Genomic DNA, 72089 nt, shown 5'->3' on the forward strand with positions numbered 1-72089 from the left:
TTTAAATTTCTGCTTGCTATTTGATCACCTTTTGTTTCTCAAGTCATATTGGGACACACCTAGTTGCTCATGATCCTATGAATTTAAATAAAACGAGCACAAGCTCGGAAGGTAGTCATACCTCACAAAATATATGTATGCATGTTTAGGTAGTGAAAAATACCTTAGATATGCATGTATGTAATTTAGGTAGCAAACAACTACCTCACAAAATATATATGTATGTTTAGGTAGCAAGATACCTTAGATATGCATGTATGTAGCAAAAAGATACCTCACAAAATATATATATATGTATGTTTAGGTAGCAAGATACCTTGGATATGCATGTATATAGCAAAAATACCTCATAAAAATATACACATGTTTAGGTAGCAAGATACCTTGGATATGCATGTATATAGCAAAATACCTCATGAAAAAAAAGGGGGAAAAAAACAAAAACAAACGAGAAAAAGAAATGAACAAATGAAAAAAAAAACAAAAAAACGAGAAAAAAGAAAAATAAGTTGTCTAGCTGAAAAACCAACATGATTTTGAAAAGAGATGACTTCCAACTTTTCTTTGAAAAAATTCACTGATCATAACTAGTTTTTGAAAAATGCGTATACACCTGAAGGGTGAATGCTGTGAAAATTTTCCCGGACGCCCAAAATGGACTCGGATGAATGCACAAATTGATAAAAGAACATATTTTGGAAACATTGGGTTGATTTAAAATAGAGGAAATGAATCTTGAGCCCTAGCATCACATGACCATAAAAATTTGACACTTGAGTGTCCGCATAGGTGCATGCATGACCAGTTTTGCATAAAATTTCCAAATCATCATCTTTGCATTTGTGTCATGGAAATAATGTGGGGCATCCCTTTTATCCTTGAGCCAAACCAAACCCCGGCATGTATCATGTCTAGCCATTCTACAAACCTTGAGCCAAAATCCTGACTCACCATAAACCTTGACCCAGGGTGAGAATGTCAATCCTTACCCTCGGAAGCAAAAAAGAAGGAAAAGAAATTTCCAATCAAAGAAAGAAAAAAAAAAGGGGAAAGGAAATTTCCAATCAAAGAGAAAGAAAAGAAGAGGAAAGGAAATTCCCAATCAAAGAGTGGGAGAAAGAAAAAAGAAAAGAAAGAAAATTCCCAACTAAAGAATGGGAGAATGTAAAAAAGGAAGGAAAGAAAGTTCCTGATCAAAGAAACTAGAAGAAATGTGCAGAAAGGTCTTTTTGACCAGACAATATCTGAACAATACATAATTGTCACCAAATGAACAAGAGGAAGAAAAGGAAACCATGACCTAAAAGTGGTCGTCTCCCTTTGATTACCAACCAAAATCCTGTGCGTCGGTGACTTGCTCGCCCCGCGCAAAACAAAAACAGAAAAGGAAAAGGGCGAAAACACGCAAAAGCCGAAAAACCCACCAAAAGAACCCATTCCCAAGGGAAGCCCTATTGATCCATGATCACGCATGTAATTTTTGATTTGATAGGAAATAATTTGCAAAGTCAAGTCATGACATATCTATGGTTCGGAATTAGGTTAAAACACTTACCTGTGCAAGATTGATACACTTTGAGTGGATTTCTTCTATTTTTGTCGAACCCAGTGTTTCCTCTAAATGGTCATTTAGAAACGAAATGCTAACATCCAAAATCTCATTTATGGTTATGGGGGATTTCATCAGCAGACTCTCCTTCCCTGGTAGACACATTGTTTGTCACTCAAAAAAGCATATGCTGCTCTAATCGGTTGGAATATTTGTCTCTTTGCTAAAGCATGTTTGCATTTTAGTGGAGAAAACACCGAGACTTTTTCAAGTCTCACAAGTTATCCAGAACTACGTAGGTCTGAGTTCCTCATTGGAGGATACGTAGGAGCAAGAGCCTTGCTTTTGTCGGCCGCCCCACAAGATCTGTCATACTGACCCTGAGGTCACGTGACATGCGGAGACAAAATTTGGTCATTCCGCACCCCTTTGCCATTCAGACACAGTCATGCCCGATGACATGCAGAGACAAAATTTGGTCATTCTGCACCCTTTGTCATCCAGAGGCGGCGGGCCCGATGACATGCGGAGCCAAAATTTGGTAATTCCGCACCCCTTTGCCATTCAGACACAGTCGTGTCCGATGGCGCGCAAAGACAAAATTTGGTCATTCTGCACCCTTTTGTCATCCAGAGGCGGCGGGCCCGATGACACGCGGAGACAAAATTTGGTCATTCCGCACCCCTTTGCCATTCAAACACAGTCGTTTCCGATGGCGCGCAGAGACAAAATTTGGTCATTCAGCACCCTTTTGTCATCCAGAGCCGGCGGGCCCGATGACACGCGGAGATTTACATCATCTTCTGCACTCACAAGATCTGTCATACTGACTTTTGAGTCAGGCTGGCGGGCGGAAATACCCGAGTGGTTATCCGTATAAACATTCTTTTTCTATCTGTAAGACAGAACGCTTGATAGCATGCAGAGACTGACATCGTCTTCTGCACCTTTTGTTCCCCCGGGAACAACGAGTCATTTGCATGCGTAGATTTTATGGTCACCCGCGACTCTCGTCAATCGAGAGGAACGAAATTAGTGTCTTATCTTTACTTTCCTTTTATCTCCAATAAAAGACAAGTAAAGAGGGGCAATTGTCATACCCTAATTTCGTTCGGGGACCTTTGCTTGATGACATGCGACCTTTCTTTGGTCCTTGTGAGATGCTTGGCACCCATCATTAGGCGATTTGTGAAATTCCGAGACATGCCGAAAAACAAAAGAAAATATTGATGCACAATCCGTAAGGTTCCGTGACACACCGGAAATCAAATGGAAGCATCGTTGCATAATTAGTGAAGTTCCATAACATTCCGTAGGTCAAAAAGGGGATGATTATGTAATCCGCAAGGTTCCGTAACATTACGGAAAGAAAACAAGTATCGTTACGAAATTCGTAAGTTTCCGTAACTTTACGAAAAAAGAATCACCAAAAAAAAACAGAGGGGGGTGTACTTAGTAAAAATGGGGGTGCAAATAGCAACCAGGCCCACTTGGGCCCTCCAGAAGATTCCTCCAGAAGACTGTTGCTTCTGGAGGAAGCAACCTGGCTCGCCTGGGCGAGCTGGGCGGCAAGCATCTCCCCTATTTTGCTATAAATAGGGGAGGAAGTGAGAAGGAAAAGGGTTCAGCCCCTTAGGCACTTCTCTCTCTTTCGAATTTGCTTGGAAAAATTGTTTCCGTGAAGAAAATCTAAGCCCAAGCGCTTCCAAAACGTTTCCGTAACATTTTCCGTGAAGAATTTCGCAAAGGTTTCAACCGTTCTTCGACGTTCTTCATTCGTTCTTCATCGTTCTTCGATCTTCAACGGGTAAGTACCTTGAACCAAGCTTTTCGATTCATTCTATGTACCCGTGGTGGTCCACATTGTGTTTTGTGTATTTCTATTCTCGTTTCATTTACTTTTTATACCCCCTCTTGACGTGCTTAAGCCATTTTACTTAAGTCATTTCTCGCTTAACTTAAAAATAAAATAAATTTCCACCGAACGTTTGAATTGTATTATCCGTTAACTTTGGTTAAAATGAATTTCGACCGTTCGGTCGTGCCGTAACCACGTTGGAAATCAAAAAGAGATAAAATAATAATATAAATAACAAAAAATATATCTTTTAGTAAAATAAAGCGGAAAATCAATCGGACATTTTCTCTTTGGGATTTCTCATTCTTAATTGAATTGACTAATAACTAAGGTGAAACTAAAGCTAAAATCAACTCGCCTAGTCAAGCTCGTCCACAAAAATAGGTTTTTGAAGTTTGTCATTTCAATTTCTCACTAAGTAAAATGGATCATTTTCAAGGTCCAACGCCTTAAAATGATCATCTTTTAAGTAAAAAAGAACCACTTGATAAGAAAGAACTACATAGGTCCGATTTCCTCATCACAATTGAGGAATACGTAGGAGCAAAGGGAAACACCCTTGTCGACCACAAAAAGAGAAAAATATAAAAAGGGTATAAAGGATATAAAGACATAAAAAGGGAACATAAAAAAATCAAAGTCATGTTTGCACATTCGATTAAAGGCTGTCGTCCCTTGGGACGGACGTGTGGGGTGCTAATACCTTCCCCGTGCGTAAATACAACTCCCGAACCTTTCACTTAAAAGTTCGTAGATCGCATATTTTCCGGTTTTTCCGACATTTTCCTCAAATAAACGTTGGTGGCGACTCCGCGCGTATTCCTTTTGTGGAACACGCATCCCACGAGTCACGCTTCGCCCTCCCGCCGAAGGGTAGGTTGCGACATCCAACAAGTGGTATCAGAGCAGAATTCTTGTATAAAGTTTAAAAACTTCAAGAATAGATATTGTAACATCCCAATTTTTCGTAAATAAATTTAAAAAGCTTTTTAGTAATAAATAAATAAATAAATAAATATAGAGCAAATAATAGACTGAGTACCCTAGGTATAAATAGTTATGTTAAGTCAGCTGCCTCCTTTTTGGCCTCATTTTCGTTTTTCCCCTTCTCCTCTCAAAACCCTTTCTTTTTCCCGCAGCCCACCAAATCTGTCTCAGAAAAACAACGATCTCGAACCCGTTCACCGTTGGATCATCGTGAAATTTGATTATCATGTTAGAAACCCAATTCCAAACATTATCACCGTTGGGAATTTCAAAATAATATCTGATCTTAGAGGAAAACCCTTCGCATTGTAGCATTTTAATTTCTCGCAGAAACCCAAAACTGTCTCGGTAAAACTACGATCCCGGTTTCGTTAGCCGTTGGATTTTCATGCAATTTGGATATGTTGTTTGAAATTCAATTCCGCATGCTTCCACCGTTGGGATTTGCGAGATAATATTCGTGGAGGGAGAAAAAGGAATCTCATGAAGACAGTACAAGTGGAGGTTTCAATCTTTTCTCCGTCTCTCTGACATTTGGGAATTCTATCGGAGCAGTCGGATGAATAATTGAAAGAATTTCAGGGAACCGCTAGAGATGTTGTTATCGCTGGCTGAAGACACGTGAGTCCGCTCAAAGGTAAGGGATGAGTTATTCATAGTTGGGGATTAGTGAGAACATGTGTAGGGATCCTTAGAGGATTAAATTGGGGTTTTATTTTGAGATGTTTATTAAATTGCAATTTTTCCTTTATGATTATAAATAAAATATTGATGTCCTAATGAAAATTTCTTGATAAATTGTGCTGTTGATATTTGTATATTTCGACCTATGATTTTGATATAATTGTGTAATATTATTTAAGGGGTTTTAGTCCTAATGTTGTGATAGTCTTTTATATAAATTGTTATATTGAGGATATGAAATGATGATTCAAATTGTGAGTATGTGATGAATTGTAGAAGAACATGTTGCTGTGAGATTATAATATTGTTATTGAGATTGAGTATAAGTGTAAAGTTCAACATGTGTTAGTTTGTGAGATACGTGTAAACATGTGATGGTGAATTATGATACTATGAGATGTGAAATTGTGAATGAGTTCTAGTTGTGGATAAGTGTGTAGTTAACACTTGATGTGAAATTACTTGTGCTGTGAGCTATGAATTGTACAATAACCCGACCAGCGTTATCTTGAGAAAAGCGTTGATGCGCAGTGTTAAAGAGAAAATGTAGGTTTCCTATTTAGGAACCAGTGTTAAATCGTAGCGCAATTGTGTTGAACGTGTTTAAAACACGAGTGTAAGGTCGTGGGTATTGTATAATTCATGAGCAGTGTCTGCATGTAAAAAAAATTATTTTAGGGGTTGGACCTGAATCAGGAGGGAGAGGCCCTGACGTACTCTTCGGAGTGTAGGCCTTGGGGGTCACCGGGTTTGAGTGCTCCTTTAAGCCTATGTTGATCCCATAAGGTTGGAGCATTCTCACAAAACATCGTGACCCTGACTGGTCTCCCTATGATCTTACTTAGTGAGAGTGACCTGACAAACCCATTGTGTGGTGTGTCTTGTTATGTACTCCTAAGCGCCCCAGGGTGGTTTTTCACTGACATGATACCACATTGCATATAGGATTGAGTCTTAGCATAACTATTGCATATGCTTGCTAATTGATGTGTTATTATATCTTGATCGAAGTGTGGGATTCTTGTGTAATGTGATTGATAATTGAAAAGTGAATTTTGAATGATGAAGTGGTGAAGTTACGTGAGCTATGTTTAAGCAAGTGGTATCTCATTTATATAATATGTATATTTAATTGTCTTGTTTCTCTATTAGCTAGGAATGTGATAACTCACTCCCTGTGTGTTGTTGTGTTTGAATTCTGTGATGATCTTGAACTTGTGTTTGGGGGAGCAGATGAATAAGTGGATGACTATGAAGAACCTCATGCTAGAGGACACAGGAACACAACGCTCTGATAGGATGTGACATTAGGATATAGGTTCTATATTCATTGTATGAAGACCTTGTTGAGTCGAGAATACTTTATTATTTATTTGGACAAGTTTGAATATGATGTAGAAGAAAATGAATGTGAGCCTTTTTCCCCTTTGAAAGACTTGTTAAAAAAAATGTTTTAAAAATACTTTTAATTAATATTTGAATTTTTTTTATTCCTTATTAGTATATATGTGAGGGGTAGAGGGTGTCACATGGCCTCATCTAACTTTCTTTTTGCTAAGGGAAATTCTTTTAATAGGCCTCTTATGTTCAATGTTGAGGGTTATCATTATTGGAAAACCTGAATGCAAATCTTTATAGAAGCCATAGATTTAAAGGTATCGGAAGCCATTGAATTTGATTCCTTTATTTGATGCAATCATACCCTGCAAGGGCATTGGATAGAAGACTCCAAGAAGATTGGGACAGAGATGCAAGAGAAGGCCCTAGGGTTCTCATAAGTCTTAGGGTAGATTTCGAGCCCATGGGCTAAGTATGAGCCCGCTTATCTTTGTTCATATTAGATTAAGGTTTCATTATTTTTTGGTCTTGTATTTAGTGCTCCACAATATAGGTAAGGTACCCTAGAAATGTAGGATTTTTCAGCCCTTGTATTTTAGGGCACCTAGACTAGTTTTTGTATTAGGGGTAGTTTTGTAATTTCACATGCATTAAGTGAATATTTGATGTGTGTGGTTGGAAATAAATTTAATTGAATTGGGAGAAGCCCAATGCAATTAAATTTTAGAGGGAGAGGTGAGCATTTGCTTGCTACATCCCATTGCCACATCATATAGTCACACTTTGTGCATGTCCTTCATGCTTTACATGCCTCATGACACCTAACACACTTAGTGGAGAATCTTGGACTTGATCTTGGATTAGTGGGCTGAACCATAGCTAAAATTCAATAATAATCATAATTAGTGAAATTTTGGCTCCAAAATTTGGCTCCACAAGTTCAATTTCAACTTCAAGTGAAATTTGAATGGAAATTCAAATTTCCCTTCAATTTTGTGTGACACTTATGCTATAAATAGAGGTTATGTGTGTGCATTTTTTCAACTTTGATCATTTGAAAATTAAACTTCAGATTTCAGAGCTCTTTTAGAGCATAAACTTTCGTGCTCTTCTCTTCCTCTCCCTTCATTCATCTCCTTCTTCCTCCAAGCTCTTATCCATGGCCTCCTATGGTGGTGAGCTTTTTCTAGACTCATCTTCTCCTTGAAGTGGAGTCTCCTCTCTCTCTCTCTCTTCCTTCTCCATTCCGCTTCCATTCATCTTCCAAGAAGTAAAGGAATCCATTGATGAAGAAGATCCTAGACCTACAAGCTCCAATGGAGCTTACATCAATACATTAATAGCAATTTCTCCAAACACATGGCAGAAGATGCATCAGAGTTTATTCATATTTCTCCCCAAAATAGTGAATATGTGATTTATGAAAACAACAAAAAAAGGCCACATTTCTCCCCAAGAAAAGTGAATCCCAAGAAAAGTGAATATGTGATTTATGAAGACAACAAACAAAGGTCACTTGATCAACAAGTCCAAAAAGTGATATCAATTGATACCAACAAGTCACTTGCCTTTGATTGATTACTTTTTGATGATTTTTGTATATGATTGTTAACTTTTGATTGAGTTATGATGCTTGTTTTCTGCTTAAGTTTTTTATTTTCCTTGATGATTATGATTGATAGTTATGTTGATTGTCTTTGATATTTGTTTTTGATTGTGTTTTGATGACTGCTTTTGATTGTGTGTTTGATTGATTATGATGGATTGTATTTGATGATTGTCTTTGATGGTTGTTCATGGTTGAGTTTTTTATTGTCTTTAAAGAATCTATTAAACTTTTCAAATTAGTTTCATATTTTAAGAAAACTATTTCAAATTTAGAAAAGGAAATTTTGAAATTGAAATTAGAAATTTGAAATTTGAATTTGAAAATTGAAAAGTTAAATTTGAAATTTGAAATTTGAAATTAAAATTTGGAAGTTGGAAGTAGAAGTTATTGGAAGTTGAAAGTTGAAAATGGAAGTTGGAAGTGGAAGTTACTTGAAGTTGAAGTTGGAAGTGGAAGTTGGAAGTTGGAAGTTGGAAATAGAAGTTATTGGAAGTTGGAAATGGAATTTATTGGAAGTTGAAAGTTAAAAATGGAAGTTGGAAGTTGGAAGTTGGAAGGGGAAGTTAATGGAAGTTGAAGTTCGAAGTTGGAAGTTGGAATTTGAAAATATAAATTATTGTGCATAGTTAGTTAATTGTTAATTTAATTAATTTAATTTGAAATGTTTGATGATTGATTGTATTTGTTTGTGTTTGAAGGTTATGTTGATTACTTTTGATGATTTTTTATTATTATATATTTTGATTGTTTTATAGTAGATATGTATTTTGTGGGTGCAAAATAGTTTGTTTTAATGTCTTTTGGTATCACTTGATTTTTATTCATTGCAATAAGTGGTAACATTTTTCTTCTCTCTATTCATGATTTGTTTTTTATGTTGACAAAAGGGGAGAGAAAGATAAAAGATAAAATAGTAAGGAAAAATTATCTATTCTTTATGAGACAACTTTTTATATATGAAAAATATGAAATCTTCAATTGTCTCATATAAGCAATCATTGCAAAACCAAAGGGGAGTAAACTATATGCAAATAGATATTTTTTTGTTGTTGTTCCTCACCTACTGGTGGTTGTCATCATCAAAAAGGGGGAGAATGTAAATCATGCAGGTTTTGATGATGTCAAAAAGAATTTGCTTGACAAAGGGGGAAGTTTGAGAAATTGTTGTTGAAAAAGGTTTTGAATTTGAATTTTGAGCATGTAATCGATTACCATATGTTTGTAATCGACTACTAGCAACGGAACTCTGAAAATTCAAATTCAAAAATCATAGCCCTTCAAAATATAACTGTGCAGTCGATTACCAGAAACCTGTAATCGATTACCAGTGAGAAAACTTCGGAAAAGCTTTTTGAAAAGACAAATCTCTTCAAACCATTTTGAAAAGGCATGAAGGGCCTATGTGTCTAACTTCAAAAAGCAATGAGAGAGATTCCAAGAGAATTTCATTGCCAAATGCTCTCTCAAAAGAAACTCTTGGGCAAACACTTGCAAATCCATTAAGAGTTCATCCATGGGCTTCAATTGTAATATCCTTCTCTTCAAGAGAGAATTCCTCTTCTTTCTTCTTATACAAAGAGATTGATTAAAGAACTGAGGGTCTCTTAAGTTGTAAGGATTCCTGAACACAAGGGATTGGTTGTCCCTGTGTGGTTCAGACTTTGTAAACGGATTTTTACAAAGGGAGTGGAAAATGTCAAGTGGGTTACTTGAGTACTGGATGTAGGAACCAGTATAAAAACTGTGGTTGCATTTTATCTTCCCTTATCTCATTCATTTTATTGCAATCAATTTTGTCTTGCATGTTTAAAGAACATTATTAAATTGATTGCTGCTTCTTCTGCATTCTGAGCCTATCTCATCTTTTAGAAGGGGGTTAAAAGTTTGTTAGTGGGAAATTCATTCACCCCTTCTTAAGATTTCTGAGGCCACATGTCCAACATCGATACCTGGCTCATTTGCTGGGTTTTGACTACACAATACAATATCGCTCAGGCAGAACCAACGTGGTGGCGGATGCATTGTCTCGTGTCCAAGACAACCAAACTGCATCCCTATATCTTTTGTCAATGCCTCGGTTCATCTTTCTCGAAGACCTTCGTAAGGAATTTGCATCCTTACCGGCATTCATAGAGTTACGAAAGCAAATTCAAGCGAAGCTGCCCACAGCACAAGCGGCGCATATGGCTACCATCGAACTCTTCTTTCATCAAACTATTACTTCAAGAATTTCATCAATCACCTACCGGCGGGCATATGGGGTTGCAGAAAACCTTACAACATTTGCAAGAAAACTTCACATGGAGTTCGATAAGAGAATATGCACGTGCTTTCATCGCAAGTTGTTTAACTTGCCAACACAATAAATATGATAACCGGAGACCGGCAGGCTTACTTTGCCCTCTTCCAGTTCCAGCACAGCCGTGGGAGGACCTATCAATGGACTTCATCATGGGACTACCAGCTTATCGTGGAAATACTTGCATCTTCGTGGTCATTGATCGCTTTTCAAAGGGATTACACTTAGGCATGCTACCCACTCATCATACTGCTCACACGGTGGCTACTCTTTTCATGGAAATGGTGGGTCAACTCCATGGCATGCCTAGAAGTATTGTTTCAGATCGTGACCCTTTGTTCATTAGTAAGTTTTGGAGGGAACTTTTCTCCCTAAGTGGCACGAAACTCCGCCTGAGCGCGGCTTATCATCGAGCAATATTTGAGGGCCTTTGTTCACTAGAAACCCTCTGCTTGGGGCCGATACTTACTCTGGGCTGAGTGGTCATATAACACTTCATGCCATTCAGCGACCGGCTTGACCCCATTCGAAGTTACCTTTGGACGAAAGGCTCTTAATTTTCCTTAGTATATAACGGGTACGTCCAAGATTGATGTTGTGGACGATATCCTCAGTCAGAGGGAAGCGGTGTTCAAGTTGTTGCGCCAGAAACTACTTAAAGCTCAAGATTGAATGAAGATAGTAGCAGATAGACATCGACGCGATCATGAGTTTAAGGTAGGGGACTGGGTATTGGTCAAACTCAGGCCACACCGACAGACTTCAGCCGCCGGCAACATTTATTCTAAACTGGCCAAACGCTACTATGGACCATTCCAAGTCACAGAACTCATGGGAAAGGTCGCTTACAAGCTGTAATTACCAGAACATTTGTGCATTCATCTTGTTTTTCATTCATCCCTCCTCAAGCCATATATTGCCCCTACAACCCCGACGGACGTCGCTGAGCTTCCACCCATGGCCATTGAAAACCATCCTGTTGTCACCCCTTTAGCCATCGTGGCGTCCAAAATAATTCCTCCGAGTCAAGACCAAAACATATGGTACTGGTGCAATGGAGAGGCCTTCCGTTGGAAGAAACCTCTTGGGAAGAATGGCATACCTTTAAGACACTTCACCATCTTGAGGACAAGGTGTTGTTTGATTGCCACGGGAGTGATATGAAGACAACTAAGGAGCTACAATTAGCAAGAGAGGTGCAGGAAGAAAGTGAAGCAAGGCCCAAAAGAAAGAAAGCAATACCGCTATACCTGGAAGACTACATATGCGACCTATGAGGAAAGCATGCAACCTACTGCATGAAGCGTTCATCAGCGAGGAAGTTAGTTAGGGAAGTTAGTTAGGAGGCGCCAATACTGTTAGGATTCTGTTAGAAGTTTCTGTTAGAAGGTTCTAGATCTTGTTAAGAACCTTGTCGTATAAATAGCTTATAATAAGGTGTTCAAAGAAAGGAGGATATATGCTACTTCCTTCTTCTTCTTCTCTGTACTTCTGGAGGTACTTGGTCCTCGAAATCCAAGTGTAACATAGACTAAATAACTCCTCACATCACGCATGCACATGAACTCCCATGCAACGGACCCAAGTATACCTCTCTCTTGGTACCTCTGTTAGCGACCATTGTGAAATGTGGTAAAAATGATTCTCCATATACAATTTTGTTTCTTTCACCAGCACCTCTATGTTTTCTCCATCTACAGGCCTTAAAAGAACCATGTCTCTCCCAATTAGGATAACGTCCATAGACGTGATGCCATCCATAATAAGATTGTCCTGGACGAAATTGTTGGAGATAGGGGGAGCAACATGAACAACATGAAGACTAATGCTTGGAGCTTGGAGAAAAGCTTGAAGATGTTTTGTCCTTTACATGCCCAACTCCCTTGAGTGGCATTTGTATTTGTTGTTATATTGAATGTTGCTTCTTATTCCATATCATATCTTTTATGCATCATGCGTCATCATAAGTGAGAAGAAAAATTTCTAAGTTAGAAACATTTCTTTAGAAGGAAAAACTCTCTGTTTTAATCGATTACAACTTTATTATAATTGATTACACAAGTTGTTTGAAGCTTGCAAGTTATGTCTCGTATCGGTTTAATCGATTACATCCTTATCATAATCGATTACACAGTTGTTTTTGAGACAATGATTGATTTATTAAGGAATCTCTACTTTAATCGATTATCATGTGATATAATCGATTACTTCTCTTTCTATAAGTGTTTCAGAAGTGAACAAGAACACTTTAATCAATTACTTTGAGTATTTAATCGATTACATTATTCTTGAGCTTTTTCCAAGTTTTGGGAAGAATACTTTGATCGATTAAAAAGATAATCTAATCAATTACTTCATTGAATTAATCGATTACCTTGTAGATTTAATCGATAATAGGCAATTATAATTGTGTTCTCTATAAATAACCAGCTTGTGTTTTCTTCATAATATACAACAAAATAAGCTTCTGAATGAGCTAAGATCACGTGTTGTTATTAGTTAAAGAAAGAAGAGAAGAAAAGTGCTTAGAAATAGTAACTCACACCTTCAAATCTTTTGACTGTGAAGATCATTTTTTATAAGTGAGTTGTGTCACTTTCTTGAGTTCAAGAAGAACACCTCTTCAATCAAGCAAGGTTTTGATGAAAGGATTGATTAGGTCGTGTTTATCTTTACTCTTGCTTTTCGTGTTTGGTTTTACACATCTTTTTGTTTGTGCATGAATCGCTTAAGGCATGCTAGAATATGTGTTTCTAGTTTGGGCTAAGGGTATATATTTGAGAAAGAAAGAACTTTAATGAAGGATATTGTGTAAAGGGTGGACTGATTAAGTATTCATTGAGTTCGATTTCTAAAAAGTTTTGTGATACGATCCATACAAAAGAAGTTTTAATAACTTTAATTTTAAAAGTTTGTTTTGTTTTGAAAACCAATTCAACCCTTGGCCCCCCTTCTTGGTTTGTTGAGTACCATCATCTTTTTGCTGAAATAACTGGTCTCGAGTGAATGTACACGTCCAATACAACAACGTAGTGTAACACCCATTTACCATGTAGCTAATAATTAAATAAATAAGTAATTTATTTTAAACTAAAATAGTAAATTTAAAACTTTTATAATCACGTGGTAAAGATCATCACATATGTAACTCAAATAATTCAAACTCAAATAAATACTATAATTATTAATAAAAACATCTTGACAAGTCCTTAAAACATAACCAACCTTAAGAAATAAAATCACTAATTTAGTTTCAAACCAATAAAACCAATCTGTGATGTCACAACCCATCAAAGCTTTACAATCCCAAAATAAACCTATGAATAAAAGACAATAAACAAGATATCCAACATCATCATCATGACCTTGTATAATCTCACCTGCAAGGATGACATTCGGTCCAAATACAAACAAGACAAACAAATGGAGAGTAAGATACATCTCACAAACATTTAAATCTCAAAGAAAGCATAAAGAGAAAAAAAGATACATTATAAAATAATTATATCACAAACACAACATCCACTTCAAATAATGACCAAAACCACATTTCTTTTAAATAAGTACAAATAATAATATAAAAGAAACAAATCTTGCGTAGACACATCACCGCATCACATGAACTAATATGCTTAACATATATAACTAAAATACTAGCTCACAATCATGACCCTCATGTTTTGAAATTCAAAGTTATCGTGTGTGTATATATATATATATATATATATATATATATATAAGGTAGCTAATTACTGTTGATCATTAAGAGTGTATTGGTTTCAAGTTTTTAACTTATTAGAAACTCAATAAACACTTCAATGTAGGCCCGAATTCATTCAGTGGATCAAATTGGAACTCATTTGGACTATGGTAGAAGGGGCAACCTATTTCTTTCTTTTCCTTGTGTAAGCTGGATGGGAATAATCAGAACTCGACATTTTACATCACGATGAACCATAATTCACTACAAGTTTATATCCAACAAGTTCTAGTGAGGGAGCGATTGTCCACTGCTGGTTAACCTTAAACAAGTTTGAGAGGGGAAAGGTAGGATATGTATTCTAAGTTCTTAAAATTCTTCCACTGCCAAATTTCTCCAGCATGTCAAATTCTTGATTATAGAACTTTGTCACATAAAGAGGGATGCATACTATTTTGTCAGTTGTGTGCTTTGTAATATTCATAACAGTTAAGATATTGTTGTTTCAGAATTTAGCATCTGTTGTTTTTCACTTTTAATCAAAATATATCATCTCATTTTTTTAAATGAGAAATGAAGTTCTTTTTATTATTTTCAGTTTTTATACAAACATTTAAAAATAAGAATAAAATTAAAAATAAATGACATTTTTATAATTAATATCAAAAAACATTTTCTTAAATCAATAAACCCCAATAATATTTGCCAATGAAAGAGGATCAGCCTCACCAAACAAACCACAGGCTGACTGACTGCATTTCTGGTTGTTACCTACCAGCATTAGTTTTTACTTTTGGACGTAGGATTTAGATTTACAAGTGTACTCGTGAGATTACCTTTAAGCCAGGAATAATACAAGATTATCGTATAGGAGTTTACAATCACATTCACACAATCCTGCTCAAACAAAGATTTATAGCCAACAAGCAGCATCACATGCACAATAACATATCAGAGTTCATTCTAAAGGAGTTAGGCAAAATTAAATATTTATGTACACTGCAACTGGGATAATTAGAAAATCCTATAAAATTAACCTCGACCAACCTATTATCTACCCCTGATAAATGTTTCACAGGAAATAAGAGCAAAGGAGGGTTTTCCCTACAACTCCAGATTCTATATCTTATCGAAATAAAAAGCAAACATTCTTCTCGTTAGCAAGCAAAAAAGTTTCCTGCCACAGAGAGAACATAAGAATCAGCCTGTGTCTGTTCAAGATTCATAAATCCGCACTGAATCTCGAATCTCCTGACGACAAACAGGACATTTGGGTGCCACTTCGCGTTCAACTGATATGGCACACCCTTGGCAACACACAAGATGCCCACAGGGAATGAAAACAGAACGTCTTCTCCTCATCAGACATATAACACATAATTGTCCATCTGGAACATCTTCAATCTCATCATCCATCTGAGGTTCAACATCACTCACCGCTTGCCTTTGTTGCTGGAGCTGCCTCTGTTGCTTCCACTGTTTCCACTTATTCCAGTTCCTGAAAACAAGCAGAGTTTAATGGACTTCAATTCAACTCCATGTCTCTAACCACCAAAATTACCAATAATATTATTTCAAATTCTGATTATTGTCAAAATAAAGGGCATCGTCATATGCTAACTAAATTTAACTTGTCTATTACACATAGTCACCCTGATATAGTTTATCAAGCCAAGACAATCCACCGAGTTTACTCATTTGCAAAACAATCTAAAGCCACATATAATTAACAAAATCCAAAGCATCACATAAACAATATAATAAATGGATAGGTGACTCAAACCAACTTACCTCACAACTGCATAGCCAAGGACCCCAACTGACATTGAACCAAGAGCAATACCACCCCAAAACAGTATTTTTGTTTTGCTGGAAAGATCTACTATCATCTGATCTTTACTCAAGTCAGACCTACAACAGTATAGAAATCTCAAAGGAAAAATATCACTAACGGAATTGAGGTGAAGTGAAATATTATCAACCCAATGAGAAAAGGTTACACCTCGGTTTATATAGGCAGTTACACAGATAACTGTCAACAGTTAATCTTATACATAGAAGCTAAGAAAGGAAAAACAGTCTAACAAGTAAATATACTCCTATACCCCCGCAAGCTCATGAGAGGTTGGAAGTGAACTTTTCAGCCACTCTGAGCTTGGATTTGTACGTGGTAAAGTTGGAAGGAGTCAAAGCCTTTGTCAAAATAGCAGCCTTCTGATCAATGGCAGGAACATGAACCACTTGAAGTTGCTTCTCCAAAACTTTTTCTCTAACAAAGAAGAGATCCAATTCCATATGCTTAGTTCGAGAGTGCATAACAGGATTGTGAGCAAGAGCAACAATGCTCAGATTGTTACAAAAGATGACTGGATGGATGAGGAATGTGCAGTTTAGACAGAAGTGACCTAATCCATGTAACTTCAGCAGTGGGCTAAGGCTAGACTGCGATATTCAGCCTCTGTACTGGACCTTGCAACAACAGACTGTCTCTTTGACCACCAAGAAACTAAATTTGACCCATAAAAGATGGCTGCACCAGAAGCTGACCTTCTGTTGTCAGGATCAGATGCTCAGTCAGCATCATAATAAGCATGCACTGTAAAGGGAGGTCCAGTAAAAGGAGAGAGAAACTTCAAACCAAAGTTGACGGTACCAGCTAGAAACCTGAGAATTTGTTTTACTGCAGCCCAATAGTGTTTTGATGGATCTGACATGTACTGACAGACTTTGTTAACAAAAATTGATTTCAGGTTGAGTGATGGTTGCATATTGCAAGGCTCCCACAATAGACCTGTATAGAGTGGGATCAGGCAAAGGCTCCTACCCTGACTTAGTTAACTTGCAGCCTCCAACCATTGGAGAAGAAATAGTATTGGCCTTATCAATTTTTGTTTTCCAAATAAATCCTTAATGTACTTTGACTGGGTCTGAATGAGTGCACCATTGAGTTGAGATCCTACTTCAATTCCCAGGAAATAGTCAAGATTCCTTAGGTCTTTAAGTGAGAACTCAGAGTTGAGTTTGGTAACTAAGGACTTGATGAATGTGGGATTGTTTCCAGTGACAATACTTGAAACTGAAGGAGAAACACCCTCCTTTCTCTCTTAGCATTATTAATTTCAAAAAGTTACATATATATAGAATACAAGATAGAGAGAGAAGGGCAATGACAGTGACAACTCACTGCTGCCCTTCTGAACAAGCTTACCAACTAAGCTACCAAATATAGATAAAATACAAGGATATTCAACACTCCCCCTCAAGCTGGAGCATATAAATCATATGCACCAAGCTTGGAACATATAGTATGAATTTTGGGTCCTCTTAAGGACTTAGTCAAAATATCCGCTGGCTGATCATTAGAACCAATGAACTCAGTGACAATTTCCTTGGACAGAAGCTTCTCTCGAATGAAATGACAATCAATCTCTATGTGCTTAGTCCTTTCATGAAAAACTGGGTTTGAGGCAATATGAAGAGCAGCCTGATTATCACAATACAACTTCATTGGCAACTCTTCACAAAACCTCAATTCCTACAAAAACTGTTTAATCCACATGAGCTCACAAGTAACCATAGACATAGATCGATATTCAGCTTCTGCACTGGACCGAGCGACAATTGTCTGTTTCTTGCTTTTCCAAGAAATAAGATTTCCTCCAATGAAGACACAATAGCCTGATGTAGACCTTCTATCCATGGGACAACCAGCCCAATCAGCATCACAATATCCCGATAGTTGTGTATTACCCTTGTCTTCATACAACAACCCTTGACCAGGAGCTTTTTTAACATATCTCAGAATACGCGTGACAGCATTCCAATGGTCCAAATGAGGATTCTGCATAAATTGGCTAACCACTCCCACAACAAAGGAGATATCAAGTCTAGTAATGGTAAGGGAAATGAGTTTTCCCACAAGCCTCCTATATCTCTCGGGGTCAAGATAAACTTCAGTTTGATCTGCCATGAGCTTCAGGTTTGGATCCATAGGGCTTTCAACAGGTCTACAATTCTGCATACCTGTTTCTTCTCAAATATCAAGAGCATACTTCCTCTGAGAGATCACAACATCATCTCCTGATTGAGCTACTTCAATACCAAGGAAATACTTCAAAGGACCCAGATCTTTGGTCTGAAAATGACTGAATAAGTGCTCTTTTAGCTGGGTGATCTTAGTAGTATCATTCCCTGTAATCACTATATCATCAACATAGACAATTAGATAAACACATTTTCCAGGGGATGTATGACAATAAAATACAGAATGATCGGCTTCACTTCATTTCAGTCCAAACATTCGGACAACATGACTAAATTTACCAAACCAAGCGCGAGGAGATTGCTTCAACCCATAGAGAGATCGGTGAAGCTTACAAACAAGACCATACTCCCCCTGAGCAACAAACCCAGGAGGTTGCTCCATATAAATATCCTCCTCAAGATCACCGTGGAGAAAGGCATTCTTAATATCAAGATGATGGAGGGGCCAATGACGGATAGCAGCCATAGCAAGAAACAGACGAACAGTGGTGAGTTTGGCTACAGAAGAGAAAGTATCACAGTAATCAATGCCATATACCTATGTGTAGCCCTTAGCCACCAAGCGAGCCTTAAATCGATCAACCTTACCATTGGGCCCAACTTTAACAGTGTAAACTCATCTACAACCCACAGTGGTCTTACCAGGAGGAAGAGGAACAAGCTCCCAAGTATCATTATCTTCAAGAGCCTGCATCTCATCAACCATAGCCTGTCTCCAGCTAGGATGATAAAGTGCCTCACGAACAGTGGAAGGAATAGTAAGGGAAGACAATGAGAAAACAAAGGAACTATACGAAGGAGACAAATGGTGGTAACTTAAGAAATTATAAATAGGATGAGGATTACGAGTAGAGCGAATACCTTTCCTGATGGCAATGGGCCAATGTGAGTCAGAATGAGAAGAAGTGGAAGAATCCATGAGTGGAGGACTGGCTGAAGAAGAACGAGAACCACGGGGAGAAGCTTTAGGTACTGGAAATCCAATCTGCGTTGTCCTGGGTTGATCTGTAATCAAAGGTGAAGATACAACTTCAGGTGAATCCGGTGAGGAAGAGGGAACAACACTGACATTTTGGTCTGAGTCATCTAGAGGACAAGGAGAAGGAATAGGAAGAACTTCCTGAAGAGATGAAGAATGGTCTTCGGAAGGTGAGAAGAAGGGTGAGTCTTCAAAGAAGGTTACATCTACAGACATGTAGTATCTTCTCATGGTTGGAGAATAACATTTGTAACCTTTTTGAAGACGAGAATAACCCAAGAAGACACATTTAACTTACCTTGCAGAGAGTTTGTCTAAACCAGGAGACAAATCATGGACAAAACATGTATCAAAGGTGAAGATAGAGAGAGAAGGGCAATGACAGTGACAACTCACTGCTGCCCTTCTGAACAAGCTCACCAACTAAGCTACCAAATATAGATAAAATACAAGGATATTCAACAACAATAAAGCCATCTACATACACAAGCATGTATATAACAGTATTTTTGGAATCAGTGTAAGCAAAATGTGAGGGATCACACTTGCTGGAGCTGAACTGAAACCGAAGAAGGGTGGCCTTTAGTTTGTCAAACCAAGCTCTAGGGGCTTGTTTGAGACCATATATTGCCTTATGCAACTTACACACATGCTGTTTGTTGGGATTTTCAAATCCAGGGGGCTAACTCATGTTCAAGAACACCATTGAGAAATGCATTATTGACATCTAACTTCCGAAGACTCCACTTTTGAGTGACAGGAAGAGAAAGAAGAATTCTGACAGTGACTGGTTTGATTACAGGAGAAAATGTCTCATTGTAGTCATAACCAAATTGCTGGTGAAAGCCTTTGGCTCAGATTTACTTTTCAACAAATAAAGCCAAGTAAACTGAGTGTGGGCATCAACAAAGGTTACATAATAGCTGTAACCAGTGTTGGACAAGACAGGTGAAGGACCCCACAAATCTGTATAAATGAGTTCAAAATGATTAGAATACACAATAAGAAAAGGGGAAGAGGGAAGACAATGGGACTTGCCAATGCAACAGTTTGAACAAAAATCAGAACCTGTTTTATTTATGATAGGTATATTACACAGCTGTAACCAGTGTTGGACAAGACAGGTGAAGGACCCCACAAATCTGTATAAATGAGTTCAAAATGATTAGAATACACAATAAGAGAAGGGGAAGAGGGAAGACAATGGGACTTGCCAATGCAACAGTTTGAACAAAAATCAGAACCTGTTTTATTTAAGATAGGTATATTACACAGCTTGGATACAAGTTTCATAGTATCACCACTAGGGTGACCTAATCTGGAATGCCAAGTGGCAAAAGAAAGATCACTATTAGAAAGAGTATTGACATGAGACACACTAGGACTGATTCTATTTACACCAGTTGAAACAGAATCTGGAGAAGAAACACTTGGCACAGGTTCTGAGCCAGCAGAAGAAATGGTATTGATAGTGAAAGGGGGCTTGAGTTGCTGTCTAGCTAACTGAAGCAAGTCAGGGAATTGATAGAGGCCATCACAGCCTACCATCCCTTTAAGAAGCACCTATTTAGAGACCTGAGATTTGACCAAACAGAATTCAGAATGAAACTCAAAAAACACAGAATTATCTCTACAAAATTGACTGACATAGATTAAATTTTTGGTAATGGAAGGAACAAACAGGAAATTATTAAGGACAAGAGAAATTTTAGGATTAAAGGGAGATGAGAAGGAAGATAAACCTGAAGAGTTGATATTCAAACCTTGACCATTACCAATAGTAATTTGATCTGGTCCTTCGAAGGGAATGGTTTAATGAATATTTTGAGAAACGATTGTGACATGGTGAGAGTCCCCTGAATCAGGATATCAACTCGAAGAAGAGGCTGAAGGAACACTTATCAGATAGGCTTGAGGAGAATGCTGAGTATTGATTGAACTGAGACTGATTAGACTGCTGTGTTTGATAGGAATTAAGGTTCTGACTCTGACTTTGGTACTGGTTCTGATTGGGGTTAGTAGAGATCTGAGACTGATTTTGATCAGGATACTGGCTGGGATAATCCATAGGCTGAGTAGGAACATAGTCATCATTGTGCCTATGATGACAATAAGAAGCCTCATGACCATATTTATGACAGATTTGACACTGGAAATGAGCAAATCGACCTCTGCCACAGCCACCATTGCAACCACCACGATTAAAATTCCAACCGCCACCGCCACCACGGCCAATGCCAGCGCTAACGTACTGATTTCCACCATTGTAATTATTGTAGTTCGTGCCAAAGTGAGACAAAGAGCCAGAACCTTGAGCAACATAAGCTTGAGGATGAGAATCTTGTTGCACCGAATTGGGGGCTAAAATTAGGTTTTGCCCCTTCAGCGATATTAATCGAAGCAATGGACAAGGCAAAGGTTTTGCGAGCGATTCGAGTCTCATGAGCCAGAAGGAGAGTTGCGACTTCATCAGTAGACATCAACTCAAACTTTCCACTCACGAAGATTATGAGCGACTCAAACTCATCTGGTAAACCATCAAGAACGATGTCAACATGATCGGATTCAGACACATGCTCTCCAATCGACGAGAGAGAATCAATAATGGTTTGAATGCAAAACAAATAGCCAGAAATTGAACTATTGTTTAGAAAAAATGTTACGTAAATCATTGTGGAGTTGCCGTTTTTTCACACGAACAATGGAGTAAAAGTGTGTGTGGAGCTTGTCCCAAAGATGCCACACAGTTTTGTAACCAACAAGCCGCGGAAGCACCTCGCCGGAAACAGTAGATTGAAGCCACAATAGAAGGAGCTGATCCTGTTGCTCCCAAAGCAAGAACTCAGGCGAAGTAACACCAGCATCACAATCAGCAATGGTGAGATATCGAGTCGGAATCTGCAGTTTAGTGAGAAGATGAAAAAGGTGATGTCCTTTGAGAACAGGTTCAGCCTGTTGACACCAAAGGAGGTAGTTGGAATTGTTAAGCTTCTGTTAGATGGAGTGCAAAAACTTCTTTGCAGTGATAACTGCCGAAGAAACTAGTGGAGAGCCACCAATCCTTGGAGGAGGAGGAGGAGCGGAAGCGAAAGCAGAACCATGAATGATCGAAACAAAGCTCTATGATACCATATAGAAATCTCAGGGAGAGAAAATATCACTAACAGAAATTGAGGTGAAGTGAAATATTATTCAACCCAATGAGAAAAGGTTACACCTCAGTTTATATAGGCAGAGTAACACAGAGATAACTGTCAACTAACTCTAACTGTCAACTGACTCTAGTCAGTTAACTATATAGCAGTTCAATAAACTATAGTTAATCCTATACATAGAAGCTAAGAAAGGAAAAACAGTCTATCAAATAAATATACTCCAATAAACAAAGATGATAATTATCATAAGCAGCACTTCCACATGATGAATCATTTATCAGCATTTACTGAGATATACGCACTCATATAATTCAATATTACTCTTTATTAATACACCACCAAAAAAAAATCATAGACTTGTCATAGGATCCTTTATCAAAAGCAATTTATACTTGACAAATGGCACCTCAGCCTGTTGAGAAGAAAATTCAAGCAAGTTTGATCAAAACCACATATTCATGGATCCACAACTCCTTATTCATGGTCACCAATATAAATTAATTAATTCATTATAAAATCAAAATAGCCATAATCATTCTACCAGTAAAGTGACATTTCTGCTAGAATGTATCCTACTGAATACCAAAGGTATAAAAAAAGGAAGTGTATGCTAACTTCAAATGAAACAATCCCCACTACTATACCGAATAGGAATACCAAATGATAGAGTTTTTTTCAAGATCAACAATATAATAGTTTATTTCAAAGAAAAGAAACTTACAGAAAATATGGTAGATCCTTGCACGACTTAATTTCAGCAATTCCATTTTTTAAACTGCAAAGGCCAACAGCAGTGATATTCTTTCCCAATGGAAGAATTTTCTCTTCATCTAGTAGTCCAACCTACAGAAAAGAAACATATAATAACATTTCAGCAAACGTGATATACCAAAGATCAACAATTTCACAGGAGCAGACAGAGACACAACACCAAAATAGAATAATTTTAAAGGGAAATAGAACATGTATAGAGATTGAACATAACTCGACATTATGATATCCATTGCAAATAAGCTGTATGAGAGTATCAACTCACCGGATATTCATGCCCAAAAAGTGCTTGCAAGAAAGTATAAGGAGAAGCAGTTATTGGTTGCAATTTATGATAAACTGTTGACAAAGGTAACGGATGTCTTGAGCCATCCATGTTTACAACAACATACTCAGCATTTGGCCACCGTCCAACATCAATTAGAACAAAAGGCACCTACAACAAAAATAGTTAAAAAATCTAGAAAATATTTCATACCATCATTGTATCTTAAAATATTTTACAGTATCTTACATGATCCTTTCCTAGTGGGATAAGACCTTCGTTGCTATTGTTGTAGTTACATAATCCTTTAGGAATGATTTTAATATATCAGTATATTTCATGTTTATTTCCTTATTTTATTAAGATTAGGAGTCTAGTACCAGTGTATAAATAGAACTTACTACTTTTTATTTTGACCATCACATACAATAAATCAGTATTATAATTTATAATTGTGAGCTTGATCTCTCTTTTCCTCCTTCTCTACTTTTTTCTGTAATTTCAAGATATATCATATCTGCTAGCTATTAAAACAAGTAAAGATCAAAGGTGAATAAAGAAAAGAGAAACCGAAAGACGCATCATAATCCATTCATACAGAAATACAGAATAGCCAATAGCAACACTATAGACTTTTAGAGAAGAATATTTGGAAAAGCTCAAGTGTTTTCTCTCACTCAGCTCAGATTTTATATTATGTAACAAGTACATGAAAAGACATTACAGATGCAAAGAGTGCTTAACAAGGAAGAAACAAAAGATAAAATATAATAAACACATATCTATTTAACATTCACCCTCAAACTGGAGCATATAAATTATAGGCTCCAAGCTTGGCACATATCAACTGAATCCGAGGTTCCCTTAAAGACTTAGTTAAAATATCTGCAAGTTGACCACTTATGTTGACAAACTCTGTACTAATCTCCTTGGCCAACAGCTTCTCTTTCACAAGATGACAGTCAATCTCTATATGTTTGGTTCTCTCATGAAACACTGGATTGGAGGCAATACGGAGAGTTTCCTGATTATCACAATACAACTTCATTGGCTGAACTTCACAGAACTTTAGCTCTTGAATACGTTGTTTGATCTACACTAATTCACATGTGACTGAAGCCATAGACCTGTATTCTGCTTCTACACTAGATCTAGCAACAATATTCTGCTTCTTGCTCTTCCAAGAGATAACATTTCCTCCAATAGATACTCAATATCCTGTTGTAGAGCACCTGTCTATAGGGGACCCTGCCCAACCAACATCACAATAACCTGAAATCTGAGAGTCTCCTTTGTCTTCATACAACAGTCCTTGTCCTGGAGTCTTCTTTATATACCTGAGAATGTGAAGAACAACATTCCAGTGATTAACATGAGGAGTTTGCATAAACTAACTAACAATTCCAACTGCAAAGGAAATATCAAGCCTGGGAATTGTAAGATAGATGAGTTTCCCCACTAATCTTCTATATCTCTCCAGATCTGGATATGGTTCACCCTAATCTGCCATTAACTTTTGATTTGGATGCATGGGACTATCAACAGGTCTACAGTTAATCATGCCCATCTCTTCCAAAATATCCAAAGCATACTTCCTCTGTGAGATAATAATGTCTTCCTTGGATTGAGCTACCTCTATACCAAGGAAGTACTTCAGGTGGCCAAGATCCTTGGTCTATTGGGAAAAATCCAAGTCCCACATCAGCTAAAGTTAATGCCAAGATAGAGTATATAAGTAGGGAACAATCCTCACCCTATGAGCTAGCTTTTGGAGTTAAATTAGACCCAAAATTCACATTCTAAGATGGTATCAGAGTCTTTCCTAGATCTGTTAAACGGGTCTTCCACCATATTATCTACACACCAAGCTCAAAAGTGTTGGGTGTGAGGGGGTGTATTGGGAAAATCCCAAGTCTCATATCGGCTAGAGATAGTGCTAGGATAGAGTATATAAATGGGGAGCAACCATCACCCTATGAGCTAGCTTTTGGAGTTGAATTAAACCCACATTCTAAGATGAAAGTGACTAAACAAATGTCATTTCAACTGGGAGATTTTAGTATCATAATTCCCTGCAATTACTATATCATCGACATAAACCAAGTAAACATATTTACCAGGGGAAGCGCGACAATAAAAAACTGAGTGATCTGCTTCACTCTGTTTCATCCCAAAACTTTGTACATGACTGAATTTCACAAACCAAGCTCTTGGATACTGTTTGAGCCCATAAAGAGATCGACGAAGTTTGCAAACTAAGCCAGATTCTCCCTAAGCAACAAACCCAGGAGGTTGCTCCATATAGATCTCCTCCAACTCACCATGATGAAAAGCATTTTTGATATCTAATTGGTGAAGAGGCCAATGACAAATGGCAGTCATTGCAAGAAAGAGACGATTAGTAGTGATTTTGGCCATAGGAGAAAAAGTATCCTTATAGTCAAGGCCATATAATGTGCCTTAAGACGATCAACTTCACCATTAGGACCAGCCTTGACAGCATATACCCACCGACAACCAACTGTCTTCTTCCCAGGAGGAAGAGGAACTAATACCTTTTCTAAGGGCAATAGGCCAACCTGAGTCTTCATCAAGAGAGGGTGATGATGGAGGAGGATCCATTGTAGGAATAACTGAGGATGAAGAACATGAACCAAAAGGATCTTCATGTCCAGTGGAACTAGCTCTGTGTGTCCTGCTCTGGGAGGTAGAAATAGAAGATGGAGATAATTCAGCTTAATAGTTGAGGGTGGTTGAATTTCTCCTTCATTGAATGTTGTATGGTAAGAGATACCACTAGATTGAGATAAGGAATAGGCAACACTTGTATTGAGTTGGAATCCTATTTAGAGAAGAACATGGTTTCTTTGAAGAAGGTAACATCGGCTGACATGTAGTATCTCCTTGTGGTTGGAGAGTAACATTTGTAGCCTTTTTAAAGGCATGAATACCCAAGAAACACACATTTGATAGCTCTTGCTGAGAGCTTATCAAGACATGGAGAAATATCATGAACAAAACATGTACAACCAAAGACTTTGGAGGAAAAGAGTATAGAAATAGGCAAAAGTTCAGATCTATCTTTCATTAAATAAACTCAAGTGCATCGAGAATATTCATCAATGAAGGTAACAAAATGATGAGGAAATTGAAGCAAAAGGACCGGCACAAGGACAAGCAGGACCTATGACCAGAGCTAGAGCTAGAAAGGCAGAGGAGACCCTACAACAAGTGGTAGAAAAAAATTTTGAAGTTGTACCTGCAGTAAAGGACATTGAACCAAAATTATTTCAGTGCATAGTTATTATTTAAGACCAATGAGCTGGAGGGCGTTGTTGCTGACTTTCTTCTTTTTAGAATTAAATAAAATTGTATTTCTTTCATTTTCATTTTTTTTCTTTCTTTTACTTATTTTAGTGGCTGATAGTTTTGGTGTCTTTTCATGTGCACCACTGGGAATTAAAAGCCTTGCCTTCATAATTGCAGTTAATGGTGCATTTAGAATAATTAAAGGCTAGCTGTCTATATGTACACAAAATTGCAATGGAATGGACAGACTTGAATTTTCAGACAAATACTTGTGTATTGTGAGAGTATTCTCTAGGTTCCAAACTGAACCCGTTTGAACTTATCAGGGGCAATCCATCACCCTTGTGGCGTCTTCCTTTGGCTTATCTTGCATTGCTGGGAGTGGCGCCTTCCACCTACCATCAAGCGATCAGTAACTAGAGTCATCTCACAAAATATCTAAACCCAAAAGATGTTACATGGCTTGATCCCCAAGTATCTAAGTGAATGGTAGAAAAAACCGAGTTACATCTTTTTTCAGTTTGTTTTGGAAAAAATTATCTAACATGTTTTCCTAATTGACAAGATTCACACTCTAACATTTGTAATCTGTTGAGAATTGGAACCATAATCTTCAATTTGGCAAGACTTGGGTGACCTAGACGATCATGCAAAAGTTTTGGAGATAAGGAAGGAAAACAGGACACAAAAGAGTTGGTTTCCAGGTAGTAAAGACCTTGTGATTCATGTCCTATGCCAATCACTCAGTCCGTACAACGGTCTTGTATTACAAAGGAATCAGCAACAAACATTACTAAGCAATTTAAGGAACAAGTCAATTGACTTAGGGAAATTAGGTTATAAGGACACTCAGGAATATACAAAACAGAATTTAAATTTAAGGAGGAAGAAAGAGGAACTTGACCAACTCCTTGGGATGCAAATTTGGACCCATTGGCTAATGCAACAAGGTGAGGAAATTTAGGTGAAAAAATAGAGGAGAACAAGGAATTGTTACCAAAGATATGGTCAGAAGCACCTGAATTAACTATCCATGGACCTTGACCTTCCACAGATTGAGATATGCAGGTTGTTGAAACACTTGGTACTAAAGAGGATTGAGCTTAGCTACTAGATTTCAGCCTCAAGTACTCCTGATATTCTTCATCAAAAAATCAAGATTCAACCTTTTCACCCAGATTGACAAGACAAGTGGCTGTGGAAAGGAGATCCAAGTGGTCAATATTCAGTGGGGAGCGCATATAATCTGCTGTTGGGAGAATTGATAGATGAGAATCAAGATGGAGTATCTAAGGAGCTATGGAATCTAAAGATCCCAACTAAAACATCCTTCTTCGCTTGGAGATTAATCAGAGACAGGCTGCCAACAAAATTAAACTTGTGAAGTAGAAACATGGAAATCAATGGTCTCCTTTGCCCATTCTGCAGAAACAATGATGAGGATGCAGCTCATTTATTCTTCAACTGCAGCAAAATCCTACCTATTTGGTGGGAATCAATGTCTTGTTTAAACATTTTGGGTGCTTTCCCACAAAACCCGAGACATCACTTTCTCCAACATGCTTATGGGGGGTATGCTGGCCTAAGGGTTCACAGATGGCAGTGTTGGTGGATAGCATTAACCTGGACTCTATGGCAGCATAGGAATGGGATAGTTTTCTCAAATGATAGCTTTAATGCTAGCAAACTGATGGATGATGCAATCTTCTTGTGTTCATGGTTTAGGAATATGGAAAAGGGTTTTGGAATGCATTTTAATCAATGGTCGAGTAATATGAGAGAGGGATTTTGTAATCAGGGGAGGGAAGCATACATAGGATCTGGGTAGCTAATTCGACTTTTCAAGGTTGTATTAGGAAACCATATGTCCGCTGAACTTCAAAAATTTGTATTCTCAGTACCCCTGGTACTGTTATATATATATATATATATATATATATATATATATATATATATATATATATATATATATATATATCAGGCCTTTTCTGATGTAGAGACATTTGCTACCTTATCAGGCCAACCATGTAGGTTATACACTTATTTTGAGTATGGTTTTCTTTTCCACAATAAGAACACCATAGCTTACCATTACCACCTCTACCACCACGTCCTCCTCCTCTATTACAATGGCCCCCTCTACCCCAACCATGAGAGGCAACCATGGCTGAAATCTCAACAGTAGCAGCTGCATTTTCACCATTCACCAAAGTAGAAACATGGAGAAGTCTAGTGACTAAGTTGTTCATTGAGGGAATATGATCACCGAACAAAATTTGATCACATACATGATCATAATCTGAATGCCAGCTCCACATGATCAAAATCATAAATAGTTTATCAAGCCTCTTCATCATTTCCTCTACAGAATCACATAAGAAATCCTTTTAATTCTTCAACTACAGCTCTAGCTTTACCATGTGTGAAATCATATCATGGTTGGTCTGTTGAAGAGAAACAACTTTGAGTTGAATCAAACAGACGCTGATTGTCATTAGCAAAAAATATCTTGGGCATTCTTCGAAAAGAAACAACAGGTCTTGAATGACCTCAGTATCTCAAGCAGATCAGGGTCTACAGATTGCCATAGGACAGCACAAAGTTGGCAGTCAAGTTCCTGCCAATGAGCTCTACTTTCGGCAGGAATTTCATTCACATCTTTCTCCAAATGATCATGGTATTCTTGACCAAGGAACCACAACTCAACCTAGTTAGAACAAGACAGATAATTTGTCCAGTCGAGTTTTTCAGTGGTAATGGTGAGAGTTGCAGAGAAGGAAGAAATAGGTAGGGCCTATACTGGACAACATTGCAAAAGACTGCATGGATGACATTTTCGAACACAGAGGAGTTACTAAAGAAACAAGAAGCCAAACAAACTAGGGCTAGACTTCAGACCTCTTCTAAGATGTGACAATTGGAGCCAAACAGGTGCTGGAGTGAACCCAGAAGGAACCGACAAAGATGACGATGGTGGCGCAACGGCGTTACGGCGGCACGTGAGATCCACACACGCGGATGGTAACAGTGTGTGAGGGTGCATGACAGAGCTTTTGCTCTTGAGACCACTTGGGCTGGGTCACACTCAACGAGGTGCACCTAACCCTGAATTCGCCGTAAAATTTCTCGGTGGTCAACGCCGGCAGTTCGCTAGCCAACAATGACAAAACCACAGAGCGAGACCATTCCCGTTTTGATACCACTTGAGACTTTTAGAGAACAATATTTGGAAAAGCTTAAGTGTTTTCTCTCACTCAGCTCAGATTTTATATCATGTAACAAGTACATGAAAAGACATTACAACAAAGAAGAGTGCTTAAAAAGGATGAACAAAAGATAAAATATAATAAACACATATCTATCTAACAGCAACAAATAGTGCCACAACGGTGCTGTCGCAGAGCTTCATGGCCACCAGCCGCTACAAGAAACTCATACCATTGTGTTTTAGTGTCACATGAATACTGTCCCAAATCACAGCTGAGACTGGCTATTTATTCCCTGTTCACACCTCAGCCCCTCCATTTTCCAGTCAAATCCAAGAAGCCCCACACATGTTCCAGCCAAGATCATCCCGTTGCAGCTTCCTCTGCGATATAACTTTCTTGCTGTCATTCTATCTTCTTTTTTTCTGTTTATTTTTTCTTGTTTTTCTATCTTCCACTTCAACTATCCTTCAGTTTTTATTTTCTTATTTATTCTTTTTCTATCTTTCCATCTTTTTTATATTGTCAGTTTAGCTTCTAATAAAATCTGCATACAAACAACTTTTTATTTTCTTATTTATTCTTTTTCTATATTTCCAACTTTTATTTTGTCTTTTTAATTTGTTGACTTTTAATTCTTCAATCTAAAGCACTTGGACAACTTAATATCCAAAAACATTCCTATCCTCTTTTTATGGGCGTGGAGAGTGGTGGCAGGAAATTGACATTAATGCCAAGTTGCTTCACACCTCCAACCTCTGCATTGCAGCTCGAAAAACAGGGGAGGGTAACAGGGCCTTTGTTACTCTTGCAATTTAACTATGACACATCTTTAATAAAAATGACTATTTCTTATGGTATGTGATTTCAAGCTATAATGACATGTCTTTGAGATATAACATTGAAGTGTTTTATGTTGAATATATCTCAAGTTTTGAGTATCTACTATGTACATTAGAAATTGTTTGTATTATAATAACTATGTTTAGTATAGCAGCCACTCCACAATCTACTATTTCATTTTTTTTAGTTCCTATTCTATGCCATTATCCAGGATCAACAACTATGCCAAAACAGGAAACTATCTACAAGAAAGATATCATCAAATCCCTCTAATACTATTAATTAGCTCATGTTCTAGCCATTGCAAATGAAAGTGTATCCTGTTCAAAATGCTGGCCTGTTCTTACTAACCTAGATTATGCTCAGCTGAAGCATATTGGTGATGGACAATCTTATGCAGCAATAGATTCATTAGATTGCATTATATATCATTAAAACAGAAAAACCACTAATTGATTCTGGATACAAAATAATCTACTAAGATATTTATACTGCATATGCTACAACAGAGTCTTCTTTGTTGTCAAATATGGTGATTCTTTTATCCTACTCAATTATATATACCAGCCTCAAATTTGACTGCATGAAATGCACATCAATTGACAAGATTATTATACCAGAATTTTTTTTTATACATTATGAACCTCACTATTTAACAAAGTTATGCATCCATTACCTTCCTTAAAGATGTAGACTCTTGCTGTCTCCATGATCTTGCAAATATGGCTCGAAGATCAGAAGTCCATCCAAATAAGCCTTTCCATTCATTGTATATACACTTCACAACATTCAACACGAAATAAATCAATAAATTAGTCTTATAATTCACAACTAAGTTGCAAGATGTTAATGAAATTAAATTTAAATTTTCTACGACAATCAAAAAGATATAATTCCTCTTAGACATAAAAGCCATTAATTCTAAATGCCAAATGGGTAGCCAAATATCATTGGAAAAAATTTAATTACTTCAATTTCTACAATGCTGGTCACCTACCCATTTTCTTCGAGACCATCATAATTACTCATTTACTCAAGAAAAGGAGCAGGCATGTCAATATTCAATATTCAATAACACCTTATGGTCAAAACATCAAAATATACACCTATCTATAAAATGAAAGGGGAAATCTATAGGCAACAATCTGAAGTCTTGAGATTGGATTTTGCTCCACTAAAGTGAGGGAAATGTACTTTAGAAGATGAATTGCAGTAATAACTATTAATTATAATAACAGTTTCTTTTTACAACAATTATTATCACAGTTAGATTTTGACAAATTTGTAGTTTATTATAATATGCAAATATTGCATCACGATTTCAACCATGCAAATCCCTGAAGCTTAGTGCCAGTGCATGTTGGTTTTAGGTTTATGAGAACAGAGAAAATAATGTGTAGAGAAGCTTAAAATATTTTATTGAAACAACTATATATAAAGAGCCCAAAGCATAACAAAAACATCCCTTATTTCTAGGCATAACAGGATAAATTTAAATTTAAAATACAGAATCATAACTCCTAATTTTTGAAACTTTAACTCCTAAAATCTGAAACGTAAACAGAAGCAAAACAAATTCCTAAAAACCAGGAAGGGCACTACACATTGCAGCAGCTAGTATGGGCACTCTTTCAACAAATCCCCTCCTTGCCTTAGCAACTGTAGACTCCTTTAGTTTTCAAAAAAATCAAATCAAGCTTGACTCTTGCTTTTCTTCTTTTATGTTGTAATTTTTGCTATCATCTTTCTCAGATAAGACCACCACCACATTCCACTTCAGCTTATCCTTCATATATTGAATCATTTTACTTGCATCCACAGCACCTTTTACCATCATCAAATCCTTGTCTTTGTCAAGATTAACAAATTCCACACCTTTAAACTCCAGAATGATTTTTGGAATTTTTGAAATGCAACTGTCATTGCTCAATTTATTATTCAAAACCATCTCATGCTTTGTAGGCATATTTTCTTGAGCCTTTTGATCTTCAAGGTTTTTCTCAGGTGGCTTCTTCTCTATTTGTTCCTTGTTGGCATTGTCATTTTCCTCATCTTGCTCCTTAATCAGATCTGTTGAGAATCAGAAATATTTAATGTATAGATTTATTAGGATCTGATTTATAGGAAACATATCTGATTTAGAGGAAACTGAATATCCTCTCATTACCAGTATTTATTGTAATGACCACTATATAATAGAGCATCCACTGTGTACTCTGACATACGGTTTCAGTCAATTATCCCTCTATATTTTCTCTCATTTTACATGGTATCTAGAACCAGGTTGAGGGAATAACGAAAACCATCCCCCCACCAGATCGTTGCACTTATTCTAACGACCTCTTTCTTCTTTCCGACAACCCTTTCCGCTTCTCTGGCCATTTTCCCTGTTTCTGGCACATTTTCCAATCACCAACGCAACTCTGGCAAATTTTCCAAAAAATTTTCGAGTGACTTTTCCGCTGATCACCCACTGGATCTAGATCACCCCACACCAATCTACATGGTGTGGCTCACGGCATCGAAAACGAAGCATGCACGCACCCTCACATGCACCATCTTTGCCAGCCAAACAGCTTTGCCCATAAGCACATCCGACACCTTTTCTGGCCGCTGTTTCAATGACAAAGTCTCCTGCCCAACATGACTCTGTCCCTAAAGTTTCATCTCCATCGGACTTGTTTTGGGCAAAAACTCCTTTTTGCATCATTGTTTCGTGCCTTTTTAGGTACTATTTGGTTTTCAATTTTGGGCACTGTGCAGTCCATTTTTACGTTTTTGCGTTGTTACGAAGAACTCTTCAGTCGCCTTTCCTACCGCCATCTCTTTCCAGCGTGTTTTCTGGTCACTGCTTTCATCTAGCCCCTCATTTTCTGGCGAAGAACTTTTCGGTCGCCTATTTTGTCACTGTACTTTTCCGACGTGTTTCTTGGTGACTTCTCTCAACTTTTCTGGCTATTTATGACAATTTCTTCTCTTCAGTTTGAATAATTTTGGGTCTCCACGGTTCGTTTGATGCTTCCAAATCTTGGTTTTAAGAAGATCAGAACTTGCTTTGGATTTACTTAAGCTGATGGGTATTCCAGCTCTCTCTTCCTAGCAATATTCCCCGATTTTTGCCTTCAAAATATTGGTTTGAAGCTTCCAAATGATGGTTTTCAGAAAGTCGGAACTTGCTTTTCTTAGGTTGATGGATATATTCCACCTCTCTCATTCTAGCAATATTCCCCAACTTCACCAACATCCTTGAGTTGTCATTCAAACTATTGTCTTTTTTAGTGGAACTCAAGTTTTATGTTTTTGTTGGGAATAAATTTTCTTGTAACTAGCTGAAGCTTAGTAAACTTCTAAGCTTCAGCATGAGGGAAAGTGTTGAGAATCAGAAATATGTAATGTATAGATTTATTAGGATCTGATTTATAGGAAACAAATCTGATTTAGAGGAAACTAAATATCCTTTCATTATCAGTATTTATTGTAATGACCACTATATAATAGAGCATCCGTTGTGTACTCTGACATACAGTTTCAGTCAATTATCCCTTTATATTTTCTCATTTTACAAGATCTAAGGAAAAACTTGTCCCTTTCATATGAACTTTGAACACTTCTAAGTTGTTTGTATGTTTAATCACACAAATTTTGTGATCAAAAGACACCTTATAGCCTTTCTCCAATAACTGAGCAACACTTAACAAAAATTTGATTAATCTAAGGAACAAATAAGATATAAAAAATTAATTTCAAACCTGAATGACTTTCATTGCAACTGTTCCTATGCCTTTCACAGCAATATGTGCTCCATTTCCAATTCTTTGGAAATAACAGTTTTGTTGAGATCTTTAAAGAGTTTCAATCATGAGCCATGTGGTTTGTACAACCACTATCTAGAAGCCAACCTATTTTGGGGTTGTTGGTTGTAAAGCATGTTGTTGTAAAGAGTTGTTCCTCTGCAACTTGGACCTCCTGATGTTGATAATGAGACTTGCATATCTTCTCCACATGTCCCGACTGACCACACTTGTTGCATTTCACATCTGGCCTCCACCAACACTTGTGTGGGTGATTATTTTTCCTGCAATAGGGACAAGGTGAAAAGGCATGTGAATTGTTGTTTTGGTTGTATTTGTTACCATTGCAGTTCTTGGCTTGGAAAGCTCCCTCTAAAGATCCTTCTTGCATCATAAGCCTCCTTTGTTCTTGTGCTTGTAGTGCATTCACCAATTCTGTCAAAGTAATGCTTGACAAATCCCTTGAGTTCTCTAGAGACCTAATTGTGGCTTCAAATTTTCCAAGCACTATGAGTAGAATTTTTTGAACAATTCTATCTTCTGAAAATTCAGTACCAAGGAGCCTTACATTGTTGACTGTGTCAAGAAGCCTGTCAATTCCTTAATTGTTTTTGATTCCTTCATTCTCTGCATCTCGAATTCTTGAACCAAGTCCAGCGCTTGCATTGCTTTCACCTTTTCATTTCCATCATACATTTGCTTCAAAAACTCCCAAATCTCATTAGGTATTTTCAGCGTCATTATTCTGATCAACAGGGTGTTTTGCCCCGTTGAATCATTAAAAAAAAATAATCTGATCAAAATAGTGGATGATAATGCTCCAAACAAGGTTGCTCTTGCCTTTGACTCTCTTTGTTTCCTCTCTTTGTGATTTCTTATTTGAGCAACTCATGGATTATCCGGTAGGGATGGAACTTCGTACATGCCTTCAACAGCTTCCTATAGATCACATGCATCAAGATCGGCTGCCATTTTAACAGCCCAAAGGTGGTAATGCTTGCCATTGAACAATGGAAGTAAAATTGGAATGGATGAACCTTCTAGATTCATTGTCGTGTGTGTTTGTGTTTAGGAATTATGGGTAGACTCACAAAATCTCACAGATCCCTCGGATGAGAGCTCTGATGCCAATTTGTTGTTTTTAGGTTTATGAGAACAGAGAAAATGATGTGTAGAGAAGCTTAAAATATTTTATTGAAACAACTCTATATAAAGAGCACAAAGCAAAACAAATACATCCCTTATTTGAGTTATTTCTAGGCATAACAGGATAATTTTACAAAACAGAATCATAACTCCTAATATTTGAAACTTCAACTCCTAAAATCTGAAACGTAAACAGAAGCAAAACAAATTCCTAAAGACTAGGAAAGACACTCTACGTTGCAGCAGCAGGTATGGGCATTCTTTCAACAAAACCAACTCAAAATAACAAAAGGTTCATTACATTATGCCCACTGAAAAGACAAATCAATCAACAAGGCAGGGGGTGAGCTGTTTGTAGATTAACAGTGTGTTTGGGTTTCTCTTGGAACACATTCCCAAACATACAACAGAAAAGCAATATGTTTAGTAGTTTACAGTGTTGTTAAATGGCGGCCATGGCGGCGCCATGGCGGATTTAGGTGGCGGATTTGCGAAAAAACGCCACCGAATAGCGGTGGCGTGGCGGGTTTGGGATGGCGGCGCCATGGCGGCCGCCATAGCCATGGCGGTCGTGGCGGTTATAGCGGGGTGGCGGAAAATGGCGGGATTTGCTTGGGTTTTGTCCGCGGTAGGAGTTGGGCCGACCCGATCCAACCCTACCCGGTTATGCATTCAATTAAATGTTGTCCGACGCCGCACCTCACCTCACCTCTGCGTCCTTCCCTCACCTCTGCGTCCTTCCCTCACCTCTGCGTCCTTCCCTCACCCCGCCGCACCCAGCCGCCGCCGCGACAGGCGACACCCGCACAGTCCGCGCACCCAACCGCCGCCGCCCGCGACACCCTTACACGAAGACGAAGGCCAACTTCGCGCGAGCCCCGGCAACGCAGCCTCCCGCGACCGCGACCGCAACACCTTTCTGTCTCGTGAAGAAGACGAAGAAGACGAAGACGCAGACGCGGGTCAGCCAACCTTGATCTTTTTTTTTTTTTTTTTTGATTTGGGCTTTTTGCTATTTGACACACCCCATTTTTCTGTCTACAACTTTTTTTTTCCTTTTGCTATTTGACACCCCTTTTTACTGTTAACAGTCCCTTTTTTTTTTTTTCGTATTTGACACCATAATTTTTTTTTCCTGTTCAGTCCCTTTTTAGTGATTTTAAATGGCTGAACCATCATCCGATGCTGCTACTGCAAGTGCAACGAGGAAAAATAAGGCAGACCCAGGCTGGAAATATTGTCATTCACTAGTGGAAGGAGATACAAACACCATTGTTTGTAATTTTTGTGGAAAAATCACTAAGGGAGGAATAACCCGAGCCAAACAACACCTGATTGGGAAGTCGGGCAACGTTGCAGCTTGCAAGAAAACTCCCCCAAATGTAGTTGAAGAGTTGAAGGAATATATGGCTACAAAAAAAAGCGGGACCACTTACAGTACTTCTGGCAGTGGTAATATGGCAAATATAAGAGATTTTGAATTTGGTGAACCGATTGGATGTGATGGAAGTGAAGAAGATGAGTTTGCGGATTCTTGTAATGCTGCTGCAAGTGCAAAGACAAAGTGTGGGACTAAAAAAGGACCAATGGACAAATTCTGTAAGAATCCAGAAAATGCAATCAATCGGAGAAAAATGGAGATGCTGAGGCAAATGAACATAAGAGAGTCAATGGATAAGAATGAAGTATTGAAGGTGCATCAACATATTGCTCGCTTTTGGTACCAAGCAGGTTTGTCATTCAACCTCATTAAATTGAAAAGCTTTGAGAACATGGTTGCAGCCATTGGTCAATATGGGCCACATTTGCCCATTCCTAGCTATCATGACATCAGAGTTCCACTCTTGAAGAAGGAAGTTGAATATACTGAAAATTTGATGAAAGGCCATAGGGAGCAATGGGTCAAGTATGGTTGTACTATTATGTCCGATGCATGGACTGATCGGAAACAAAGATGCATCATTAATTTTTTGATTAACTCTCAAGCTGGTACCATGTTTTTGAAGTCTGTTGATGGCTCTGATTTTGTGAAGACAGGTGAAAAGCTTTTTGAGTTGCTTGATGCCATTGTGGAGGAAGTTGGAGAAGAGAATGTTGTTCAAGTTGTAACCGATAATGGGAGCAACTATGTTTTAGCGGGTAAGTTGTTGGAGGAGAAAAGGAAACATATTTATTGGACTCCTTGTGCAGCTCATTGTATTGATTTGATGCTTGAAGATATTGGGAAGCTTCCCTTGATAAGGAAGACCATTAGAAGGGCAATTAATCTAGTTGGGTTTATCTATGCCCATTCTAGTACCTTAAGTTTGTTGAGAAATTTTACAAACAAGAGGGAATTGGTGAGACATGCTATTACTAGATTTGCCACTTCTTATCTAACCTTGGAAAGGCTTCACAAAGAGAAAGCCAATATTAGAAAGATGTTTACTTCTGATGAATGGACCTTGAACAAGCTATCTAAGGAGCCTAAGGGAAAAGAAGCTGCAAAGGTAGTGCTCATGCCTTCTTTTTGGAATAGTGTGGTTTACACTCTTAAAGTCATGGCTCCACTTGTGAAAGTGCTTCGTCTTGTGGATGGTGAAAGGAAACCAGCCATGGGCTATATTTATGAAGCAATGGACAAGGCAAAAGAAACAATTATGAAGTCTTTCAACAACAATGAAAGCAAGTACAAAGATGTGTTTGAAATCATTGATAAAAGATGGAATTGTCAGCTTCATAGGCCATTGCATGCAGCTGCCCACTTCTTAAATCCAGAGTTCTTTTATGACAACACTGACTTGGAGTTTGATTTTGAGGTCACCAATGGTTTGTTTGAGTGCATTAAGAAGTTGATTCCACAATTTGATGTGCAACAGAAAATTCTAACCGAGTTGCATCTTTACAAGATTGGTGCTGACCACTTTGGTTCCGACTTTGCAATGGCTCAAAGGAAAACCCATTCTCCTAGTAAGAAACTTTTATCATACTATTTTTTTTATGTATTAGTGTTAGAATTCAGAATTCTAAGTTATGCTCTTGGTTGGTAATTGGTATTGCAGCATATTGGTGGCGAATGTTTGGGTCACAAACTCCAAATTTGCAGAAGCTGGCTATTAAGATTTTGAGTTTGACTTGCAGTGCTTCAGGATGTGAAAGAAATTGGAGTGTGTTTGAGCAAGTAATTGTGACAAAACTCTAACTATACTTTTTAATTTTATTTAATTTTGATGATCAAGTTATATTTGGAGTATATTTGAGATTGAAATCAACATTTATTTGTTATGTTGTAGATTCATTCCAAAAAAAGAAATAGGCTTGAGCACAAGAGGTTGCATGATTTGGTGTTTGTCAAATACAACCAACAATTGAAGCAAAGATATAATGCAAGAGATGAAATTGATCCAATTTCTCTTAATGATATTGATGTATGCAATGAATGGCTCGTGGGAGAGATGGATCAAGATGATGATAATGATGCTGGAAATGATTTGGTATTTGAAGATGATGATGCTCTAAATTGGGCAACTGTGTATCAGGCTTCGGGGGTTGGAGAGTGTAGGATGTATACTAGGCGGAAAAAGCAAAAAACAAGTGTTGCTGCTGCCCAAACTTCTAAAAAACAGGCAATGGTTGTTGGATCTTCATCAAGGAAGCAAAAAGCAGTCCAAGAAAATGATGAGGATCTAGATGTTGAGGAGAATATTGATGTTGAATCTGAAGAAGAAGAAATCATGGTCAATTTTGAGGCGTCTGATGGGGAAGAGGGAGAGGGAGATGCTCCATTACCATATGATAACAACGAAGATGATTATGTTGGGATTGGAGAAGATGATTAGAGCCTTAACCTTCACTTTGCACTTTGCATTATGTTTTTATCATTTTCTTATTTTGAACTCTTTAATGAGTTTATTTGGTGTTGGTACTTGATTATTGTATGAACTCATGAAACTTTTTTAGTTTATTTGAATGCAATCCTTTGTTTTTTTCAATTTCAATGAGTTTATATATATGTTTTTTTTTTTTTTGTGTCCGCCATAACATCCGCCATTTTCCGCTACGCCATCCGCCATATTTTTATGGCGGATTTTTGACTTTCCGCCATGAACCGCCATCCGCCATTAACAACATTGGTAGTTTACCAATGACAAACCGACACACACTAAGGGCCTAGGTTGAGCGGGTTTCCAACAAGTACACTCTAAGTTCCATTTTACTCTGCACCTTCACATATTTTATTTTTTTTACTTTGCACCATCACATATTTTTGTTCCGAATCAAGTGTGAAGTGATTTTCATTTCAGAAATTCCACTTTTAGCACTTTCCACTACCCACATTAAACAATACAGATCTAAATTCAAATTACACATTAACATAATCCTAAAATTTCGAATCAAACTCTAACAATGAGGAATTTGGAACAAACAATTTTACTCTGCACCTTCACATATTTTTTTTTTACTTTGCACCATCACATTTTTGTTCCGAATCAAGCGTGAAGTGATTTTCATTTAAAAAATTCCACTTTTTGCACTCTCCACAACACACATTAAACAATACAAACCTAAATTCAAATTACACATAAACATAATCCTAAAATTTTTGAATCAAACCCTAACAATGGGGAATTTCAAACAAACAAGCAAAATTCCTCTGTTCGATCGCAATAAATTAACCAAATTTCGAGCACAAAAAGGAAAAAAAAATAGAGGTTGTTACCGTTTGAGTTCTTTGAAGAATAACACTTTTATCGCCGGACTCGCGAGAAACCAAGACACCAGGTCTCAGGGTTTTCCAGGTGCCGCCTTCGACGGCGGACTTGGCATCGACAGTGCCGCGGACAATTACGATGTTGCCACCGTCGGAGTTTCCGTCGGCGTCGGAGGGTATCTCGGCGAGGAGGGATCGGAGGTCGGAGACGGAGACAGAAGGGGCGCGGTGGAGCTTGCGGAGGGCGGCAGAGGTGGCGGTGAATTTGAAGAGGGTGCGGACGGCGGCGTAGGCCAAGGCCAAGCCCAAAACGGCACCGTCGAAAGAAAGGGCGAGCTGAGAGAGAAGAGACACAAAGGCTTGCTCCTGATGAGACATTGATCATTCATTCATTAATTGCTCATTCTCGGAACAATTGCTCTTTGCGTTTCCACAATCCACCACGTCAGTCGTCGCTTAGTTTGTTCTAGAACTACCACCGTAGAAGAACCCGCAGGGTGTTGTTAAACTTCTCTCAATTAAAAATAAAACTTAAAATATATTTTTAATCCTTTAAATTTAGTCATTATTATTTTAGTACTTAAAAAAAATCTGTTTTTAATAGTCTGTTAAGTTTTTAAAAACTTACTTTTAATCTTTTTATTTTTTTTTTTGTTAATGTTGTTATAATTTGTATTGATGTTTTACCATCAGAAATATTTTTTAATTTAATTTTAAAAAAAATGATTTCAAATGATTTAAAATCCTCAAAATATGTAAATGATGATCATTAAGCCATACGAGTCACATATTTTGGTTGTTTAAAATCACTAGAAATTATTTTTTAATAAATAAATTTTAATTGTTAAAAATCGTCACAAATTGTGAAATCATGAACCTAGCAAAAATTTGTATGTTTAGATTGGATTGGATACTTTGATACCTAGTTTCGGTAAATCAAAATTTTGAGGAAAAATGTTCGATTCCCAAGTAAGATATCTCCGAATAAGAGACTTATCCATGACACTTACAACTTACTCCTTCTTCACTCTCTTTGTCTATTTGTGATTTCCTTTCGCTTTGTTAATGTGTGTGTTAAGAGGAGACAAACCCAACCATTGTTAATTTCGAGAGTAACAGACAGAAGTTGGATTTCGGGAATGCACTCTAAAAATGTTGGGAGAATCCATTTTCATGAGAAAGTAACATATGGTCAATGTTTCAAAACAAGCTTATATAATAAAGTCAATAGTTTTTTTACAAAGAAAGCAACCACGAGACACCAAGATGGAAATAAAGGTAAAATAGATTATAGAAACTCAATCAATAACATGTCATTTTGCAATTACAAGGATAAAAAAATTGATGGTTTTCCTGTTAGAACAAAGCTAAAGCCCCTAGTTTAGTTTTTGTTTAATAATTTTGCAATGTCTAACATATTTTGATATATGAGGCATTTGTATTGAATGTTTTAGACTAGGCTTGTGTGTGATATACTATGTGAATCTATAATCGATTAACGCACATGATAATCGATTATCCAATCAACGCAAAAGAAACTAAAATTCTCATATTGAAATGAATTAATTGATTACCCTTTCTGATAATCAATTACCCAATTTCTGAAATTGAAAAACAAAAAGGATATTGACAAATTAACCGATTACCTATTTTTATAATCAATTCAATTAGTTTTAACTATCAAAATTTATAAATACCCCTATGTGTTTTATTTTTAAGAGAGTCCTAAAAAGGAATAACACTACAATAAGTCTGAAGATTGAAGTTGATCAAAGAATCACACATTTTGCAATTGAATTGATCAACTTGTGAAGACATGTTGAAGATCAAAGATTTACACGTTTCAGGTATATTCGATCCTCACCTTTTAATCTTCTAAGAGTGTTGTTCTTGGTTGGAGTTTGCAGGATGTTTGAGAATCGATAAAGTTTCAATTATGGATCTTTTCTTGACGGGTTCAAGAGAAAGATTTATTTTCTATTAGAGAATTGTGTGTGCATAGTGTTTGTACTAGTGTTCTCTATATAGTCAATGTTCTAAGAAGACATAATGTAGGTCCGGATTAGACTAAACCAGTATAAACTCTTGTCTGTTCTGTTATTCTCTATAACTCTGAGTTTTGTAATCATCTTGGGAATGGAATTGATTTCAAAGGGCAATCATAAAAACTTCTATTTTCTAAAGATCATTTGAAAAAACTTTGATTGATTTAAAGGGGTGTTTTTAATTGGTATTAAGAACGATTTGGTAAAGATTTTGAAAGAATCTATTCAACCCCCCCCCCTCCTTCTAGATTCTCGACCTGATCCAACATTTCTTATTATTCATCTTGGTTATGCATTTCTTTCCTTTAAATGGTTTGCATACCATACATGCTCTTATACATACATACATACATACATATATATATATATATATATATATATATATATATATATATATATATATATATATTCCATTGATGAAGATAATAAATTTGTCTAATTGTGATGAACATGTAAAGACAAATATCATAAGAAGGGAGGTTGAATTGTGATTTTAGAAATTTACTAAACCTTTTTCGTGAAAACAAATTTATCATTGGAAAATTAACTTTGTAAAATCGATTACATATTTTTGCAATAACAGGTTCAAACAATGGAAACAATTTTTGCAAAACATATCATGTTTTCAAACAAAATCAAATTCAAATCCAAGGTCAGTTTCAAACACAAGATTTAGAAAAGAAATATAAGATACAAAGAATTATACTAGTTTGTCTCCACCACTTAGACGTGTAAACATGAAGAGTTTATGAAGACTTGTAACTCTTAATTTTTATTAACGATGAGTTGTATATTGGAACACTAGTCTTAATTAGGATGTTTGTTATTACCTTATATGCTTAATTATGTGACTGAAGTCATGCATACATGCATCTTAGAATGGGATATGTAATTCAACATACTCAAAATGATTAGCATTGCATTGATCCATGTTAGTTAGCCTTAGAGAATTGAAACTTTTGTAACTTGCTCTTAAAATCAGTAAGTTTCAATTTTGCATCGGTATAATCGACTATACGCTAATATAGTAAACTATATCAAGCCTATGTTTCTCAGAATTGAGAATAGCTCACAAATAGTTGACTATCTTTAGTACATAATCAACAATCTAGGTCTGAAAAAGTTTTACGCTTTCACAAACAGTCGACTATACGACAATATAATCAATTATTTGTTCTTGAATAAACTGGATTAAAGGAAGCAAACTATGAAAAGTTTTTATTTGGGTCTAAAATCGATTTGGAACCAATTCATCCTCCACTTGGTTTATGTTTCCATGTGCCATTATTTCTAACAATACTACATTCAGTTCGTGGTTAACAACCAAGTTCCACTAACTTCACAAAGTTACAAGTTTTAATCACGGTCACTTCTGGCTCTACAAACAAAGTTTATCACCAAACTTCAACAATCCAATATTCTTTGTCCAACCAAGCCAATGTTGGCTCTAATTTAAATCAAAAGATTTGTTATTGGTTTGCTCACTGACTAGTTCTTAATTGTCTAACAAATGAGTATACAAGCTGAGCACTTAGTCATGTCTCCCAATCTATTTAAGGTGCTTTGAGAGCTATGAACTTTACAAGAGAATATACATAAAGCTTTTTACATAAAGAATTTGAATGTAAGCGTAAGGTCATTACACATTCTCCAAAGCTTCTGGTATTTATAAGTCTTCATCTTCAATTTTATATTGTCTCTAAACAAATAGAATTTTTCACTTGAGCTCACATTTGTAGTTTGTGGTCGTTTTCATATTGAAAAATCACTTTGGTTGGCTTTTGTGTTGAGTACTACATTAGAAAACCATTTCCTTTAAGTCAAAGCAAGTTTATCATAGTAGAGCACATCTTTTGATGTTGTTTGGGAACTCACAGAACTTGAACTTCATTTATGCTTCATGGGATTCAACATATCCTAGTAGAATGTCATATAATACAATTCCTGCAAAATGAATCTCAGACACATAATATTAAATGAAGTCTTAAATGCTATCTTTATTGTTGTATCAAATCATGACTCAAACCTGCTTCCTTCTGAAATTTTAGACGCAAGATCATTGATAGAACAAAATTAAAATACACAAAATAAAAGGGAAGTTTAATATCAAAAATATTTTTCTTGATTCGTATCAGTGAGATATGAAAATGAAGATGCATAACATAGTTATCAATCTCAAATAGTGACACCAAATGGCAAGCCCTGATAATGCTATTACATGATAGCAAATAGCAGGATGACTACGTGGATCACATGATGCTATTCCATTAAATTAAAGACTAAACCTTTGGAGATGTTATCCACCATGAGATCTCTCTTAACTTCCTTGAATGTCCTTCTTGATCTCCTTCTTCCATTTTTTACAAGACTAAAAATCATACAATCTACATTTCTCACTCCTGCTTCTGGTGGCCTTTTTATGTCTCCCAAGTACCTTAACCAATTTTCTTTCGTCTTTTCCTCAATTAATGTCACACCAATATTTTCATATATACAATATTTTCAGGTCATTTTCTTTCTTGTGTGGCCATACATCCATCTTAACATTCTCATTTTTATTGCTTCCTCCTTTTTTCTTATCCCTTTAAAGCCTAACATTCACTACCAAAGAGGCAAAAAATTATATCAAACACACAAAAATGCTCACAATTCAAAAGTATCCAAAATCAGACACATTCATATTGCATATTTAGTAATCATAATTCAAAAATCATAATTACCACTAAGCATTCAAAAATCAGAATGTCACACAGAAACAGAGAAAGGTGAGTTTTTTAGGTGAATCACATAAGAGAGGTCGAAACATAAAAAATCTTAAGTTTTTACCAATAGTTGTCAATCCCAAAATATGAGAGCAAAGCAACCGACCCTAAAAATGCTATCTTCGGGGGATGACCACTATTCTAACCGATTAGAACAAAAAAATTAAAGGGTAAATCTTAGAAGAAAGAACATGGCGTGGAGATGAAAGACCTCTTTTAGAAAGATTAAAAGATAGAACATAACTGGGGCAAAATAGAGCAAGCCAATAAAGGTCATGGTTGGCTGGAAAAAGTGACGAATTTTCTAGAAAATGGACAAGTGTCGGGGATGATTAGTAACTATGGATAACAAAGGCTGCAGAAGTTGGAAATAGGCAAAAATTTGTAAAGCTAAACAGAAAATGTTGGGAAATGTTGCCAGAAAAGGGTGGGTGAGTGTGAAAAAGGAAAACAATGGGTGTTACTTGATCATACAAGTAACTGAGAAAGTAAGGTTTCAATTCTGATTCAAATAAGAAAACATAATCCCTAATTGACACCTAAAATAGTGTTATGTGATGCCATTCCATGGTTAAAATAGGTTTCTTGCAACATGCCTCAACGACAACTTTGTTCATTATTGCAGCTGCAATAGCCATTTGTTTAAACTGTGACACTACTCAATTTTTGTAGCATGCTTGAGCCACTTAGTGCCACTATTTAGCACTACTAACTACTATGTTTTTTCTTCTGTTTTATAAAGGGGAGAAAATCTCAACTTTGTCACCTAAAAGATCCCTAATCCAACATTATTTCTGGGTTAAACATGACATTTTGAAAAGATTCCTCGTAGTGTTGTTATAATGCCATGAACAATTGCATTTTTTGCCACAATTGCAGGTGTTATAGTTACTATAAGGAAACTTGACACTATTTAAAACTTGCCATGGCCATAATTGCTTCCTAGTAGTGTTGGTATAATGTCATGAACATCACTATTTTGTGCTATCAATTACTTTGCTATACAATTGTACATGACTTAATGGAAGCTTAATTAAAAAGTTTCTATGGAGGCTGGATCTTTGAGCTTCAATGAGGTCCTTCAATGGTGATTTTCCACCATGGAGATGCAGCGGAAGATAAAGGAGAAGAGGAAAGAGGAGACACCATCCACTAGGGAATAAGCCATGGAAGGAGAAGCTTCACCACCAAGAGAGTGCCTTGGATAAAAAGCTTAGAGAGAAAGCTTCAATGGAGGAAGAGAATGAGGGAGAGAAAGACAAAGTGGCAAGGAAAATTGAAGAAAGAAAGGAAGAAAAGTTGAACTTTGAAGTGTGTCTCACAAGACTCTCATTCATCAAAGTTGTGACAAGTGTTACACATGTTTCTATTTATAACCTAGGTCACTAACTATGTGAATTTCATTTACATTTCATGTTAATCTAAGAGGAATATTCCAAGGATATGTCAAACGCATCTTAGCATATTCCAAGAATATAACAAAGGCATCTTAGCATATTCCAAGAATATGCCAAAGACAATATGCTAAAGGTATCTTAGCATATTCCTTGAGAATCTAAAGGAGAAAAACTACACACCCCCCTCCAATAGCTAAGTTCACCCCCATGTCAAAATACATGAAAATACCAAAAAAAAGTCCCTACTATAAAGACTACTCAAAATGCCATGAAATATAAGGTTAAAACCCTATACTAATAGGGTACCCTTAACTTGTAGTGTAGGATTCCCTTAATTTGTAGGGTACCCTACAAACCTAAAATGGCCAAATTACAAGGCCCAAAAGAAGGGAAACCTATTCTAATATTTACAAAGAAAAATGGGCTCATACTTAACCCATGGGCCCAAAATCTACCCTAAGACTCATGAGAACCCTAGGGCTTTCTCCTGCATCTTTGGCCCAATCTTCTTGGAGTCTTCTATCCAATGCCCTTAGGAGGTAGGATTGCATCATCCCCTCCCTCTTGAAAAGGATTTGACCTCAAATCTAGAGATTCTTGAAACTCTGGGCTTCTTCCCTCGACACCTGTAAAAAGAATAAAAACATATATATTAGTGGTGTTGGGTATGTTAGAGTAGGGTAAGGTCTGGAAACCCGTTTCTTGGGCATCTTCCCATGAGGGAACATGGTTACTCACCAACTCAAGGAGTGATGCTACAAGTATAAAAAAATATGGGACAAACCTTTTGTAAAAGTTTGTTAAGTCATGGAAGCCCCAAATTCCCCTTATACTTGGTGGAGTGGGCCACTCAGGAATGACCTTTATTCTCTTAGGGTTCATGGGAACCCCTTGATCACTATTTAAAAAATTAAGGAAAGTAATGCAATAAAATATACCTTTTTCTATATTTTCATGTTGATTACTCCTACCAAAAAGTATGACAAACCTAAGGTGTCCCATAGGAGCACCTAGGTTTGTATTGAAACCCAAAATAAGAACAAACCTACCTAATGAGTCCTTATGTATGTGAATCATAAAGATGTTGGATGCATGGGTGATTTTACAAAAGAGGGTTGCACCACTCAACACATTCATCATACCACCTATCATAGGGATTTGGTGCCTCATAATACCTATTTTGGGCACCAACAAAGCACAAGGATTTAAGCTCTTACGAACCAAACCTTCATCTAACAACTCTTTTACTTAAGGAATAGCCCCAAGCCCAAGAGGTGTGGCAGTGCTAACAAGTGTCTTTTTACAAAGGAGAAGATACGGAGGTTGTCTAAGAGGGGAAGTTTCTTTAATGTTTGTATTTATTGCAAAATGACTTTCCTTCTTAGCTAACCTCTTGGAGGAGACACTTACCTCCTTACACTACTCCTTAACCATTAAAGGTTGTCCTTCTTCTTGGGGGTAGATTTCTTCACTAGATTCTTCCCCTTTTACTTCTTCACTTTCATTGGCGGACAGTGAAGTAGTAGCCTCATCTTGGCTACTATAAATGTCTTGGCCCCTCATAATCATGGTTTTCTTGGTGGGGCATTGAGAAGTAATGTGTCCTCTTCCAAGACATTTAAAGCACTTTATAGAGCTAGTCTTCTCTTGCATACTAGCCTTAGGGGTTGCTTTTCTATTGTCTTCCCCTTATCATCTTTGGGCTTAGAAGGTGCCACCCCTAAGATGCCTTGACCTTGGACTTTCTTTGGATAAGAGTAAGAGCCATAAGATTTTGAGGTAGACTTCCTTTTAAGTTGTTGCTCTACCCTTATTTCCCAATCTAAGTAAGCCTTTACATTGTCCTTCCCATGGAAGTATGGGAGGTTAATGTTAGCCTCTTGAGGCTTTCTTTCCTTTTCTCTCCTATGGGAGTGAGGTCTAAGATGTGACCTATGCCTTCCTTCATAATAGTGATGAAGTTCTTCACTTAGGCTGTTGCAAGAGTCATGACTACTATAGGAGGCATGTTTTTCTTCTTAACTCTTTTAGTATTTTCTTTCTTTCTTCTTCCCTTATTTGTTCCCTCTCATCTTGATTTATTTCTACCCTCTCTTTTCATTTTTCTTTTCTTTCTAGTTTTTCTTTCCATAACTTCAAGGAACTCAACTCATATAAGATTCTAGATAGAAGGTCCTTATGACTAGTACCCTTGCCATTAACAGTAGATGAATGATGACTCGTGTTGGTTCCTAAGTTGTGGTTCTTTCTTGTTGGGGGTTTGCAAAAAGGTAAAAGCTAGGGTTCCAAAAGAACTCAAGATAAGCAAGAAGAAAGTATTATGCAATAACAAGATAAACTAGGCATGACTAGTAAAGAAAATAAGCTATGAAAGTAAGCAAGAAATGTAAACTAGGTGGATCCTAAGAGTGTTTGGATGAACATGTCTAAGATTCCTAACAAAACACTCACTATCCTATGGGAAAATTGCCTAAAATTATTACACACAAATGGAAGTTTGGTAACCTATTGGAGGCTCCCAACACACTTCCAATGAAAGACCTTTTTGTTACCAAATTTGAATGCAATGAAGGTAAGTAAATTTCCAATTACAAAGTTACAAAAAAGTCCTCAATTTTGGTGGTTGTTCTATCTTTGGTGTTTCACTCAATTTGTAGTGCTTCTTAGTCCAATAGCTCTTAAGGTGGTTGGCCCCTTTCTTCTTGACTCAAATTCTTCAAGGGATGGCACCAATCCTCCTTTCCAATTCCATATATGGCAACTCACAAACAAGGAAACAAAGAGAAAAGCAATTAAGGATTATTCAATAATTAAAGCAATGAAAAGCACATAAAAGCAAGCTAGGACTCAAAGAGAAACCTAGAATAGTTCTAGAGTAGAGTAAAGAAAACTAAAAATATAGACTCAAGAAACCTCTAGTTTTGGCACTTGTTTTCACACTAGTTTTCAATTGAAATTTTAGAACTAAGATTGGTATAAAATAGGCACCAATTATGGAACAAATTTTGAACCAAAACAACAAGCACACTTCCCTTTCACTTTTTTTGTCCTAGACATTGATTTTTCTGCCAACTTGTGTGATTTTTCGTATTTTTTCCTTTTATCCAAATCACTTGGTTCTTCTTTTTCTCTAATTTTTATCCAAATGTATAGAAAATCCAGTAAAAGTTTCAGCTCAAAAGTCACAAGTGACCAATTCCCAGTAATTTTTACAAGTTCGTGCATTCAAGTTGCCAACACCAGCGATTTCAGACTTGTGAATTTTTTAAGCATGGTATATTGATTGCCTTAGGCTTACTTTCGACCTTCCTATGTATGATGAACTCACTAGGCTTGTTTACCATAATTTTAGGAGTTCAATATTCACTTAGGATCAAAATTTCAGTCAGCAATTCAATCACCAAAACTCAAATTCACAATAGACATAATCATAAGGAAACCTAAAAGTTCAAGAAAAGGTTCACAATCAAAGAATCTCTAAGAATTTTGCATGAACATGTTAAGGACTAATTAATATGAAATATTTGACTCAAATCAACTAATAGGATAAAATAATTTTATACACTCATGAACAAATGAGTTAGACAAAGAAACAAGAAAAATAAAATTCAGCACAACATAAGGAATCTTATGTGACAAGTTTCATGACTAGATATGACTTCTATGACAAAACTACAATAGGTGAACAAGTCACTCTATATTTTTGAGGTTTTCTTCTACTTTAATGTTTTTGTAAGAATTTTATGGTTTAGGTTTCACCCACAAAAAATAGCAAGACAAGACTCAAAGGAACCTAAACTCAACACAATTCGTGGTTCAAGAACAAGAGCAAGAAATTTGAACCATAGAAAATCAAATCTATCTTCTATAGCAAGTTTAATCGGTGGAAATTCTAAAAAATCATGTTAACAAAATTCAAAACAAGTCATGTGAGGAGATACATGGAGAAAAATGAAGAAACAAAAATGGAGGAGAAGGTAAAGCTGAAAATTAATGGAGGTTTAAGGAGCACCTACTTGAAGCTCTTGTGCTCTGATACCACTTGATGGAAGCTTGCTTGAGAAGCTTCTATGGAGGCTCGATCTTTGAGCTTCAATGAGTTCCTTCGATGGTGATTTTCCACCATGGAGATGTAGTGGAAGATAAAGGAGAAAGGGAGAAAGGAGGCACCATCCATTAGGGAATAAGCCATGGAAGGAGAAGTTTTACCACCAAGAGAGTGCCTTGGATAAGAAGCTTAGAGAGGAAGCTTCAATGGAGGAAGAGAATGAGGGAGAGAGAGACAAAGTGGCATGGAAAATTTAAGGAAGAAAGGAAGATAAGTTGAACTTTGAAGTGTGTCTCACAAGACTCCTGTCGCAACCTACCCTACGGCGGACGTACGAGCAAAAAGCAAAGGTGCATCTTCTAAAAAGAAAACGCACGGGAGTCACCAGCAACGTTTATTTAAGGAAAATGTTAGAAAAACCAAAAGAGGTATGCAAAATTTGAAAATAAGGGTTCAAGAGTTGTTTATGCAAGGGAAGGTATTAGCACCCCACGCATCCGTCACAAAGGACGACAACCTTTAATTGAGTGTGTGCAATGTGACTTCAAAATTATTTATCTTTCCCGTTTTATATTTTTTATTTTTTTGGAGTCGACAAGGGGGCTGCCCTTGCTTCTAGGTATCCTCAGGTGCGATGATGAATTCAGACCTACGTAGTTCTTTAAAAGTGAGAAAGTTTATGTGTTGAATTGGTTTTATGCTTTTGATATATTCATTTTTATTAACAAACGAGAAAGGTCGTTAAGGCGTTGGACCTTGAAACGACCTCAAGTGACTTTTTGATGGAGAGAAATTTAGTTATGAGTTGGTTTTATTTTGGTTTTGTTTATTAAATTTCAATCTCTTTAAAGACAACTTTATAGCACTAGTGATCGGTTAAGATTAAACTTTACAAAAAAAATGAGATTACCGATGATAGATGGAGAAGATGAATATGCACTTAATAACAAGAGTGGGGGACCCCTAAGGGTACATAGATCACATTCAATCCTTAAAAACAAAACTAACCGATTGTCGCACAAAGAACACAGAACAAGAAACGACGTAGGGAATGATCACAGTCGTGATTCGGTAGCACCTCGACTTAGTTTCCTCTTCTTTCTCTCTTTCTTCTTCTTCTCTCTCAATTCCTTAAGTGCTAAACCTTCCAACCCCTTAACCCCCCCCCCCCCCCATCATGGCTATTTATAGAGAAAAAACCACTTTGGGGGCAGTTGAAGCTCGCCCAGGCGATTTGAACCTTAACCCTGAAGTAATGAGCTTGCCCAGGCGAGCTGGTTGCTTAGCCATGAAGCCATTTGATGGCCCAGGCGAGCCAGATGCTAGCTTGGGTGAGCTGGGGTCTAGGAAAATCCATAAAATGACCCTTTTGCCCCCTTCTTTGGTATCCTTTTGTATTCTTGATCAAAACACTGAGTGATCCTTGGCTTTGCACTATAATCGGTGCCAAACAATGTAATTCGACTAGCAAGGATCAAAATATCATATCAAATGATATTCTTCGGAAGAAATTAGGGCCTAACAGTTTCCCCTCTTTACTTATCTTTTATTGAAAATAAAAGATAAGTAAAGATAAGGACACTAATTTCATACGAGTGATCTTGCTATTCAAAACCGAACGCCAGAGAAAACAAAAGAAGTGAAACTGAAAAAGCAAAAGGACATTAAAGTCTTATAACACCAAACAAAGGACCTTGAAGTCCTATAAAACGTAAAATGGAGGACATTGAAGCCCTGTGGAGCATAAAATTAAAGGACATTGAAGTCTTGAAAGCATCAAATAGAAGACATTGTAGTCTTGTAAAACACAAAGCAGAATAGTCTTTGAAAATGTAAAAGACAAAAGACATTGAAGTATTTGAAAATGTAAAATACTGAAGACATTGTAGTTTTTAAAAGCGTAAAAGACAAAAGTTATTGAAGTCTTTGAAAATGTAAAATACTGAAGACATTGTAGTTTTTGAAAATGTAGAAGACTGAAGACAATGTAGTCTTTGAAAATGTAAAAGATTGAAGACATTGAAGTCTTTGAAATGTAAAAGACTGAAGACATTGAAGTCTTTGAAATATAAAAGACTGAAGACATTGAAGTCTTTGAAAAACATAAATGATTGAAGACATTGTAGTCTTTGAAAGTGTAAATGATTGAAGACATTGTAGTATTTGAAAGTGTAAATGACTGAAGACATTGTACTCTTTGAAAATGTAAAACAAAGGACATTGAAGTCTTGTAAATCATAAAGCATAAGGCATTGTAGTCTCTTGAAATGTAAAGCAGAAGAAAACATAAAGCAAAGGATGTTGAGTCCTACGAATCATGCAATTGGATTTTGGAAATTGGTATATAATGATAAATCTATGGACTCATAGCTTGATGTGAAACATGAGTTTTGGAATGCATGGACATGCAAACTTCTCCCTAAAATGAAGTAAATGCAGGTTTTGTACATAACAATGCAATGCAATGAAAAAATGTACAATGTTCATGATATTCTTTCCTCTCTTGGAGATCTTAATTTTGTTTTCTTTTTTCTCCTTTTTTTCTTTTGTGTGTGAAAAACACATATTGATTGTATTTTTTTTGAAAGACGTAATAATTCATGCAACCTCATCCTATCTTTCGCAAATCTCTTCGGGGACCCCCTTAGAGTGTAAGTTTTGATTTAATCACTTGACAATTTTGGATGACGATAGGGAGCCATTTCACATTTAATCAATCAACTGAAATATTGATCCTAGGGTTCGTCCCTCTTTGCTTAAAAACTTTGATTGTTTTGTACAACAAAAAAATATATGGCTTCGGGACAGATCACATGCACTATTGAAGGATGGCAATGAACTATTACACTTTGGTATATGACCAAGTGAAACTTTCCCAATTTAAGGTCATAGAGTGATGCCAAGGGCCTGTTGATCTCGGTGAAACTTGATGACATGGGTTGATCCCAAAAGAATTTATACAACAAAAGCCACCCTTGGGTTCAAAAGGAATCCTAAGGAGTCTGCATGAGCAACTAACATCAGATGTACCCCACTATCACAATTGTCTTTAGGTATTTTCCACGAGCTCCTGGTTGAATGAGTTTTCTTCTCAAATGTGCAAGTGTGAAACCTTGAGGATTCTCTTTATATCTATATATATACACCAACAATCACAAGCGTGTGCGGGTTCCATTCTAGAATCCAAACTTAAAAGCAAAATTAGTCATTCCTTGATCCACACGGGCTTTAATGGGCTTGTAACATGGTCAGGGGTAAGAGGGCTATGAAAGAAAGTGTGGAAGCAATGCCTTCCATGATTATTTTGATGATGCCAAAGAATCAAGAGTTAAGCAAGTTCCAAAGAATCAGGCTTCAAGAATCAAGTCTCAAAGAATCAAGAGTTAAGCAAGCTCTAAAGAATCAGGAGTCAAAAAGCTTCAAGAATCAAGTTTCAAGAATCAAGAACAATCAAGATCAAGATTCAAGACTCAAGATTCAAGAATCAAGAGAAAACTCAATCAAGATAAGTACTATAAAAGTTTTTCCAAACATTGAGTAGCACAAGAATTTTTCACAAAATCTTTTATCAAAGAGTTTTACTCTCTGGTAATCGATTACCAGTAGCCAGCATTGTTTTCAAAACAGATTTACAAAGCTGTAATCGATTACCATAATCATGTAATCGATTACCAATGTTTTAAAATGTTAGATTTCAAATTTCAAGAGTCACAACTAGTGATAAAACATTTTTAAATCATTTTAAACTTGTGTAATCTATTACACAATACTTGTAACCGATTACTAGAGTTTTCTAAACATTTTGATTTTCAAATTTAAATATAAAGAGTCACATCTCTTGATGTGTAATTGATTACACCTTGATGGTAATTGATTACCAGTGACTGATTTCGAAAAATAAATTTCCAAAAGTCACAATTCTTAAAGTGACTTGTTTTTGAAGATTTTTTCAAAAGTCACAACTTTTTAAGTGACTAGTTTTCAAAAGAGTCACAATTGTTAAAAGGTGACTAGTTTTAAACAAATTGCCAAGAGTCACAAACTTTAACTTGAGTCATCAAATGATTATAAATATGTGACCATGGCATGAATTTCAATAACGTTTTTACAGAACTTTCTGATTCATTTCTCTTCATCTTTCTAAGAGTTTTTGTTCAATACTTTCTCTTTCAAGAAAAGTTCATTGACCAAAAACTTGTGCTGCTCTTCTTCTTCATTCACTTCTTCCTCTTGCCAAAAGAATTGAAGGACTAACTGCCTGAGTTCTTTTGTGTCTCCCTTCTCCCTCTTCCAAGAGAATTCAAAGGACTAACCGCCTGAGAATTCTTTTGATTCTTCCCTTCCCCTTAAACAAAAGATTTCAAAGGACTAACCGCCTGAGATATCTTTTGTTTCCCTTTACAAAGATTCAAAGGACTAACCGCTTGAGAATTCTTTGTCCTAACACATTGGAGGGTACTTCCTTTGTGGCACAAGTAGAGGGTACATCTACTTGGGTTGTTATACTGAGAACAAGAGAGGGTACATCTCTTGTGGATCAGTTCAAGTGGAGGGTACATCCACTTGGTTGTTCAAAGAGAACAAGGGAGGGTACATCCCTTGTGGATCTTTGGCTTGTAAAGGATTTTACAAGGTTGAAAGAAATCTCAAGTACCGTTGGTTGCCTGGGGATTGGATGTAGGCATGGGTTGTTGCTGAACCAGTATAAATCTTGTGTTTGTCTTCTTCTTCCTTACTTCCGCTGTGTACTTTTAATTACCGCTTTTACTTTTGGTTAAGTTTCTATTTTTGTTTTTTACTTTCTTAACTTTGTAGTAAAACCTAGTTGAATCTAGTAACATTAAGAAGGATAAATTTTTTAATTAGTCAAGGCACATTAATAATTAATTCATTCCCCCCTTCTTAATTATTCCAAGACCACTTGATCCAACAGAAAGGATCGAAGAGGCTCAAAGAGTGTTTAAGGGTTATGTTGAGTAAGAAGCTCGAGAGCATTGCTTGTGCTTTTATTCATTTCAACTTTTGGGTTGGACTCTACTACTTTTGTGCCTTCCTTGTAACATCTAGAGATCTTTTGTCTCTTTTTTTTTCGTCACTCGCCTTTGGCGGATTTTATTTTCTTTTTCTTTTTCTTTTGTAGTTTTGATTTTGGGACAAAACCTTTGATAAACACGCTCCTTATTCTTTCCTCTTTTTATTTTTTTTTATTACCCTAATTTTTGCCTAGGCCGCCCTTTCAGGTTTTCAACCTACCGGGCGAGAACTTCTGATCTGCCCCTAGGTTCGCTTGAGGCTGATGCATGGTGCCTCTCATTGCCCCAGTGTAGGGCTCTGAGGTATCTATTGCTGTCTTTTGTCATGACCTTGTAGCAAGGAAAAGTGAAAGGAACTGTGCAGGTTCTCAAAAATGAATTTTCAAGGATGAGAAATATTTAAAGAATTTTCAATTGACAGATTAAGTCAAATGACTCTTGTTCTTGATATGATAACTCACTTTTCTCTCAAAAAGACAACTTTTAAGAATGATAAAAGTAGGTCACATGAATGTCTATACTTCTTATTTTTTATTTGAAACATTGTCAATCAAATGTTTTTTTTTCTTTTTTTTTGAACTTTACTCATCTTTTATGGCACCCCCACCAAATGTGTAGAACGAGCAATTTCTGATTGAACAAACTTGGATATCAACTCAGGAGCGTAAGTCACTTGAGCAAACAAGCCAACAACGTACATTCACATTCCAGGGAATGTTAAATAAATATGCAATGATGTAATCATGAGAGAATGAGAGACAAGGACATCAAATTTATCCATATAACAACCTTCAAATTGCCCCAAGTATCATGCATAGTATCGGTCGACAGTGTGAAAATTCACATGCAATTATCCTCCTCAAATTTTAGCCAGCCTGCATCAATTAAAGTTTGCACCTTATGTTTCAGGGTCATACAATGCTCAATGGAATGCCCTATAACTCCTCCATGATAAGCCCATGTTGCATTCGAGTTGTATCCTTGGGAAAATGAAGGTTGAGGAATCTTTTCTGGGATTATGGCTACCATTGCATTATTGAGTAGATATGGGAGTAAGTTTGCATACAACACCGAAATTGGGGTGAATTCTACAGGCTTCTTTTCTGGAAAATTCCTTCCCTAGTTGGTGTTTTGGTTTGTATTAAGGGTGGTGTTTGGCATTGGATGTGCAACAGGCGGGTTTTGTGGTTGATTTAGAGGCGACCTTTGTGGATGATTCAGTGTTCTTGGCTAGTAGGGTGGTGGGTAATGAGAAGGACTGATATTGGCTTAGTATTGATATTGTTGAGCTAGTGGGAAATTTGGCCATGTAGGAACGATAGTCACAACATGGGTTTCTCCTTCATTCTTATTCTCTCCATTTTCCCCAGGCTTCCTATTCATCATAGTAGCATGATCAAATTTGCCTCTTCTTAGACCTACTTCGATCCTCTCACCAGCAAACACTAAATCTGCAAAGCTTAAAGACATGTAACCCACCATCTTCTCATAGTAAAAAACTGGTAATGTGTCCACCATCATTGTTATCATCTCCCTCTTCATTATTGGGGGCACTACCTGAGCTGTCAGATCCCTCCACCTTTGGGCGTATTCTTTGAAAGATTCATGCTCCCTCTTACACATGTTTTGTAATTGCCTAATGAAGGCAACCATTAGGTCCTTCCAGGAACGGACCTAGGAGGGTTCTAGATTAGTATACCAGGTGACGACTGCCCTAATAAGACTTTGCTGGAAAAAATGCATCAACGATTTTTCATCTTTCATGTATACCCCTATTTTCTGCAATACATCTTTAGGTGATTCTTGGGTTATACTTATCAAAATTCGGCATCTTGAACTTCAGAGGAATGAACACGTCGGCCACTAGGCATAACTCTGCCATGTCAGCAAAAGAATAATCTCTACTTATTCAATGGCCCTCATCCTTTCTTCTATATGATTGAATTTTTCCCTTTCCACCATGGTAGGAGGGACTTTTCCCACCGCAAAATGCAAGGGTTGTGATTGTAGTTATGGGTGATACTGAGGGCCCCCCGAAGTGTTTGGCGGGGGTACACCACCAAATGCTTGCCCTTCAGTAGCATATTCAAGGTGAGGCTTGAAGTCGGCTAGAGTGTTGTCTTGGGGTACTTCATGTGTCTCCCCCATGGGTTGAGGGACCTGTGCATGGCTAGATTGGGAATGTTGGCACTCAATGGGTATGGGAGCAGAGTTGTCGACATTCTCATCGGGAGCATGTGCAACATTAGGTGGTGTATAGTTGGGAGGCAAGCCATATGGTGGGAAGGAATGCTTGCTCTAGACCTGCACAAAATAGGGGCCGCTCGTACTTCCCAATGCTTCGCCTCCCTGACCTGCCATACCCAAGACTGGATGATTTACATGATTGAGGCCAAATGGGTGAGTCAGGTCCACCTCAGTGGTGGTACTTATGACAATGACTGTAGTCGTGTTGACCTCCATCATTTTTCTCATACTCATCATGACTTCCATCATTGTGGTCATTTGCTCTATCATGGCCTCCATGTCGGCCTTCATCTGTTCTTGCACCTCCTCTATTTTACTCATCACTCTAGCTTTGCCATGCATTCGGTATGGGCACTGTAAAACTCATTCTTTACTTTTGATTGTAATTATTACAGTTCTGATGTCAAGGAAAGAATGCAATGAGAAATGCAACCAATGTGAAAATAAAAAAAGCACGAATGTATGTGAATGATACATTGTTGAAGTATTGCAAATTTTACACAAGACATTTAGCAAAACATAGGGTCGAATCAATTCAGATTTTCATTAAAACAACATTGTTCATTACATCTTGTTAGAGTCAAAGTGCAACTGGAAATAAAACATGGACATCAACAATCCCTAATTTCGTAAATATTTAGCTCAATCATGTGTTGGCTATTTAAACCCGATCCATCTTTTGCCCCAACTTTTGCAAGCTGGTTACTTCCATACTTGACCTTGACTTGATGAAAACCTTTTCTTAAAATCATGTGCTTGGTTCAACCCCATAATCCAAGGAATAGAAATTTTGATTGTCAATACTTCGACAACCTATCATAGAGATGAATGATTAGGGCACACTTATGTTATGCACGACAAATGTAATTATGAGATCAACATGAGACGCTCGAAGAACAATCCTTTCTTGGTTAAAAATGCATTAAGTACCATGTTCACGTGATTTTCAATCATTTTTCAAGAGAAATGAGTGTATAATCCCAACATGGTCTATTTATAGTTATCATCATGGTACCCAACACATGTAACTAAGAATGTGGTGTAAACTTTCAAGCTTTGTTGTGACTTTCTTTTTGTTTTTTTTTTTTTGGAAAATGCAAGGCATGGGCAACTTGTTTTACTATTGTTCGACGGCCAGCAAGTGCACCGGATCGCGCAAGTAGTATAAAACGGTAAGAACCGAGTATCGAACTCTCGGGGAACTTGTTTTACTTGGTAAAGCTGTGGTTCAGTAAATAAGTGCCTTTGGATGAAAGTTTGGTGCGTGGTATGGACAGATATGTAAACTAAAATATTCAACAGAAAATCATGTGAGTAGTGGTGTGTGAAGACAGATAAAGAACATGTTGGTCTTCCTACTGGATGATTGATGTTATTAAAGATATTCTCTACCTAACAATGTTTCTGTGTTTTATGATGTCTCCTGGACTGCTAAACCCCGATGTCTCGTGCATGTTTAGCCTAATCCTAGCCAAACGTCATCCTTAGATCCCTCTTGTTGGACTAAACTTGCCCAGAACTGCATTAAGACATACATACCAATAACTAGGTTACCGTACCCCGATCCCTCGTGACAATACGATAAACTAGCCCCGTCCTATCAAGTTCTAAGGATCAAACTATTTCCCAATGTTGAGTGACCCTAACTAAGCATGCATCTACGTGATCAAGGCAAAAGCATACTAACATGAAATACTGATAGTATAGAGAACACATAAAACATCATCAGATAGATATAGAAGTATTTACATCAAGTACCCCATAGGAAGAACCCACTGAGGATTTAGCTCTCCATAGCAGGGAGGCTTCTTTTACAACAAAGAGAAGAGAAAGTGAAAGATTGAAGAATTATATGTAGTGGGGATGTCTCCTCCACCTCTGGAAACCTCACAATCACTCAAAATCTCATCCAATGCTCTGCAAGATAGCTTCCTCTTCAAGCTCGGTTCTCTCCAGTCTCTTCACAACCAGAAACTCTCAAAAAACTCAACAACCTTCTCCATTTCGAGATTCAGCTTTAAATAGGAAATTATGTTGAGAGGTGCGTGCTTAGCGGAAGATAGGCTCGTTTAGCGCGTGTAAGTGACTTCTGGCTTAGTGTCAGTCATGCTCGCTCAGCCTGGAGGTTCAAGCGGTGCACTTAGCTAATTGATTCTCGCTGAGCGCATCATGACAACTCATTTGCTTCCAGGATCTTCTACGCACTTTGCCATGAAATGTTGTGCTTAGCGGATGGCTTACTAAGCCAAAGAATTGGCTTAGCGAGCGGCTCAAAATCAGCACTTCCACCAAACTTGCCTAATTATCCTTAAATTGAGAAGGAATGATCATTAAATACACAAAAAGGGGATACTTAGTACTTATTACCTATATTTATCAAAAAATAATTACCACACTACAAAAAGACCATAAATGCGAGGAGTTATATACAATTTACACAAGTTTCTTACACAAAAGTTAGTCGTATTATCCGACTAACAACCATGCATGAGCGAACATAACATGCGAATGATAAAAATAAAATGTATGCAATTGGCAAAACAAAAGCATGCTAAATGAAGATGTATGATAATGCAATGACTTATGCAAATGCAATGCATGAATGTGATGAATGATAAATGTAGGAATAATAGGTCCATTATGATGCCATGAAGAGATGCATGATGCGATCAAGGAACAAGCCAGAGTGAGTTTGCTATGTGCCCCTAATTCAAGAACCTAATGGAAAGGATCCAAAAGTCCACTTCTAGTGACAACTCCCAAGGGTACTTTCAGTAACCTTACCGGTCTCTAGAGATATCATCCTCTTAGATAATATGTTGTGATGATAAGGACTATCAACAACAATGGATCACCAAAAGAGGAAAACTCTAGATGAGGCTTCATTGTTATCAAGTGAGTTGGAGACCTAGCATGACTACAGATCAAACTCCAATCCTTATTGATGCAATCCTACCCGCAAGGGCATTGGATAAAAGACTCCAAGAAGATTGGGCCAGAGATGCAAGAGAAGGCCCTAGGGTTCTCATGAGCCTTAAGGTAGATTTTGGGCCCATGGGCTAAGTATGAGCCTGCTTATCTTTGTACATATTAGATTAAGGTTTCATTATTTTTTGGCCTTGTATTTAGGGCTCCATAATATGGGTAAGGTACCCTAGAAATGTAGGATTTTTTTGCCCTTGTATTTTAGGGCACCTAGACTAGTTTTTGTATTAGGGGTAGTTTTGTAATTTCACATGCATTAAGTGAATATTTGATGTGTGTGGTTGGAAATAAATTTAATTGAATTGGGAGAATCCCAATCCAATTAAATTTTAGAGGGGGAGGTGAGCATTTGCTTGCTACACCCCATTGCCACATCATATAGTCATACTTTGTGCATGTCCTTCATGCTTTACATGCCTCATGACACCTAAGCACACTTAGTGGAGAATCTTGAACTTGATCTTGGATTAGTGGGCTGAACCATAGCTAAAATTCACTAATCATAATTTGTGAAAGTTTGGTTCCAAAATTTGGCTCCACAAATTCAATTTCAAATTCAAGTAAAATTTGAATAGAAATTCAAATTTCCCTCCAATATTGTGTGACACTTAGGCTATAAATAGAGGCTATGTGTGTGCATTTTTCAACTTTGATCATTTGAGAATTACACTTTGAAGTTCAGACCTCTTTTGAGGCACAAAATTTCTTGCTCTTTCTCTCCTTCTCCCTCTACTCATCTTCTCCTACCTTTAAGCTCTTATCCATGGCTTCCTATGGTGGTGAGCTTCTTCTTGACTCATCTTCTCCTTGAAGTGGTGTCTCCAATCATCTTTCTTCCTTCTTCATTCCGCTGCCATTAAAATTCAAGAAGCAAAAGACTCCATTGATGAAGAAGATCCAAGGCCTACAAGCTCCAACGGGAGCTACATCACTTATGGCTCACACAGACCCGGGTATAGGGCCCAACATCTAAAGGTGTGTGAAAAAATGGTAGGTGTCATGTGTGAATAGAGAAACCTAAGTATAGCACATGTCGTCTATCCTAGGGTTCAATGGCACATTTTATTTTGCAAAAATAAAATAAAGAAAAACTCATGATAAAAATTACACACTTGAAAATGGCTTAACTCTCTAACAACTCCCTAGTGGAGTCACCATCTGTCGCAACCTACCCTACTGTGGCCGTGCAGGTGAAAAGCAAAGGTGCATCTTCTAAAAAGAAAATGTGCGGGATTCGCCCCAACGTTTATTTAAGGAAAACGTTAGAAAAACCAAAAGAGGTCTGCGAATTTAGAAAATAAGGGTTCGAGAGTTGTTTATGCATGGGGAAGGTCTTAGTACCCCATGCGTCCATCACAAGGGACGACAACCTTTAATTGAGTGTGCACAACGTGACCTCAAAATTATTTATCTTTCCCTTTTTATATTTTTATTTTTTTGGGAGTCAACTAGGGGGCTGCCCTTGCTTCTACGTTTCCTCAGGTGTGATGAGGAATTCTGACCTACGTAGTTCATTAAAAGTGAGAAAGTTTGTTTGTTGAATTGTTTTTATGCTTTTGATAGATTCATTTTTATTAACAAACGAGAAAGGTCGTTAAGGCGTTGGACCTTGAAACAACCTCAAGTGACTTTTTGATGGAGAGAAATTTAGTTATGAGTTGGTTTTATTTTGATTTTGTTTATTAACTTTCAATCTCTTTAAAGACAACTTTACAACACTAGTCATTGGTTAAGCTCAAACTTTACAAAAAAATGAGATTACCGATGATAGATGGAGAAGGTGAATGTGCACATAATAACAACGGGGGGGACCCCTGAGGGTAACTAGATTACATTCAATCCTTAAAAATAAAACTAACTGACTATCACACGAAGAACACAGAACAAGAAACGACATAGGGAATGATCATAGTTGCGATTCGCTAGCACCTTGGCTTTGTTTCCTCTTCTTTCTTCTTCTTCTTCTTTCTCAATTGTCTCAATTCCTCAAGTGTTGAACCTTCCAACCCCTTAAACCCCCCCTCACGGTTATTTATAGAGAAAAAGACACTTTGGGGCGGTTGGAGCTCGCCCAGGCGAGCTGAACCTTAATCCTGAAGTAATAAGCTCGCCCAGGCGAGCTGGTTGCTTAGCCATGAAGCCATTTCATGGCCTAGGCGAGCCAAATGCTAGCTTGGGCGAGCTGGGGTCTAGGAAAATCCATAAAAGACCCTTTTGCCCCCTTCTTTGGTATCCTTTTGTATTCTTGATCAAAACACTGAGTGATCCTTGGCTTTGTGCTGTAACCGGCACCAAACAACATAATTTGACAAGCGAGGATGAAAATATCATATCGAATGATGTTCCCCGGATGAAATTAGGGTCTGACAACTCCATTTCATCAAGGTTGTGACAAGTGTTACACATCTTAGCATTTGAATTTCACTTTGTGAATTTCATTTTCATTTCATGTGAATCTAAGAAGAATATTCCAAGGACATGCCAAAGACATCTTAGCTTATTCCAAGAATATGTCAAAGACATCTTAGCATATTCCCTTTAGATGCCACAAGAATGGAAGGTGTGACTCTAGCACATGGGAAAGGAATATGCCACTAGAATATGCCAAAGGAATATTCCAAGAATAGTCCAAAGTCATCTTAACATATTCCTTGAGAATCTAGAGGGGAAAAGCTACACACACCCCTATGCCAAAATACATGAAAACACAAAAAAAAAGTCTCTATTACAAAGACTACTCAAAATGCCCTGAAATACAAGGCTAAAACCCTATACTACTAGGGTACCCTTAACTTATAGGATAGAGTGCCCTTAATTTGTAGGGTATCCTACAAACCTAAAATGGTCAAATTACAAGGCCCAAAAGAAGGAAAACCTATTCTAATATTTACAAAGAAAAGTGGGCTCATACTTAACCCATGGGCCTAAAATCTAACTTAAGACTCATGAGAACCCTAGGGTCTTCTCTTGCATCTCTGACCCAATCTTCTTGGAGTCTTCTATCCAATGCCCTTGGGAGGTAGGATTGCATCATGACTCATCCAAATGTTTGAGACCCATTCTCTCCTTCCCAAATTTTCCTCTTAAACTAAAAGACTCCCCCCATGCTGACAAAGTTATTTTTCAGCCGATGTTGATTATGATGTTTTTTGGCTGACATTAGTGGGGTTTACACCTTTCAAGACTATTTTTTTGCCGACTTCGATCGAGGGTATTTTTTGGTCGATGTCAACTAGGGTTTTTTCAGTTGTCATCATCAGTGATGTTTTTTTGGGATACCTTGACCGATGACATTTTTGGCCAAAATCAACAAAATGCTTTATGTTATTGTCGATGCCAATTAGCATTTTTCTCAATAAATGTTTGTCGAGGATGCTTTTTGGGTGAACTCGAATGAGATGTTTTCTACCAATGTAGAACGATGATATTTTCAACCAACATCAACCAAAAAAGCCTAAACGACCTCGACTAAAAAAAGCACTGGCTGACATTGGCCGAAAAGCATCACTGATCGACGTTGGCCGAAAAAATCCTAGCCGATGTTGATTGAAAAATATCCATGGTGACATCACCTGAAAACCCCTTGTCAATATCATCAAACAACATCGGTCGAAAAATATCTAGCCAAGCTTGACCAAAAAATAGCACAACTTATGCCGTCCAAAAAAACTAGCTAGCCAGTGTTAGCTAAAAAAAACCAAAGTCAATGTTAGTTGCAAACCGTCGTGACCGACGTCGGATGAAAAAACTTGCTCAACCTCGGCTCAAAAATTGTCCTAGGCAAAGTTGATAAAAAAATGGTTCGGTTGACGTCAAACGAAGAAACATAGAACAACATCGACTAAAGAGAAGCTGGACAGTGTCGGCCAAAATACAACCTCGGTTAAGTTTGGAAGAAAAAACCTTGGCCGACATTAAAGAACAAAACATCCTTGGCTGAAGGTGGTCCAATAAAATCATCAGTCAAAACATAGTCTTTGTAGAAGCTAGCTGAAAAATAGTCTCGATCAATGTGGCCAAGAAACCCTAGTCACCATTGTCATCTAGAAAATAACATCGAGAGATGTCGACCGTAAAATATCCCAGCTAATGTTGGTCGAATAAACTCTAGTCGACGATAACAAAAAAGAAGCCTCTCCCGATGTCGACAAAGAAACATCATCAGCCAAAAAGTATTACCTACCAACTTTGGTAGGTAAAAAACATGGACAAAGTTGGTAAAAAAACAACCTTTTTATTGCAAACATCGACCGATGAGGTTTGCTAACCAACATCAATCGGGGATATTTGATGGTGGACATCGGTTATGGTTTTTTTGGTCATTGTAAGATGATGATTTTGGACAATGTCAACTTCTATTTTTCCATCCATCGTTGGTCTGTGATTTTTTTGCCAACTCTGGCCAGGGCTATTTTTGGGTTGAAGTCAGATAGGGATATTTTTTTACCGACATCAACTTGAGTTTTCCCAAAAATCTTTGCCGAGGAAGGGTTGTTTTTCAACCAATATTGTGCAATTGTTTTTACAAACACTGACCGAGAGTTTTTTTGTATGATGTTTGTTGGCTGACACCAGTAGAGACATTTTTTGGTCGATATTGACTAAAGTTTTTTCAGCCGATGGTGGTGGGGATATTTTTGCGCTGAAATCTGTCGAGGCTATATTTTGGGCAATGTTAGCTGGGTTTTTTGATTGATGCTGGTTGAGCCTTTTTTTTAGCTGACATCGGTAAGGACTATTTTTCAATTGATGATTTTTTTGATTGATGTTGATTGAGGAAGTTTTGTTGTTCGATGTTAGTCAAGGATTTTTTTTATTGCAAAGCCAGCTCAGGTTTTTCGTGAGAAGTTAACCGAGGTTATGGTTTGGCCGACATTGACCTGCTCATATTTAGACAACCAAAAGCAATTGGGTTTTTTGTGCGAAGTCAACCAAGGTTGTGTTTTTGCCGAAACTACACTGCTCACATTTACTCGGGCAAAAACAACCTTAACTGCTCACACTGCTCACATTTTCAGCAGACGTTGTGCAATGACTGTCATACCCAAATTTCGTCTGGGGATTATTACTTGATGACATGCAATAAATGAAGTCCCGAGACGTCTCAGAAATCCAAAAGGAAGCAGGCTTGCGTAATCCGTGAAATTCCGTAATGTGGCGGAAATCGAAAAGAGGTGTTTTTGCGCAATCCGTGAGTTTTCGTAACTTCTTTGAAAGCCAAAAAAGAGTAAATACATAATCCGTAAGGATTCGTAACCTTGCAGAAGGAAAATAAGTATCGTTACGAAATTCGTAAAGTTTCGTAACATTACGGAAAAAGAATTACAAAAAAATAGAAAAGGGGGGTGCATTTAGTAAAAAGGGGGGTGTAAATAGCAACCAGGCCCACTTGGGCCCTCCAGAAGATTCCTCCAGAAGGTTGTTGCTTCTGGAGGAAGCAACCTTGCTCGCCTGGGCGAGCTGGACGGCAAGCTTCTCCCCTATTTTGCTATAAATAGGGGAAGAAGTGAAGAAGAAAAGGGTTCAGCCCCTTAGGCACTTCTCTCTCTTTCGAATTTGTTGAGGAAAATTAGTTCCGTGAAGAAAATCCAAGCCGAGGCACTTTCGTAACGTTTCCGTAACGTTTCCGTGAGTAATTACGCGAAGATTCTCGACCATTCTTCAAAGATTCATCGTTCGTTCTTCGTTTTCTTCAGTCTTCAACGGGTAAGTACCTCAAACCAAGCTTTTCAATTCACTCTATGTACCCGTGGTGGTCCACATTTTGTTTCATGTATTTTTATTCTCGTTTTCATTTACTTTTTATACCCCCTTTTGACGTGCTTAAGTCATTTATTTAAGTCATTTCTCGCCTAATCTAAAAATAAAATAAATTTCCACCGATCGTTTGAATTGTATTATCCGTTAATTTCGGTTAAAATGAATTCCGACCGTTCGGTCGTGCCGTAACCACGTTGGAAATCAAAAAAGAGGTAAAATAATAATATAATAATAAAAAAATACCTTTTAGTAAAGTAAAGCGAAAAATCAATCGGACGTTTTCTCTTTGGGATTTCTCATTCTTAATTGAATTGATTAATAACTAAAGTGAAACTAAGGCTAAAATCAAACTCGCTTAGTCAAGCTCGTCCACAAAAATAGGTTTTTTGAAAGTTTATCATTTCAGTTTCTTACCAAGTAAAATGGATCATTTTTAAGGTCCAACGCCTTAAAATGATCACCCTTCAAGTAAAAAGAATCACTTGATTCACGCATAAGAAAGAACTACGTAGGTCTGATTTCCTCTCCAAAGGAGGGTACGTAGGAGCAAAAGCCCCGCTTTTGTCGACCTCAAAAAATAAAAAGAAATAAAAGTTAAGATAACACAATTCCACAATTCTAAAAATAGACTGTTGTCCTTTGAGACAAACGTAAGAGGTGCTAATACCTTCCTCAAGCGTAAATACAACTCCCGAACTTAGAATTTTCATTTTGACCGGTTTCCTTCGGTTTTCCCGACGTTTTCCACAAATAAACGTTGGTGGCGACTCCGCGCATCTTTCCTTCTTTGGAAAGCGCACCCGTGAGCCTCGCCCTCGCTCGCCCGCGAAAGGCACGTTGCGACAGTTGGCGACTCCACTGGGGACTTTTTGTGAGTTAGGCCTATTTTAGGAATTTTGGAATTGTGAAACTTTGGGGGTGCTTTTTATTGAACTGTGTAAAATGTAAATAACTGTTGTCTATTTCGCATTCTTTACACTGCATTCTAAGCACCCACGGGTTTGAGTAAAAAGAAAGGGGCCTTACACCCGGGTTCATGGGAATTTAAGGAGTGGAGGTGAATCTATCATCATGCTAGGTCTCCGACTTGCTTGATAATAATGAAACCTCGTCTAGAGCTTTCTCTCTTTATAATGTGTTGTCGCTGGTATTCCATACCGCCACAATATTGTTATCTTGAGTGATGATACCTCTAGAAAACAGCCGTGTGAGTTATGAATTGTTGGGGAGTAGTTATTAGAGACCCCTAGATATTGTCCTAGGTTCCCAAATAGGGGCAAAGAGAAAACACGCTCCGTGCCATTCATTCTCATGCATTTTTTTTTTGTAAAATAGCACTAGTTTATAGTTTTGCTAGTGATGTTGTTTTCTTTGGAGTGATACGTAACCTTTTTAAATGCTACGTTGAGGCGCCATCATGCCCAAAACGTAGCATTAAAATTGGATCTCTGCGGTCTCGTATGTGTGAATTACCCCTTTTGTGTTGTTTTCTTTCCGTTTCATGCATACGCATTGCATCATTGATGTCAGAGTCTTGATCCACCCCTTTTTTAGGTAAAATGATGGGGACAAATCAAAACGGCAAAAGGTTTTATCAAGTCAAGGTTAAAGGTCTAGATGTCACTAGCCTCAAGGAATTGGGACGATTGATGGGACCCCTCCAAAGGCAAGTCTTCCGCAAAGTTTACGGGAAGATTCTAGATTTGACCATAGCGGAGGTATTTACGGAAGCCATCATATCCCTCGCCCAATACTATGACCAGCCGTTGAGGTGTTTCACGTTTGGGGACTTCCAAATGGTACCAACTATTGAGGAGTTTGAAGAGATATTAGGATGCCCTCTCGGGGGGAGAAAACCGTATCTTTTCTCCGGCTTTCTTCCTTCCTTGAGCCAGGTTGCTGCTGTGATTGGAGATTCAGCAAAAGAGTTGGATCGCATAAAGCAAATTAGGAACGGCGTAGTGGGCCTGCCTTGGAAATACTTGGAAGACAAGGCAAGGGATATGGCGAGCCAAGAGAAGTGGGGCGCGTTTGCGGATGTTTTAGCTTTGTTGATTTTTAGGGTTGTCCTCTTTCCGAACGTTGATGGCTTGGTAGGCTTAGCCGCCATTGATGCTTTCCTCGCATATCAAAGGAAAGTCCAGTGGTGGCTATCTTGGTAGATTTGTTCGACACCTTTGACCGGAGGTGCAAGAAAAGCAGTGCACGGATTATCTGTTGTTTACCTACTCTCTGTGTATGGTTGATTTCACACCTGTTCCGACAAGACACGAGACACCCGTGTCCGCTTCAAAGCTATCGCTCGTGCGCTGAAAAAGGAAGAGTCGTTTGGGACCAACATTTGGCTGGGATAGGGGGCAGCACGATCAATTGGTTTCCTCGTTGGAAGGAAGGCAAGGAAGGAGTTCTTTTCTCATGTGGGGACTATCCTAATGTTCCACTGATAGAGACTAGGGGTTGTATTAATTATAATCCCGCACTCACCATAAGACAGCTAGGGTATCCCATGAGGGGAGCGCCAACCGAAGAAAGTCTCTCACCTTTCCTTGTGAGGGATCTAGGCGCGCAAGGTCTCAAGGTTATACAAAGAATCCACAAGGCGTGGAGGAGTCCATTGAGGGAGGACAAGGAACTTAGGGGCATCCGAAATGGCGTCATTGGAGGTTATCATGGATGGCTAAGAATTCACACGCGGGGTTTAGGTTGGCTCTCCAAATTGAAAGTTGTCAATAAGGAGAACTTTGAAGCTCCGGAGGAAGATGAAGAAGTCCGAGCGCTAAAGTTAGAGCTAGGGAAGGCGAGACTCGCCAAGGAGAAGTTCAAATCAGCTGCTACACACATCCGGAAGGAGTGCACCGAGTTACAAGAGGAAAACGCGGCCACTGCAAGAGCTCTTGAACAAGAAACCAAAAGGGCCCGCAAGGAGGAACATGGCCGAGAAAAATTCCGAGGAGCATTGTGGGGTAGCAACAATGAGCTCAAGCTCCGAAGAGAGGAGAGAGATCGGTCACGGGTGCATGGCATGATCTTAAAAGAAGAGTTAGTTGCTTGCGCGAGGTCCAAAAGGAGTTTGGCTCAACACTTGGAAGCCACGGAGCAAAGCATGCTAGCCATCATAGGGCAATACAAGGAAGAATTGAACCAGTCCATGGCCCATGAACAAAAGCTAGTGGAGGATTTTGCACAAGTGTATGCCAAAAAAGAGGCAAGAGGGAGGGTGATTGATGCGTTGCATTAAGAAGCGACTATGTGGATGGATAGGTTCGCCTTGACCTTGAATGGAAGTCAAGACCTCCCGCGTCTGTTAGCCAAAGCAAAAGCCATGGCCGAAGTGTGTATGGCCCCTGAGGAGATTCATGGGCTAATCAATTACTGTCAACACATGATAGATTTGATGGCCCATATAATTAGGAATCGTTAGGTTCTCTTGTAACACCTTTGTATAATCTTGGCTAGATGAAAGCTTTGTTCTTTTTATAAAATGAGAAGTTCTGGACTCATTACGTTATCTAAAAATCTTGGGGTGGATCCAAGTGCTCCGATCATCCATTTTCATACTCATGTTTTGGTGGCATACTCATCGTTGTTTATTTCTTTAGGAATTTCATCATAACTAAGAAAACACCAAGGCACCCCTATAACACTCGATCCAGAAAATGGATAATGAAAAGGGTGTGCAGGAACAGATGAAGGCCGATCTATCGGCCTTAAAAGATCAAATGGCTTCCATCTCGGAGGTCATGTTAAAACTCCAGAAAACCATAGAGGATAAAGCCACCGCAACCGCCTCCAGTACAGTTTGGGAAGCGGAGCCGGTGCTGCAGCCCGCCTTGAATCCGGGCCTAGACAGAAACACGGCCGTGTTCGGTTGAAGGTATAGTCCGCAAGCTTATCCTTATGGCCTGCCTCCGGACTTCACCCCCCGTGCCACTCCGGAAGATTTAAGCCAAACCCCTACTTTTGAAGGGCAACTCCCACCTTATGAAGACTATCCCGGACAAGACGATGGGGAAGGAGATACCCATCTTGGCCCCCTGCTCCACCTCAAAGATCCATCCCCGCATGAACTACCCCAGCTGAACATAGTCCGCCATATCCTGGCCTCACCCACACCCGTAAAAGAATCTGTTCCCTTTGCGGAAGATAAGGGAAAGATTGAGGCGCTTGAAGAGAGGTTAAGAGCAGTCAAGGGCCTCGGTAATTACCCTTTCTCGGATTTGGCAGATTTATGTCTTGTGCCCAACATCGTCATCCCTCCCAAGTTCAAAGTACTGGTCTTTGATAAGTACAAAGGGACGACATGTCCAAAAGGGCATCTCCGGATGTATTGCCGGAAGATGGGGGCGTATTCTGCGGACGAAAAGTTGTTGGTCCATTTCTTTCAAGACAGCTTGGCCGGGGCATCTGTAGCATGGTATACTAATCTGGAAGCTTCCCAGATCCGATCATGGAAGGACTTGGCAACTGCCTTCATTAGGCAGTACCAGTACAATACGGACATGGCTCCCGATCGGAACCAGCTTCAGGGTATGACTAAACGAGAGCATGAGTCCATTAAGGAATATGCCCAGAGATGGAGAGATCTCGCAGCCCAAGTCGTACCGCCCATGACGGAAAGGGAGATGATCACAATTATGGTAGATACGTTACCCACGTTCTACTATGAAAAGCTGATAGGCTACATGCCAGCTAACTTTGCGGATCTCGTCTTCGCTAGAGAAAGGATTGAATCCGGGCTACGAAAAGGCAAGTTTGAATATGCTGCCAATATGGCCCCCAACAACAACAGAAGAGCCCCAGCAGTGGGCGTGAGGAAAAAGGAAGGAGACGCCCACGCGGTCACCACCGCCCCAACATGGATGAAAGCACCCCAAAATATCCAAAGCTCATACCAGCCCAATCCCCCAAATTTTTTAATCCGAGCCGGGAATTCCCTCCCGACTCAAGTAAAAGGACCACCCACAGCAGAAAGAGCGCCGGCCCAACGCACAGCTCCAGCCGCACCCCGGCCAGTTAATAATACAGCCCCCGGCGCGACCTATAAATATGCACAGCACCCGAAAGACAACTTCCCTCCTATTCCCATGGCATATTCCGAGTTATGGCCTTCATTATTGGAGAATCATTTGGTGGTGGCCATACCCGGGAAGGTTCTCCAGCCACCCTACCCCAAGTGGTATGATCCGGGTGCCAAGTGTGTGTACCATAGTGGAGTTCACGGACACAATATTGACTCCTGCATCCCGTTCAAGTATAAAGTGCAGCATCTGATTAGTGCCGGCTGGCTAGCATTTCAGGAAGAAGGCCCAAATGTTAAAACCAACCCGCTAGCTAGTCATGGAGGTGCTAGCGTAAACACCGTCGAAGAGGATGGGCCATCACGGACAAAGAGGTTGGGAGACGTGGCTACTTCTAGACGCTTCATCTATCAATCACTGCAAGCGGCGTGCATGGTCTCCCGAGGTGGAGATGAAAGGGATGAATGTTTGTTTCACCTCGGGGAGTCGCATGACATGGAAACCTGTCCCGTGGTGGAAGAATTGCTTCAGCGGCTCATGGATTGCAAGCAGCTTGAAGTGTTCATAGGAG

General features: G+C 37.9%; 2 protein-coding genes across 5 annotated transcripts; one reads left to right on the forward strand and one right to left on the reverse strand.

Annotated features, from left to right (window-relative positions):
- Positions 1-14890: 14890 nt before the first annotated feature.
- On the reverse strand, positions 14891-40731 carry LOC114406306 (E3 ubiquitin-protein ligase SPL2-like). Of its 4 annotated transcripts, none has more exons than XM_028368975.1 (6): positions 40233-40728; positions 31273-31374; positions 23239-23409; positions 22924-23045; positions 15816-15953; positions 14891-15522 (listed from the first exon to the last, which is right to left on the reverse strand). In XM_028368975.1, the coding sequence occupies exons 1-6, from the start codon at positions 40599-40601 to the stop codon at positions 15240-15242; spliced, it is 1185 nt and encodes a 394-aa protein (XP_028224776.1). In that variant the 5' UTR covers positions 40602-40728; the 3' UTR covers positions 14891-15239. The 4 variants fall into 4 exon arrangements, with proteins under 4 accessions (XP_028224776.1, XP_028224777.1, XP_028224779.1 ...); XM_028368976.1 differs by having other exon boundaries at positions 15816-15935; positions 40233-40727; XM_028368978.1 differs by lacking the exon at positions 15816-15953 and having other exon boundaries at positions 40233-40730.
- On the forward strand, positions 36647-39450 carry LOC114406305. The gene is made up of 3 exons (XM_028368974.1): positions 36647-38482; positions 38575-38693; positions 38806-39450. Exons 1-3 carry the CDS (start codon positions 36697-36699, stop codon positions 39349-39351), a joined length of 2451 nt encoding a protein of 816 aa, XP_028224775.1. The 5' UTR covers positions 36647-36696; the 3' UTR covers positions 39352-39450.
- Positions 40732-72089: the final 31358 nt, after the last annotated feature.

The sequence above is a fragment of the Glycine soja genome, chromosome 3 (genome assembly GCF_004193775.1).
Source record: "Glycine soja cultivar W05 chromosome 3, ASM419377v2, whole genome shotgun sequence".
Taxonomy (NCBI): Eukaryota; Viridiplantae; Streptophyta; class Magnoliopsida; order Fabales; family Fabaceae; genus Glycine; species Glycine soja.

Excerpts from the sequence above, each read along its gene's own strand:
- LOC114406305 (XM_028368974.1), top strand. The coding sequence starts at position 36,697 with ATGGCTGAACCATCATCCGATGCTGCTACTGCAAGTGCAACGAGGAAA. Across the intron at positions 38,483-38,574 it reads AAGGAAAACCCATTCTCCTA|CATATTGGTGGCGAATGTTT; the intron begins GTAAGAAACTTT and ends TTGGTATTGCAG. Across the intron at positions 38,694-38,805 it reads ATTGGAGTGTGTTTGAGCAA|ATTCATTCCAAAAAAAGAAA; the intron begins GTAATTGTGACA and ends GTTATGTTGTAG.
- LOC114406306 (XM_028368975.1), bottom strand. The coding sequence starts at position 40,601 with ATGTCTCATCAGGAGCAAGCCTTTGTGTCTCTTCTCTCTCAGCTCGCC. Across the intron at positions 31,375-40,232 it reads TTCTTCAAAGAACTCAAACG|TGTATATACAATGAATGGAA; the intron begins GTAACAACCTCT and ends AATGTTGTGAAG. Across the intron at positions 23,046-23,238 it reads TTTTTGGGCATGAATATCCG|GTTGGACTACTAGATGAAGA; the intron begins GTGAGTTGATAC and ends TCTTTTCTGTAG.